The sequence below is a fragment of the Elgaria multicarinata genome, chromosome 15 (genome assembly GCF_023053635.1).
Source record: "Elgaria multicarinata webbii isolate HBS135686 ecotype San Diego chromosome 15, rElgMul1.1.pri, whole genome shotgun sequence".
Classification (NCBI taxonomy): domain Eukaryota; kingdom Metazoa; phylum Chordata; class Lepidosauria; order Squamata; family Anguidae; genus Elgaria; species Elgaria multicarinata.
Window position 1 is genome coordinate 15,049,709 of NC_086185.1, and position 51,257 is coordinate 15,100,965.

General features: G+C 46.7%; 2 protein-coding genes across 3 annotated transcripts; both read left to right on the forward strand.

The window, feature by feature from the left end:
• The first annotated feature begins 256 nt into the window (after window positions 1-256).
• Window positions 257-41,584, forward strand: ENOX2 (ecto-NOX disulfide-thiol exchanger 2). Of its 2 annotated transcripts, none has more exons than XM_063141569.1 (15): window positions 257-377; window positions 15,816-15,938; window positions 17,879-18,010; window positions 19,296-19,451; window positions 21,438-21,644; window positions 23,330-23,563; window positions 24,434-24,646; window positions 28,376-28,482; window positions 33,380-33,491; window positions 34,966-35,147; window positions 35,980-36,087; window positions 36,688-36,741; window positions 37,861-37,969; window positions 39,324-39,409; window positions 41,007-41,584. In XM_063141569.1, the coding sequence occupies exons 1-15, from the start codon at window positions 335-337 to the stop codon at window positions 41,139-41,141; spliced, it is 2,001 nt and encodes a 666-aa protein (XP_062997639.1). In that variant the 5' UTR covers window positions 257-334; the 3' UTR covers window positions 41,142-41,584. The 2 variants fall into 2 exon arrangements, with proteins under 2 accessions (XP_062997639.1, XP_062997640.1); XM_063141570.1 differs by lacking the exon at window positions 257-377 and adding an exon at window positions 4,630-4,878.
• Window positions 41,585-43,997: 2,413 nt separating this feature from the next.
• Window positions 43,998-50,622, forward strand: PIN4 (peptidylprolyl cis/trans isomerase, NIMA-interacting 4). Its single transcript, XM_063141681.1, has 4 exons — window positions 43,998-44,077; window positions 45,352-45,425; window positions 48,271-48,390; window positions 50,444-50,622. Exons 1-4 carry the CDS (start codon window positions 44,038-44,040, stop codon window positions 50,600-50,602), a joined length of 393 nt encoding a protein of 130 aa, XP_062997751.1. The 5' UTR covers window positions 43,998-44,037; the 3' UTR covers window positions 50,603-50,622.
• The last annotated feature ends 635 nt before the right edge of the window (window positions 50,623-51,257 follow it).

Consider the following 51,257-nt stretch of genomic DNA (forward strand, 5'->3'; position numbering starts at 1 on the left):
GGAAACGCTCGCTCTCTCCGCGCAGGACCCAACAGAGTCCTTAAACTACATTACCCAGAAGCCTAAGAGCAGAGGAACTTTGAGCAACCAATCAGAGCAGGCGAAGAGGAACTCCCCCCCACCTAACTTTGTTTCTTCGGTTCGTTCCCGGAGCCTTCCGCCCTCACGAAACTACGATTCCCATCGTGCCCATCCGCCTTAAAAGCCACGCCCCTAGAGACCGAGCATCAATGGGACGCCCCGCAGGGTGCTTGGAGGCGGGGTTTGCGAAGCAACCGAGGCCTGGTAGGTTGGGCCCGTAGGAGAAGAGGCCGGGAACGGGAACGAACTACGGATGTTTCAGGGGTTTCGGCGTCGGAGGGCCGCTGGGCCAGCAGGTGGGGCGTTGCTGGGCAACGGGGTTAGGGCGGGGCAAGGTGCAGCCTCCTCTCCTGCTGGGCTCGGGCCTTTCTAGGCCTCCTCACTCCCGTTGTCATGGGAACCGGTAACCGTCTCCCCGCGTTCAAAGAGGGCTGGTCCCCTGCTTCTGCCAACCCCAGGTTCTGGTATCCTTCGCTCCAGCAGTCACCATTTCCTGCCCCCTATTTTGCCTTTTGTTTGGTGGTGTACTGCAGCCTTCTCCAACCTGGTGGCTTCCAGATGTGTTGGACTACAACTCCCATCATCCCCACCTCGCACGGCCTGGTGGCTGGGAAGATGGGAATTGCAGTAAAACGCATATGGAAGGCACCGGGCTGGAAAAGGCTGGTGTAACGATTAAGAGTTTAAATCCCTACTAAGGCATGAAGCTTACTAGGTCACCTTGGTCCTACCTCACAGGGGTGTTGTGAAGGTAAAGTGGTGGTGGTGGGGAGTAGAAGCAGAGGGCAACCAGGATGATCAGGGGTCTGGAAACAAAGCTGTCTGAAGAGAGACTGAAAGAACTGGGCATGTTTAGCCTGGAGAAGAGAAGATTGAGGGGAGGCATGATAGCACTCTTCAAATACTTGAAAGGTTGTCACACAGAGGAGGGCCAGGATCTCTTCTCGATCCTCCCAGAGTGCAGGACACGGAATAACGGGCTCAAGTTACAGGAAGCCAGATTCCAGCTGGACATCAGGAAAAACTTCCTGACTGTTAGAGCAGTACGACAATGGAATCAGTTACCTAGGGAGGTTGTGGGCTCTCCCACACTAGAGGCATTCAAGAGGCAGCTGGACAACCATCTGTCAGGGATGCTTTAGGGTGGATTCCTGCATTGAGCAGGAAGTTGGACACGATGGCCTTGTAGGCCCCTTCCAACTCTGCTATTCTATGATTCCAAGCGTGTATACTGCCTTTTTGGAAGAGAGGTGAGATGCAAATGTTATATTAGGGGGTACCTTATTCAGTTTTTCTTAGCGTGGGCTAGGATTGTCCATCTTCAAGGCTGAGCTCCATCCTTAAGATCTCCAGGAATTAAATCTCTGAGTGGCTGGGTAGGTGCTGAATCTGGATGCTAATACACCCATGTGTACGTGCCCGTGCATAAATGCTAAGGCGTTGTGTCGTATTGTACAAAACTGCTGAGTTATATCTGATTCATTTAATTAAAAGATTTATGTCTTGCTTTTTTCACCAGTTAGGACATCAAGGCACTTTGGAAACTTAATATTACGAAATAAATATCAATAGAATCAGAAAAGAAAATAAGGAGCAATAGTAATTGTCATGAAAGACCCCCGAAAGCAAGACAAACTTACAGTGCAGTGGTTACTCCAAAGCCAGTCCTAACAAGAATCAGATCAATGAGTCTTACTCTTTAGTAAGCATACATACAGGAGGGACCTAGCTCTGTGGTAGAGCATGTACTTTGCATGCAGAAGAGCCGTGATTTAATAGCACGTGAAAGATCTTTTTCTCCCTGAAATCCTAGCAAACTGCCAGTCGGAGTAGGCTCTACTGAGCTAAGTGGACAAATACTCTGACCTGGTGTAAAGCAGGTTCTTACACACTTACCTGGTTGTTTTATTAAACATTGTTAGCTTTATATTTTTCTGAACCCGCATAAGATTGCACTATAAGCCCAATGCCTGATAAATAGTTAAAGTGATGCCAAGTGAGTGTGTTTAGGAAGGGAGTTCCATGATCAGGGTGATACCACAGAGAAGGCCTTGGCCATACTAGCCACCTGCTAACCTCTGAAGGCAGGGGTAACTGAAGAGTAAACCTTTGATCAAGATTTCAGCCAATAGGCAAGTTTATTTTGAACCATTAATGACATTTTATGGGACATTTCCCTCCTAATACATAGTCTACACTAAGAGCTGAGTTTCTCCTCTCAGTTTTCCAGCCCTTATTTCTGTTCCCTAATATACTGAAATGTTTGCCTTTCTCTGTAAGGCAGGGATGAGCAACTTGTGGCCCTCTAGGTATTTTGGCCTATGCCTCGCCAATGGCTATGCTAGGGCTCATGAGAGTTTTGGGCCACCTCAGTGTTAGGATGTGGTGGGATTTCTCCCACATTTCCTAATGTCAGGATGAAACTGATGTGTGCACTGGCCATAGTTGGAGTATGACAACACATCCAACTTCATGTCAGTGGACAGAGGATGGAGATCTCTGACACCTTTAACCAAAACAACCAAGCACCCTGTTTTTGCAAGGCAGGCTATGGCAGACCAAATTGAACCGCTTGGTAGTTCCACCATCTACTAAGCTAGTTGCTGCGGCAGAGGGAACATGCTATGTAGTTCCTGCCCCCACCCACCCTGATTACGAAACCAGTTGCCAGCCACTGATGATCAAATTTAGGATCTTGGCTGTTTTAGAAGGGCTTTAAAGTCAGTTCTACCATCTACTAAGCTGGCTGCTGCGGCAGAGAGAACATGCTATGTAGTTCCTGCCCCCACCCACCCTGATTACGAAACCAGTTGCCAGCCACTGACGATCAAATTTAGGATCTTGGCTCTTTTAGAAGGGCTTTAAAGTCATGTCTTTTTAGTTAGCGTACAGCAAGCAGAGTAGAATATTTATTCAGTAGTGGGGTATAAAACAGAATATTCAGTAGAGGCCTTGGGCAGTGATCCTTGGTACAAGTAGTTGGTTGTTACATAGGCTCCTATTTTTGTCTATGAAACGTTAGAGAGTATGTGATAGCTCTCTGAAACCTACAGCCACCAACTCGGGGAGGTGTGAGAAGGTATTAACGTCAGATTTGTGCCTGGCCTTAACCTTGGAACCTGTTATCAATGTTACAATGCAATCCTATACATACCTTCTCTGAAGTATCTGAGTTCAGTAGAGTGGGCTTCCAGGTAAGTGGGTATATGCTTGGAGCCCCAGCCTGATATTGGCCTTGTTCAGATGACACTCTGGTCTTTGTGGTTAAGTAACCACAGACACGTGTCAGACGACACTTTTAGCCATGGTTACTGCTGCTAACCACGCTGCAGAACGTGGTTAGTGAGCCAAACCACAGTGTGGTTAGTGGGCAAAATGGTTAGGGAAAACGTGTGTCAGAAGACACCGTAAACCATGGTTAAGGATTCCGTAAACCATTTTGTGGTTAAGCAGCATGGTTTAGCGTGTCGTCTGAATGGAGCCACTGAAAGTCTGTCAAGAAATGATAAGGAAGAGAATACCTCTGAGCACATACAGAATGGGGCTTTCCCACAATATTGAGGGAATACAACCAGACTTCACAGATCAGGGAACATGGCCTTTTGAGCAGTGTGTGTGACTTTCAGGCGTGCTTGAGCCTCTAAGCATAAGCAGAATGTGAGTCGTCAATATTCTTGGCATTCAGGAAACTGGGTAGTTGTGCACTTTGGAGGGGGGAGTCCTGACCATCTTTCTAGTTTAAGTATCTGTTGGTCAGTAGGCTTGGATCTCCCCTGCCACATTCCTTTTCAAGGATACAAGTACAAAGTAAATATTTGAGTGGCGGGGGAGAAGCGTTAAAAACCCTGCCTTTGAACTTGAAATTTTTGGAATAAAGAGGCGCTGGTAGGGTGACCATATGGAAAGGAGGACAGGGCTCCTGTATTAGCAGTTGTATAGAAAAGGGAATTTCAGCAGGTGTCATTTGTATGCATGCAGCACCTCATGAAATCCCCTCTTCGTCACAACATTTAAAGCTGCAAGAGCCATTGCCCTCTTTTGTATCTGGCCATACTAGGCAGGGCTATTGCAGCTTTAACTGTTGTGATGAAGAGGGGATTTCACCAGGTGCTGCATGCATGCAGATGACACCTGCAGAAATTCCCTTTTCTCTACAACTGTTAACGATACAGGAGCCCTGTCCTCCTTTCCATATGGTCACCCTAGGCACTGGGTTCTCGGAGGAGCTACGTTTATGGCATAGTAAGGGCCTATCTGCTAAGATGACTGCTCGTAAGGCATGCAGCCAGAGGGATTGGGACTTGCCAACTGCATGCCGCTTCCCAGTGAACCGAGGATTGAAATCCTTTGCAAATTCACAGATGAGCATGCCGTTAATTGCTTCGCCACCTGCCCTCTGGCCGTCTCCCCATAATGTCAGGATCCAGCCTCTTAAGTGTCACCGATCAGTAACTGACGGGGGCAGGTGCAGCAGTGGGGCAGGAATGCGTCTTTAAAAAACACAACCAACCACACAGTTCCGTGCCTTTCTTCTGTAGCATCCCAAGCGTTTCCAGTTGCCTGCTGTAGTAGCTTTATTGACGTTAAGATCTCCTCTTGTTACTGTTGTTGCTGGCACTTGGTTTGTTGGTGAGGTCCAGCACAGCAGATACGTCACACATGAGCTGAACTGTGGTGCTGATTTGTGTGCGAGTGTGTGAGTATGTTGTGGGGAGTGTAGCTAGCAAGATAACACACGGTTGGGACTGAAGAGCGCTCTTGGGCAAAACCTCACCATGTTTTTGGTGCAGTTCACAGGTATGGTGTGAATTCTGGAGTCATGAGCTTTGCCCCTGGAGGCTTTAGCCTCCAATATGTTTGCTATGAGCAGGATTAATTAAGGGGGACAGAGGAGGCTTTAGCCTCCAATATGTTTGCTATGAGCAGGATTAATTAAGGGGGACAGAGGAGGCTTTAGCCTCCAATACGTTTGCTATGAGCGGGATTAATTGAGGGGGACAGAGGAGGCTTTAGCCTCCAATATGTTTGCTATGAGCAGGATTAATTGAGGGGGACAGAGGAGGCTTTAGCCTCCAATATGTTTGCTATGAGCAGGATTAATTGAGGGGGACAGAGGAGGCTTTAGCCTCCAATATGTTTGCTATGAGCAGGATTAATTGAGGGGGACAGAGCTAAATTAACAAACATCCGCAGTCAGTTGAGATCAGAGTGCTCCAGCCAGTGTCAGCAGCCAATTCTGATGCTGAGCCTGAGCTCCCGGATCTCTTGGATTATATGGGTTCAGCATGAGCACAGTTTAAATCTGGAATTGTTGAATTAAATCCACAACGTATTCTGGGGAAGTGGTAATCTTCATACCCTCTTAATGCTGTGTTCCTGGCTTTAAACCTTCCAGATCTACCCTGCAGTCGTAGAAGTTTCTATATTTGGGAGGGGAAGTTCAAAAGTGTGTCCAGTGTTTTCTTAATATCCATTTCTCCCCCCCCCCCCTAAATTATTATTTTCTAATCTGTTCCTTTGTAGGTTGAAATGTGTTTGACAAAGAGCTTAAAAGCACGTTTAAAAGTTGCTATTCAATTAGACGTGTTTGAAGGGAGGTATTTAAATAGCAGGGGTCACATTTCGCTTCGTCACATCTTGCCATGGCACTAAAGAGAAGCAAATCACACCTTTATGCAAGAAAATAGGTCACCTCTGGGATTTTGATGGAATGGGAAAAACAAATATTGTAAATATCTTAAACTTAATTAAAATCACCTCAAATTGGAAATTAAACTGTTTTTTATGGTGACTGTCATTCCTGTTGACATGGAAATGTTTTGTGACTACTGAACGTTGCAGATTAAAATTATCCTACAGGGACCAAAACTTGGAAACATGGCATGCTGTTGACTCCATTTTTTATCCGTCTTTACAGCTGCTTTATGAACTTCAGTGTATAGTTTTTATAGGGCCAAAACTGAAATGATTTTAAATCTATCTGGCAGCTATGGGTGTGTGTTTTATATTCTAGAGTAGGCCCCGAGTCCGATCTTTTTTAAAAAATACCTACCTCCCCCCCTGAAGTGGATTGAATCTTCTCTGCCTACTCTAGAGTAAAAGTAATTTTAAAATAAGATGTAGCTGTAAGCTGCAATTTAAAGTAATGTCTGTTTTGGCCCCTAGTCTTTCTTTTCCATGTGTGTAGCATGACGTTGCTAAAAGAAACTTGCGGCATGATATCTCTGCAGTGTTCATAGATTCCAATATGTAGATCTAGGTGACTTATGACCACATAAAAATTGAACCTGGGTATATAGGTGACTGGCTCTTTTATTGGTCTCTACAGACCACAGTCTGTACAGTAGTTGGTCAACTGTACAGTTTTTGAGTTGAATAATGTAGTGTATAGAATGCCACTAGTGGTAATTGTAAGTTCAAACATTAGTAGAAGCAATTTATACTTAGTGGAAGAGCTAAGAGCAATTTATACTAGTTTATAGCTTAGTGGAAGAGCACCTGTTTTGCATGCAGAAGGACTCAGGTTCAATCTGGCTTCTCCAGGTAGGGCTAGGTAATCCTGCCTGAAACCCCAGCTAGATGGACCAAGGGTCAGACTCGGTATAAGGCAGCTTCCTATATTTCTATTGCAAGTTACTTGCAAGCTTTCTCGAGTTTCTTCTTAAGCAAAAGCAGGGAAGGGAGAAATGTTGCAGGGACAAGCTCATGGTGGAAGTCAGTCTGCAAAATGTGTCAGAGTGCTTCTGTTGAGGCTTTCATTGTGCAATTGCTCTGCCTCATTTGTGGAATTGTGACAGGGCATTCAGACGATGTTGTCCTCCATTTGAAACTCTCCTGGGCTTTCCCAAAGGAACTTTTGTCTTTGTTCTCTTACCATAGAACATCCCTTAAGGAGGAATAGCTGCACAATGCCTTTTGATTGGTAACACCAGGAGCCATCAGTCTGGAAGCGTTCATAGTCTTAAGAAGCAGATTCAGGAAGCCGTTTCTATTCTAATTAAGTGACAGTGCAATCAAGTACATGTCTCCTCAGAAGTAAATCTCATTGAGTTCAGTGAAATTTACTCCCTGGTACGAGAGTGTAGGATTTGCAGCCTCAGTTTGTGCAAAGGACAGAATATATCAGGTTGCAAACAAAGCATACTGGGATGGAGAAGCAATGATTGCTCCTCTTGTAATTATTAAAATAACAGCAGTCGTTCAGATCAGCCTCTGTCATTGCTTGAAACGTTTCTGTTGTGTTTGGGAATACCAAATGTAGTTGTCAAGGGAATTCTAGAATTGGGAGACTCTGAGGGGAGTTGTAGTTCAACACATCTGGAGGGCTGCAGGTTGGGGAAGGCTGTGCCTAGGGATTTTTTATCTTTTAATTCTGGACAAGCCACTTGATCTTAGCCAAAAGGCCGGGAAGCATTTTATCTATTTTTTCTTCCAAAACAGATGATCTGTAACTAGAGAAATACCAAGTAACATGTTTTTAAATGGTATTTTCATTAGGCACATGGGTGTGTTTTGTTTCCTTGATTGTTATATACTTTGGTTAGTTTTTACACCTGCGGCTATTGCTAGAGAGAGTGTGGCCCTATAGCTGGTAGAGAGTTTCTTCAGACTTAAGTCTTGAAATTTAACTGAACTTGCTGCCAAGATGAACCTGACAAGCAGCTTCTCTAGACTAGGGTGGCCATATGAAAAGGAGGACAGGGCTCCTGTACCTTTAACAGTTGCATAGAAAAGGGAATTTCAGCAGGTGTTGTTTGTATATATTAGGGTGACCATATGAAAAGGAGGACAGGGCTCCTGTAACTTTAACAGTAATGTAGAAAAGGGAATTTCAGCAGCTGTCAATTGAAGAGGGTGAAATTCTCTCTTCATCACAACAGTTAAAGCTACACTAGCTATAGTAGAGTGGCCAGATACAAAAGAGGGCAGGGCTTCTGCAGCTTTAAGTGTTGTGATGAAGAGGGAATTCCACCCTCTTCAATTCACACCTGCTGAAATTCCCTTTTCTATATTACTATTAAAGATACAGGAGCCCTGTCCTCCTTTTCATATGGTAACCCTAGTATATATGGAGAACCTGGTGAAATTCCCTCTTCATCACACCAGTTAAAGCTGCAGGAGCTATACTAGAGTGACCACATTTAAAAGAGGGCAGGGCAACTGCAGCTGTAACTGTGGTGATGAAGAGGGAATTTCACCAGGTTCTCCATATATACAAATGACACCTGCTGAAATTCCGTTTTCAATGCAACTGTTAAAGATACAGGAGCCCTGACCTCCTTTTCATACGGTCACCCTACTGTAGACTGTGCCTTAAAGTGTAGCCAGTTTCACATCCGGACCAATTTCATTCTTTGCAAGCTAGAAACATACAGAAACCTCTCCCTTGGGGAGTTGGAAGGCAGGGAGAGCAGCACAGAGATTCTCCGGTTAGCAGAGCTGGTGCCCTATTTATTATGCTGGCCTGAATATCATCATGCTATTATTACTATTATTATTTATTTATATAGCACCATCAATGTACATGGTGCTGTACAGAGTAAAACAATAAATAGCAAGACCCTGCCACATAGGATTACATTCTAATGAATAGGCTTACATTCTAATGCTGTTGTCTTTGAATTAGGGCAGTCACCAAATCGAAGGAATCTTAGTTATCATTGGGGTTTTAGTTGACTGGTAGATCAAATTATCAGGTCTGTATATGAGAGGGGGGAAATAATAGTTCTAAAGGGGAAAAAAAACCCGATTGCACACACTTGTTGCAATCGGCATCATTGTAGAAGAGGCATTCCCTGTTCAGTCTCAGACAGAATGGAATACCTCTTCTAAGATGGTGCTCGTTACCTGCAATTTAAGTACTCGTATTTCAATATTGAAATAATTTAAGGCCCAAACCTCAGGGGTCCTTCTCCATGAGCCCCTGCCAAAGGAAGTGAGGCAGGTGGCTACCAGGAGGAGGGTCTTCTCTGTTGTGGCATCCCGGCTGTGGAATGAGCTCCCTAGAGAGGTTCGCCTGGCACGTTTTCTCAGCATTTTAAGAGTCTATCAACTTAATTTTAACTTTGCTGTTTTAAATTTGTATTTTAAATCTGTATTTATTTCTGCATTGATGCTTGGTTTTATCCTGGTTGTGTTTTTATGTTGAATTTTATACTATGCTTTTATACTGTTTGTTTTATATTTTGAATGGCTTTTATGGTTTTAATTTTTGTAAACCGCCCAGAGAGCTTTGGCTATTGGGCGGTATAAAATGCAATAAATATATAAATAAAATGTTTAGACAGAAAAATGCTGGCCATGGAATGCTGGCAGTTGTAGGACTTTCCCCTTCTGTCTAAGCATGCATAGGGTTGAGAGGTGCTGGGGCACCCTTCCCCAACCTATGCTCTCCAGATGCATTAGACTACAACTATCCTCATTCTCAGCCAGCGTGGTGATGAGGGGAGTTGTAGTTCAACACATCTGGAGGACTGCAGGTTGGGGAAGGCTGTGCCTAGGGATCTTTAATAGGGTGACCATATGAAAAGGAGGACAGGGCTCTTGTATCTTTAACAGTTGCATAGAAAAGGGAATTTCAGCAGGTGCAGAGCCTCGTGTGGCGCAGAGCAGTAAGGCAGCAGTTTCTGCAGCCGAAACTCTCCCCACGGCCTGAGTTCGATCCCAGCGGAAGCTGGTTTCAGGCAGCCGGTTCGGGTCAACTCAGCCTTCCATCCTCCCGAGGTTGGTAAAATGAGTACCCAGCTAGCTGGGGGAAAGGTAATAATGGCCGGGGAAGGCAACGGCAAACCACCCCGCTATAAGGCTTGCCAAGAAAACGTCAGCGAAAGCTGGCGTCCCTCCAAGAGTCAGCAATGACTCAGTGCTTGCACGAGAGGTTCCTTTCCTTAATTTGTATGCATGTCACACCTGGTGAAATTTCCTCTTCATCACAACAGTTAAAGCTGCAGGAGCTATACTGCAGCTATACTGTGACCAGATTTAAAAGAGGGCAGGGCACCTGCAGCTTTAACTGTTGTGATGAAGAGGAAATTTCACCAGGTTCTCCATATATACAAATGACACCTGCTGAAATTCCCTTTTCTATGCAACTGTTAAAGATACAGGAGCCCTGTCCTCCTTTTCATAGGGTAACCCTATTTAACCACGAGCTCTCTGCATCCCCGCAGTCTACAATTCCACGGATTCTTTTGATAAAGCCATGACACTTCAGCTGGTTTAAAACGAATATAAGTTTGCAGCATAGTTATGGATAGGGAAAGCTTTGAACTGATAATCTGGATAAGCCCCTCGATACTATTTCCTTTGTGCATTTGTGCAGACCACTCCCTCAGTCACATGGCAATAACAACATTCCCTCTTGTAACCAAGCAGCCTGAGGACGGTATTCCCAGTGGCCAGCCTGTTCACCGTTCATTCTAAATTAGCTGCAGTGTTCCCAGAGTGCACTCGCGTTTGTGGATCAGGAGCTTCAAGTGCAGCGATCGTATTCCAGGAGCTTTGCATTCTTTTCATTTGCTGCTTAGAAAGCGGGGGCTGCTAGAGAACGCGAACAGATGGCTCCTAAAGCCAGCGGCAGAAATACCACCGTGAGCCCTTTTAGAGTTTCCCAAATTCAGGTTGCGATGGTTAAGGCAAGTCAGCGAATATTTGATGAACGCTTCTGCCATAAGAAATGTGTAAAGACAATTTAAGACATTTTGCCATGCATAGTCGTGTTGTTGTTATTTGCTAACCTACATATACTTATCAGTACTCATGAAAATGGAACACCAGAAAGCCCTTACACGTTTAAGATTTGAACAAATGGCTACTGTGATGAAATGGGGGATATTCCATGGCATACCAGTAGAAGACAGGTTATGTGTTTGTGGAGAGCCAGTTCCAGAGGACATAACACACTATGTATTTGACTGCCCCTTATATATAGATATAAGGAAAAGTTATTTAGAGCCTTTTTTAAAGAAAGTGAAATACTGGGGTGCTAAGGAAAAACTGAGTTATTTATTATTTTCAACCAACCCATATGTGATACAAAGGGTTGCACTATTTGCAGTGAAAGCTAATAGATGTAGAGCAAAGTTTTTAGATACTTTTGGTGTGTGTTGTTATAAAGATTCAGAGATATAAATGAAATGTCATTGAGAAGCAATTAAAGGTTTCTGTGTGTCCGCTGTGCTCCTATCTTACTATCCTTTTAGTAATGCATGTTACGTTTTTGATAGCTCTGTAATTTTTAACCATATGTAATTTTTGTCATGTATAGTATTGCAAAATGTCAAGTTTGTATGTGTTGCAATGATCTGTGGATTGAGCAATAAACATATTGATTGATGCTAACCTACATACCTGGGAAGTAGTAGGGTGACCATATGAAAAGGAGGACAGGGCTCCTGTATCTTTAACAGTTGTATTGAAAAGGGAATTTCAGCAGGTGTCATTTGTATTTATTTATTTATTACATTTCTATACCGCCTGATAGCCGGAGCTCTCTGGGTGGTTCACAATATATGGAGAATCTGGTGAAATTTCCCCTTCATCACAACAGTTAAAAGCTGCAGGTGCCTGGCCCTCTTTTAAATCTGGTCACTCTAGTATAGCTCCTGCAGCTTTAACTGTTGTGCTGAAGAGGGAATTTCACCAGGTTCTGCATATATACAAATGACACCTGCTGAAACTCCCTTTTCTATGCAACTGTTAAAGATACAGGAACCCTGTCCTCCTTTTCATATGGTCATCCTAGGAAGTAGCCCATTCGGACGTCACACCAAACCAGCATTTTTTTAATAAGTTCTGACTTAACCTAGATTGCTCCCATTTGATTCCTCTTGCCAGCGAGAGCTGCTAAACAAGCCAGGGAATTTCCATTCCTGGTATGATTGGTGTGACGTCCATAACCAGAACTCTGGCTTGCCTCCCCCCGCCCCTGCCAACAAGGCACAAGCCAAGAATAAACCGACTCAGATATTAAGCAAGCCAAGGATAGAGTCTCTGGCATGTTTAGCTGCTTTTGCTGGCAGGAGGAGCCAAGTGGGAGTGACTGAGCCACAAAGTAAGCCAGAATTTTAAAATATTCTGGCTGACTCTTAGGTCCGAACTAGGAGTCCCTGCTTTAATTGGAGGCTGCTGTCGTACTTCTTTAAGAATCATTTGTGGCAGTCATAGCAGCACACCTGTGTGAAAACCTGTATCTCCTTAATTGTGTGTATCAGACTGTGTGCAGGACCTGCCCAGCTGAATGCCGCCCACCAGTTATGTTTTATGGCCTGTCAGATGCTAGACAAACCCCCACCTGCCATAGTTTCACAGTCCTGGACAAATAGCAAAAACAAGAGGTATACTGAGCCCATGGCTGGTGGCCTGTATTCAGTTTTGTGGGTCACAAGGCCTGATGTGCGCGAAACTAAAGAGCTTTGGTTAAAGAGGGTTTATTTATTTATTACATTTTTATACCGCCCAATAGCCGAAGCTCTCTGGGCGGTTCACAAAAATTAAAACCACAATAAAACAACCAACAGGTTAAAAGCACAAATACAAAATACAGTATAAAAAGCACAACCAGGATAAAACCACACAGCAAAATTGATATAAGATTAAAATACAGAGTTAAAACAGTAAGATTTAAATTTAAGTTAAAATTAAGTGTTAAAATATTGAGAGAATAAAAAGCATAAGTCCGTAAACCCTCCCGAAAGAGCCCCAGTCCAGTTTTTTTCTATCCTGTCTGGCCCTGGCATGTTGGTGAGAGAGAAGACCCTCAGTCCCGCAGCCTCCGTTCCAGGTGCAGCCGATGCCACCTTGACTATGAAGGGAATGCTCCCATAATAAATGTTTATCATTCTGAAGGGCTCAAGGCTCTCCAACCATCCCAGTGATGGCTGAGGCTCGTTGCTGCTCCTCTCGCTAGGGCTGTGGGATTAGCGTAGGGTTTAGCACCTGACATTGCCGTATACAGTTCTGTCATCGAGAGGCAGGTTGGCTTGAGATGCGGTCGGACAGCAGAACCTCTCCGCAACAGCTCCTTCTCACGGATGCTCCTAAAAGTCCCTGTCAAAAATGGCCAGGTTCTATCTACGCAATCAACTGGCCGCATACGTGGGGACTTCAGACCAGGGTAGCTTTCCCATGGTTTTTGAGGCCTTAGTGTCGCTATTGCGTATTTGGCCATGATCATAACTGAATTGGGAATGCTTCCTAGGTACTCGGGTTATAGAGCAGCCAAAACACCAGAGCTTGTCTCGTCAAAGAGGTTTTTCCAGTGCTGTAAACAACACAAGGGCTTGCTTCAGGTTCTTTGCTGGAAGATATTCAGCACTGGGGCATTAGTGGCTATCAGTGTGCAAGTTAGTATTATTTCTAAAGTGTCTAAAAACCTTCTAGCAGTGTACAGGAGGCTGCAGACTGAGTGCAATTGTTTGTCTGTTTTCCCAATAATAAAGCCCACTTCTGTCCTTACACGCGGTGATTATAAAGGCATACTTGACGGAAAAGGTTGGCAAAATTCCTGTTATTGTTATGGGACCAATTTAGGTTGGTTAACTGGTTTCAGATGCCATAATTACCTTGTGTTTGGACTATCGTAACATGCTGTACGTGGGGCTGCCTTTGAAAAGTGTTCAGAAACTTCAGCTGGTTCAGAATGCTGTGACCAGATTGTGATTATAAGAACATAAGAAGAGCCATGCCGAAGGTTTATCTAGTCCAGCATTCTGTTCAGCTGTCCACAGAAAACCCACAAGTAGTACATTAGTACAATAATACCATCCGGCTCCCAGCCTTTTCAGTGGTGGCCCCTCAATTCTGGAAAGATCTCCCCAACAAGGCTCGCCTTGCGCCAACATTGTTATCTTTTTGGCGCCAGGTCAAGAGTTTTCTCTTCTCCCGTGCAGTTATCAACATGTGCTGAGTTTGTTTGTTTTTAACTGACCCCAGAATAGTTGTTTTAAAAGGATATTGTTGTTGTTTTTATGCTTTTGATGGCTTTAAACTTTGTATATTTGTTTTTAATGTTCACTGTTTTTAACTTTTGTAAACCGCCCAGAGAGCTCCGGCTATGGGGCGGTATATAAATGTAATAAATAATAAAATGTAATAATAAATAATTAGTATTACAGAGGCATCCTGCGTCTGCTACTGGAGGTAGCATATAGCCATCATGACTAGTAGCCACTGATAGCCACCTTCTCCACGAATTTGTCAAATTAAAGCCATTCAAATTGGTGGCCATTCCTTGTTAGAATAATTTCACTGGCCTCTGGTCTGTTTCTGGGCCCAGTTCAAAGTGCAGGTTAATGTAATCTAGATGGGTTGAGACCAGGTTATCTGATGGATCGCCTCCTGTCATATTTACCTATCCAAACTTTGAGGTCATTGTAAGTGGTCCTTATCCAAAGGCCACTGCCAGTGAGTGGCTACTGGGGAAAGGGGCATCTTCGTGATAGCAGCCGTATTGTTTATTTATTTATTTTTATTGCACTTATATACCGCTCCCATAGCCAGGGCTCTCTGGGCGGTTTGCAGAAATTCTATAATTAAGATAAAAACGAGTATACAAAATTTAAAATTCTAAAACACAGAACATACACACACAAAGCATTAAAAACCGTTAAAAAACTAAGCGTGTGGGTGATTAAGATGTGCCGCCATATGCCTGGGCAAAGAGGAAAGTCTTAACCTGGCGCCGGAAAGATAGCAGTGTTGGCGCCAGGCGAGCCTCGTCAGGGGGATCATTCCATAGTCTGGGGGCCACCACCGAAAAGGCCCTGTCCCTCGTTGCCACACTCCGAGCCCCTCTCGGAGTAGGCACCCGAAGGAGGACCTTAGATGTTGAACGTAGTGACCGGGTATATTCACGTCGGGAGAGGCGTTCCGTCAGGTATTGTGGTCCCAAGCCATGTAAGGCTTTATAGGTCAAAATCAGCACCTTGAATTGGGCTCGGAAACATACAGGCAGCCAGTGCAAGCAGACCAGAGCAGGTGTTATATGGTCAAACCTTCTGGTTCCCGAAATCAATCTGGCCGCTGCATTTTGCATGAGCTGCAGCTTCCGAACCGTCTTCAAAGGCAGCCCTACATAGAGCGCATTGCAGTAATCTAACTTGGAGGTTACCAGAGCATGGACAACTGAAGCCAGGTTATCCCTGTCTAGATAGGGGCGTAGCTGGGCCACCAACCAGAGTTTGGAGAAGGCACTCCGTGCCACTGAGGTCACCTGAGCCTCAAGTGACAATGATGGGTCTAAAAGAACCCCCAAGCTACGAACCTGCTCCTTCAGGGTGAGTGCAATCCCATCCAGAACCGGTAGAACACCCCCCATCCTGTCAGCGGAGTCACCTACTAACAACATCTCAGTCTTGTCTGGATTGAGTTTCAGTTTATTAGCCCTCATCCAGTCCATTGTCGCAGCCGGGCACCAGTTCAGTGCTCTCCATGCAAACCGGCCTGGTGCCAACTTTTTGCTCTTTTTGGTGCCACCTTATTGAAATTCTCCCAGGCCCTTTAAAAAAAACCCTTTGGTGTGGAGAGCTTAATGGGTTTAGAGATTTTCCTGGCTTTTAAAGTTTTTAAGACCCATCTGTATTGATTTTATTGATTTATCTCTACGGTGCTGTTTTTCTATTATAACTGTCAACTGTTTTCTATTTTTATAACCTTTATGCACAGAGAACTTCAGTGATGGGGTCGCATAAAAATACTGTCAATAATGAATTCTTCCCACCCCGTTTCTCTCTCAGGTCTCAACCAGCTGCCCTTCGACTCTGGCAACAGTAAACCCCTTCCATTCAATAGCAGGCCTGATGTAGCTGAAAATGGCGGTGAGGCAAGCCAGAAGAGAAAGAGGATAAATATGCCTCCAGGTAGGCCGGTGTGTATATATGTAGAAAAGGTAGCTGTGTTTGTCCCTGGAAAATCGTTTTAACTGTGAAAAGGAGAATCCGGAGGCTCTTTCTCAACTGGGCGGGGGACTTCTTGGGTCTTGCTCATTTCATGCCAAGAACCCTGAGTTCTGGGATTTCTGTTACTTGTCACCCGATAGCAGTCACAGCTGGGTACGTGCTCAAGGCAGGATGAATCTGCATCGTGAGTTTATTTTCGTTGGTCAGGTTGGGTACGCAGCATTCAAAGCAAAGTACTTGTTATCCTGCTTGGGCTTTGGGGAAGGCAGCCTTAGTGCCAAAGAGAAATGGGCACGGAAGGCAGAACTTGCCATGTTGGTCCCAAAGTATAGGAAGGGCGAAGTAAGGGAAATGCTGTCTCTCCCTGGATCATCGTAGGTTGGTGGAAGAATGTGATTTGACTTTCACAGAATTCTTGATCAAGCTGGAATAACTCCTTGTGTCGGAGGAAGAGCTCTGTGAAACTTGATTGCTTGCATGTTTGTACCGACATGTATTGCCCCAATGAAGGTCTAAGATAAGTGAGAATGAGATAAGCTGCAGTAGCTGTCTCAACTCCGTATCTTGCCCTAAAGCCAGTTTGAAATGGGTCTGGAAAAATCTGTATCATCCAAGGCTGCTTGGAGTTGGAAGGCAACTGCCTTCTCAATCACCTGCCCAAAAATGGAAAATTTGATACCGGTCTGTAATTATTAAGGTCCAGGGGATCCAGGGAGGGCTTTTTTAGAAGCGGCTGTACCACTGCTTCTTTGATGGGACTGCAACACCCACCATCCCTCACCCTTGGCCCGGCTGCCTGGGGCTAATGGGAGTTGGAGTTCATCAAGGTTTGGAGGGCCAAAGCTTCCTCACCCCTGCTTTACAGGTATTTTTGGTCAGAGGGTGTTGAGTGCACCGGTTTCAGCAGGAACTGAGCAGCTGGGATGTGCAAGGGGATCCTGACTAAGCTGGAGCTATCATGCCCTGGTGCTTTGCCTTCGCCGTTGCGTTAGAAGAGGGCAATCCCAAGAACAAGGACAGGCGAGGGAGAATGTTTTTAAACTGAGCCGCTGGTGACTGTGAGCATTAGAATTCCTGCTGTTATGATTTGTGGTGAGAGTCCTTTGAACAGCCTTCCCCATCCTCCAGATGTTTGGGGCTTCAACTTCCGCCTGCCCCAGTCGGCATGGCCCATGGTCAGGGATGCTGGGCATTGTAGTTCAGAACATCTGGAGGGCAGCAGGTTGGGGAAGGTGGCCTTAGAAGCAGCTTTCCCCATCAAACTTTTATACCAAAAGTAGTTTGGGCGTTCATCATGAGAACTGTGGAGAAATGACACTTCCTCGTGGGGCAGGCGCTGGGTTTTTGTCTGTGTTTGCTGTAAGCTGCTCTTGCACCAAACCTCTCAACTACTTCTTAGACTGGGGAGGAAGAGAGTTTTTAAAAATCAGGTCAGGGGGTTGGCAGCAGGAGAGCTTCTTTAAAGGCATTTTGCCAAACGCCGTCAGGCACGCAAATAAGGCATATGCACTCTTCTGGATCGTGACCTGGGCTGTTTAGGAGTTATGCATCTGCCATCAGGAGATCGTGCTGGGCCTATGGCAAGTGCTAGTGACGTTCTATTTTGAGGCCTGTGCCCTTACACCTATAGCTCTGATCTTGGAAAGAGCAAAACTCTGATAAACGGGTGGGGTGGGATGGTACTCTGGAAAGACAGGGGAGGGGGCAGACAAATGGGCGTTTGCATCAAGTTGTACGGGCTTAAAGGATGTTGAGTTGTTGCATCTCATGCCGCAGTTAGATTTACCCCCAACCTTTTGCCAAGCAATGCTTTGTCACTAGGGGAAAATAAAATAAAATAAAAATTGCTTCCAGACTTTTGGCTAGCGATAAAGCCTTTTTAAAAATCATCCTCTCTACAGATGGCCTCCAGACTCTGAGCCTCGAGTCTCCTCCAATGGATTTGGGCATGTCTGACCCGACAGCATGGGCCACTGCTATGAATAACTTGGGGATGGCGCCAATGGGAATGACCGGAGATCCTCTTTTGCCTGGTAGGTGGTGCTCTCGGTCCAGCGTGGTCACTGTAAATATGCCCGGCTTGATAGAATCATAGGATAGTACAGTTGGAAGGGGCCTATAAGGCCATTGAGTCCAACCCCCTGCTCAGTGCAGGAATCCACCTTAAAGCATAACAATTCCAAGATCCTTCTCGCTTGTAGTATAGCCAAGCCAAGTGGTGGACCACTGTGTGAACAGAGTGCTGGACTAGATGGATGCTTGCTTTTGTTTGGCTGTTTCTAAGCATGGGCACATGGGGGATTCAACAGAGGCCTTGGGATCTGCTGAAGGTCACCTCCGCCCCCCCCCCCCCCCATTTGCGGGCACTTCAGTCCATGTATGCATCTAAGTGGTGGGACACAATGGGTGCATTCAGATATCACACTCCACCACGATTTATTATGACAGGAATGACCCTAGCTTCTCCTTTAGGTTTATACGTTTCCTCTCTCTCATCTTGTCGTCTCACTGGCCATGATGAAAGGTCATAAGCTTTGCTTCCATTTTCAAAAATGAACCACAGTTCAGCACAGCCTTCCCCAATGTGGTGCCCTCTAGAAGTGTTGGACTACAACTCCCAGCATCCCCAGTTAGGAATTGTAGTCCAACACCTCTGAAGGGCACCAGGTTGGAGAAGGTTAGTTTAGCATGCTGTGATTAATCTTAACTATAGTTTGTTGAAACAATCCAGCTTCGTATGTTACAGGTTGAAGTTGGCTTGTTTTTCAAAGAAACCATAGTTAGATTAAGCACAGCTTGTCGGGTCCAGATGACCATGGTATATTATGATGTCAGAACGCAGCCAATAACTTTCCAGGTTCTTTTATATGCCAGCTATGGAATGAATCTCAAATGTTGAGCAGGCGGAGGAATGCCATAGCCGGAGATGTGTGGGACTGCAACTCTCATCATTCCCCTCCTGGCTGGGAATGATGGGAGTTGCAGTCCGTCACATCTGGAAGGCTTCCCACATCTGGGAAGGCTGCCGTAGTCCTTTTGGCTCCTGTTCCTCTGATGAGCTGGTGATTGCAAAACATTGGCTGAAGAAAGGCCTAAAATAGTGGGGTCACTTTGGGAGCACCTTCATGACATCCATTCCAAACATACTGGCTTTTGTGGGACTGCCTGGGCTGCCAAATAACTCTGCTTCCCCAGGCTCACACACCTCGAGGCCCCGAGCTTTTGGTTTTACTGACGCATGACCTGCCTGGAACCCTAACTGGAATTCTTGAGCTGTTTCTGCTAAAATCATCCTGCTTGTTCGTCTCTCTCTTTCAGACTTTGACCCTGCCCTTGGAATGATGACAGGGATTCCGCCGATCAATCCCATGATGCCCGGCTTGGGAATAGTGCCACCGCCAATCCCGTCAGACATGCCGGTGGTTAAGGAGATAATTCATTGCAAAAGCTGCACACTTTTCCCACCTAACCCAAGTGAGCCTTGCTATAATACTCGTAGTTGCGCTGATGTGACATGGAAAACCCTTGGGGTTAGAAATGGGAGTCCGATGGAGGAGCCTAGGGATTGAACAGAAGATGGCCTCCCATTAGTCATAGACCTGGTTCTCACATAACACTAACCCATAGTTTATTTAACCCATGGTTTGTTGAATTCTGGTTGTCATGATGTGTGAACCCACCGACGCTAACAAACCATGGTTTATTAACCCTGAACAATCCAGAAAGAGAACCCATGGCTTATTCTTGTGTTGTGAACTCTGGGCTGTTTAAACCATGGGTTGTTGTTACATTTGAACCCAGAACTGGGGTTTTTACATGGGTTGTTTCACCAGGCTTCAGAGGCGGTGGGAAAGAGTGGTAAAAAGAACCCCAGCTGCTCTACATGCAGTACTACAGTGCCACAAAGGCATTTGGGATATGAGGAGGGGCAAAGCAAAGGAGGGCAACAAACCACGGGTTAAATAAACCATGTTACATATGAACCAGGCTATGAAATGAAGAGAATTTGGTAGCCTAGCCAAGCTAGAATATCTCTCATTCGAGATGACTAGACTAGTGGGAGCATCAGTAGCCTCAAGCAGCTTCATTTATTTATTTATTTATTTATTTATTTATTTATTTATGTATTTATGTATTTATTACATTTCTATACCGCCCAATAGCCGGAGCTCTCTGGGCGGTTCACAAAAATTAAAATCAAAGTAAGACAATCAACAGGTTAAAAGCACAAATACACAATACAATATAAAAAGCACAACCAGAATAAAAACCACGCAGCAAAATTGATATAAAATTAAAATACAGAGTTAAAACAGTAAAATTTAAATTTAAGTTAAAATACTGGGAGAATAAAAAGGTCATGTCGGAAGGTCATGTCTGCACTATCCATGCGACGCTGTTTGCTCACTGTGATAACTGAACGGGAAGCAAAGTGGAGAAATTAACATCAATACCCAGCACAGCATTCCAGAATGGTCACTCGGTAAAGGGAATTCAATGAATAATTCCCCAGAACTTAGTTCTGGTGTTTTGATACTACAGGGGTGGGCAACTTGTGGCCCCTAAGATGTTGGTGGATCGCAACTCTCATCAACTATTGCCAACTGGTGAGGGATGATAGAAATTGCAGTCCAACGACATCTGGAGGTTCATAAGTTGCCCTGCCCTGCTTGTGAATTGCCCAGAGAGCTTTTTGTGAATTGCCCAGAGAGCTTTTTGTGAACTGCCCAGAGAGCTTCGGCTATTGGGCGATATAAAAATGCAATAAAAAAAAAAAATACGGCTTTCTCCCTTTTTTATTGAATCCTCTCTGTTTTAGAATTTTCTCAGGTTTAGGGAGACATGGGGAGAGGAGTCTATAGAAACAAGAATAATGAAACCATGGTTCAGAACTTCAACAACTTTAACAACGTTGTTCCCCTCTCAACAGAACTTCAACAACTTTAACAACGTTGTTCCCCTCTCAACACCCTCTTAAGTGTGTTAAACACACTTAACAATTCGGAATCATTTTCCTATGGCAACCTAGCTTTTCATCAGCCGTTTGCAGCAAGAATAATAATCTGCAAGGCCTCGTGAAAAGAAAGTCAAATAAACCCTTACACAAACCCTCACTTCCCTTTTTTTTATAACGCTGGGGATGTTAGTCTCGGTGTTATCTCGCCCGGATGTTTGCATTTGTTTGTGCACCGTTCACGCAGTTTAGGAGTAATCCAGCAGTGAGCTATCACCAAATAAACAGAAGGATCTTTTCTGCTTTGGGAACTATATCGTGCCGGAAAGATCTTGGCTTTCAATATTGTGAGACAGGTGGGATATAACCTTGCCTGACAGGGTAGAGCTGGCCAAGCTTTCTGACTCTGTGAATGCAACAACAGTTGTTGTCAGATTGTAAATGAATACCAGATGTCGTTGGCTTGCGGCTGCACGCTTCTGTCTCGTATTCCTTGCTGTCCTTAGATCTCCCCCGTCCCACTACGAGGGAAAGACCTCCAGGATGCAAGACGGTATTCGTGGGAGGGCTGCCAGAAAATGGGACAGAAGAGACCATTGTGGAGATCTTTGAGCAGTGCGGAGAGATCATCGCCCTCAGGAAGAGTAAAAAGCATTTCTGCCACATCCGTTTTACGGAGGAGTACATGGTGGATAAGGCGATTTATTTGTCTGGTAGGTATCCCTTGCCGGTGCCTTGGACTCAGAGATGATCGTTTATTTATTTATTACATTTATATATACCGCCCCATAGCCAAAGCTCTCTGGGCGGTTTACAAAAGTTAAAAACAGTAAACGTTAAAAAGTATACAAAATTTAAAAACCATAAAAGCAACAGTATAAAAACAACAAAACAACAGTTCTGAGGTCTGCTAAAAAACAAACTTAGCATTGTTAAACGCTGTTAAATGCCTGGGAGAAGAGAAAAGTCTTGACCTGGCGCCTGAAAGATAACAGTGTTGGCTCCAGCCAAGCCTCATCGGGGAGATAATTCCACAATCGGGGGGCCACCACCAAAAAGTCCCTCTCCTGCAGTCATGTCTGTTCTGTCCCATACCATTTCCCCCATTGCGCAATCATTCATCTCCAGATTCAATTATCTACCTCAGAAGCCTTTAATGTCACTGGAACATGCAGTAATGACCCACGCAACTGGAAAGAGATTTAATAAATTTGACTACTATAAAAAGAAAAATGCACAACTCCAAATTGTCAAAGAAACACAAAGCAGGAAAGATATTAACATGTAAGATTTAAACCAGGGGTGTTGAATCTCAGGCCTGTGGGCCACATTCACACACCCCCCTCCGGAGTACCAATATAGCCCTCTGGGGTTTGCTAGATGACCACGCCCTCTTTTGTTGGCCCCGCCCCTTTCCTGCCGACTGCCTCCCCTTTTGCACCCCCTCCCCCCCGTTCTAAGAGGTTGAAATGCATCTCTTAAGGCTTAGTTACTGGCAGTAAGAGCTTTAAGCTAAATTACGTTAGCATTTTGGCCCCGCCCCCTTTCCTTTGGCCCCTCCCACCCCTAGAATGCAGCCCCCGAGAGCTTCTCCTAAATGGAATTAGGCCCTTGGGATGAAAGAGGTTGAACATCCCTGCTTTAAGCGTATAGTTTCAAATATCAGTAAGGAACTGCTCTCTGCTGAATTGATCAGATCACAGAAAAGCGTGCGAGTTCTAAGACAGGAAGCAACTGATTGTGTTTTGGTGGTGGGAGAGCATCTCTAGGAAGACAATGTCAAAACCTCCACATGAAATCTTGTTCTTTGCAATCCGTGCTTGAAAGTAGCTCTTGGAACCCGCCAGCCTTTTTAAACTACCCAGAGCTCCTTTGGAGAACGCTGGAGGACAGCCCCCTTTTTAGGAATCTAGGAAGCACCTGGTGTTAAGTTTGTTACCCAGGCCGCCTTATGGATCCTCACGAGAGCCCTCCTCCAGTGTTATCAAGTAGACCTGGCCAGGCTCCATCAGGGGAAGCGTCAACCTTCCCTCTGTCCTTTGCCTTCCCCCTAAGCTCGCTCGAGGCTCTTTCACAAGTTTGAAACTGTGATTCCAATGTTTGCTAAGGGGGGGGGGGGGTTAACCTGCAGTAGTTTGGGGCCTTTGACAGATGATACAACCGTTGATAGACCGAGCGAACTGCGGTGTGGGGTTGAGCATGGCCGACAGCGTTTATGAATGTATCAAGCTTGAACACTGACAGGATCACTTCTCAGCTGCAGCGGCTCGTGCTTCCCCCGACGGATCTTTCCGCTGGAGGCCGAGCGGGCAAAGCCCAGGCTGCAGTCGAGAGGCAGAGGTAGAGTCGGACCGCAGGGCGCCCACTGAAGGTTCTTTCTGAAACTTGTCGTTGTCAGGGTATCGCATCAGGCTGGGCTCCAGCACGGATAAAAAGGACACGGGGCGCCTCCACGTGGATTTCGCTCAAGCCCGGGACGACCTCTACGAGTGGGAATGCAAGCAGCGGATGCTGGCCCGGGAGGAGCGCCACCGCCGAAGGGTGGCGGAAGAGCGGTTCCACCCTCCCTCCCCGCCCCCCGTCGTCCACTATTCAGATCACGAGTGCAGCATGGTGGCTGACAAGCTGAAAGGTACTTGGGGCTGCGGCGGAAGGCATTATTAAACTGGCAGGCGCTGATGTGAGGGCATCCTGACCCAACCTGGTAGTTTTGGATTCCAACTGCCATCAGCTGCAACCAGGATAGCCAATGGTCAGGAATTCTGGGAGATGCAGTCCATAACAACTGAAGGCACCAAGCTGGGGAACGCTGCTGTCATAGAATCATAGAATAGCAGAGTTGGAAGGGGCCTACAAGGCCATCGAGTCCCAACCCTCTGCTCAATGCTGGAACCCACCCTAAAGCATCCCTGACAGATGGTTGTCCAGCTGCCTCTTGAAGGCCTCTAGTGTGGGAGAGCCCACACTGTGCCAGAGGAAGCTGCCTTACATGCAGACAGCTTGTCCATCTGGCCGAGTATTGTCAACTCTGACTGGCAGCAGCTCTCCAGGGTTTGAAGCAAAGGGGGTCTTCCCCATCACCTCCTTTTAACTGGTGATTCTAGGGATTAACTGGGAACCACCTGCATGCAAAGCGTTGGCTCTACCACTGAGTCCATCTCCATCTAGACATAGATGAGAACACTGTAACACATATGTTACTGGCTGTGGAGGGGGTCAACCCTGGCTTTAGCCTTCCAAAGTTTTGTCGTGCTTGGGCAGACCATTCTATGTGGCCCCAGGAGAGCTGAATCTTACCTTTTTCTCTCTTTTTTGCATAATCACTCGGAGAGAAGGTGTATTTATTTATTTATTTATTTATTTATTTATTACATTTCTATACCGCCCAATAGCCGGAGCTCTCTGGGCGGTTCACAAAAAGCTCTCTGGGCGGTTCACAAACCGTTTACTATCAAAATGCGCTGGTGCTTTGCCTCTGAGCTGTGTTTCTCTCTCCGGCCAGACGATTCCAAGTTTTTGGAAGCAGTGCAGACGTTGCTGACCTGGATCGAGCGTGGAGAAGTGAACAGGCGGAGCGCGAACAGCTTTTACTCCATGATCCAGTCGGTCAATAGCCACACCCGCCGGCTGATGAATGAGAAAGCGGTCCACGAAAAGGAAATGGAGGAAGCAAAGGAGAAGTTCATGCTTGCCTTGTCGGGGATTCTCGCACAGTGTAAGTGTGTGCGGCTCGCAGCCTGGGTTTCCAAGTCTTGCTTGATGGAAATGTACCATTTTTAATCCCCTTTTCCCCTGTTGAAGGGGTGTGTGTGTGTGTGTGTGTGTGTGTGTGTGTGAGAGAGAGAGAGAGAGAGAGAGAGAGAATGTAGATTGAAAACGTACAATCTCCTTTTAAGGATACTTATTTAGTTTATTTGTTTTTTAATTTCTAACCTTCCCCACCGCAATAGTGCCCAAGAAAATAAGCAAAAATGATTTTTTAACCCACCCCAATAACAAACCCTTAACATATAATGTGCAGTAAGCTACAGCAATTTTTACATGAACCCAAACCTACTTGGCCATTCATACTCAATACAGATAAGAGAGTCTTAGAAAGGCTCTGGAAAATTCTCGTGCTCAGATTTTGCTGGGAGAAAAGGGGGCCCTACATCTGTTAGGCATCCGTACCCGCCTCCTTCCCCTGATTTTGCTGTGCACGGTTTCCCCTTCGTAATTTGGCACCCTAATGGTACAGTCAAGGCGCACTCTTGGATGATCTTAAAGACTGCGATGGGACATAGAGAAAAGCGCACTCTCTAAGGTATGTAGGGGCCCAAGGTGTTCATGTTTTTGTGCTCGAAGGCAAGTAGCAAGCCTCAGAAGATTTAATGTCTTTATGATACAGGCCTCCAATTTCTGCCGCAGTCGAAGCTTCTGAACATTTGTTGACGGTGCCACGTTTTGCCGGTACATTCAGTTTCTATTCACACACCAGTTTTTTATGGTGGTGGTTTGTGGGGAAGGGATTGGGGGGTTGAAAAAAGGCATTCTCCTCCCCCCTCTCTCAACAGTATCCTCTGCCTAGTTCTACCTGCGGGCTGCTCCTGTGTTAACAGCAGCCTTGTGCTTTTGACGATTGCTAAGGGACTTAGGCGACAAAGGTAAGTTAAGAGCCAAGCCCCTCCTCTTTCTGTTCATTCAAGGATCTGCAGGTCAACTTTCTAATTGGGAGATATAAGCCTTCCAGGTAACGTAATATTGCTGCTGCAGTCCCTCCATGCCCCCATTCAGCCTATTTTAAACTTTACCTGCAAAACGTGGGATGCTCTGGTCTTCCGTTGCCTGTTGCTCGCCAGGATCCATCACCAGGTGTGATTTTGAACGTCCTACAAGATTTCAGCCTCTGGAGCTCAGAAGCTCCCAGATCTAGCTTTGCTGGAGTGGGTTAGGATTAGTCCAGATATTGTTGGACTGCAATTCCCATTGTCTCTCGCCTTTGGCTCTGCTTACTAGGGTTGATGCGTGTTGCAGTCCAACAACCTCTGGAGGGATACACACTACACACTACTAGGGGAGGTGGGGGTAGACTCTGCCCACCTGACCACCCAGTTCCACCCAGGGGAAACTTTGCAAGTGGAAAGCTGCCAGCACTTGTGTTCCTGCCAGCAAAAGAAGGTTACCCAGAATGTTCTGGGAGGGGAAGTGTTTTGGATCTGCCCTTCTGTTCCTCTGAGGGGCTCTAGGATCGGGCCCATCGCCTATACCAGCCCAGCATAAGGATTTTCCCTTCTGCTGTAAACAGTGAGAGGGTTAAAAAACAAACACTGTCAGGGGAAAAGAAAAAAAATGCTGCCCACCTCACGGCTTGGAAAGCTGAGATCTTGGCAGTGCCTTGGCCATAGCGTCTGGTTTTAAGGTCAACTTTACACTGTGTGATCTTGAGTCTCCTGAGGTACGCCAAGAGGATTTTGAAGTTGTGGGCTCTTATAGTCTGGTTAGTTTTGTTTTTCGTAATTGCTTTATTTCTGTGTTAGCATTAAAACAAATATTGGCCCCCCTGGAGTCCAGAAGGAGGGACATTACACATTGCAGAGTAAGAAGGAATCTACACGTCGTACTGAAGGCGCTTGCATGCGCCCCCAGTACGCCCCCAAAACGATGGTGTAGATTCTGCCTACCTGCAGCCCAGAAGAGACGGAGGAGGAGGCGGCTGGGGAATCAGCTTCCGCTTCCGCCAAGCTCTCCGACCCGGGTCGCTCTTACCCTGGCAGTAGGAGGCCGGCGGGGCAGCGGCGGCAAGGACGCGGCTGGATTCCCCAGCCGCCTCCTTCTCCGTCTCTTCTGGGCTGCAGGTAGGCAGAATCTACACCATCGTTTTGGGGGCGTACTGGGGGCGCATGCAAGCACCTTCAGTACGATGTGTAGATTCCCTCTAAGTAGCAATTGGGGGAGCAGGAGGTGCAAAGGGAGGGGGGATGAAACCCCCAACTTGAATCCCTTGATGATGCTGGCACTTGCCAGTCTTTTGGCAGGGTGAGAGAAATTCTTCCTGCGGCCCTCTCTGCATTGCTCAAATCAATGAGCCGTGGAATGGATTTGATCTCCTTCCAGGAAGCTGGTATCGGCCAGACATTTGTAGGAACAATTTTGGAGCAGGGCTGGGCAACCTGTGGCCTTCCAGGTGTTTTGGCCTACAACTGCCATCAGCCCTACCGCCCATAGCCAATGGTGAGGGATTATGGGAGTTGTAGGCCAAAATATCTGGAGGGGCACAAATTGCCCACTTCTGTTTTGGAGGGTGGGGAAAAGCCTTTGTTATTTTACCAACTGTAGTCCAGCCTATCATAATTACTACATCATTACCAGGGCTGTGTGTGTGTTTTTTAATTTTAAAAAATAACATAAAATTCTGCCTCAAGAAAAACGGTGTGGCGTGACTTTATATATAAACTATGGGAAGGTGCAGATGTACTGATTTTGTATAATCTATTTAGTTATGGTTTGGAACACTGAAGCCCCTTTTGAAAAGCACACGCTTTTTCCTTTTGGCTTCTGAGATTTTAGCAGACCTTGCCCGCACTTTCAAGCCTATCTTTGTAGCATCAAAGACTAGAAACCAACTTTAGGGGCTTCTCTACACCAAGGTTTGTATCCCTCAGCTTTACCGGGGCTCTTGCTTCTGGATTCTTTGCAGGATTAAGATCGGCTCCTTTACATGTACTTACACTTACTTTTTTCGGGGATTTCCTTTCTATATGTTTCTTTACATAACTACTAGATGGCGCTGTGGTATTGCACAATTGCACGCAGCTGTTGTCATAATTCAAGAAAAAATCCCAAACTTTCCCTGATCTTAAAAACAAAACAAAAAAACAGGATAAAGGTTATAAGCATGGGAGAGGCCCTGGAAGTTGACGATGTCATGTAAAGGATCCTCAAATTTCTGTGAGTGACCACATGATAAAAGTCTCATTAGAGATGCCCTAAATATAAAGATGCACCAATTTACAGTTCCAGACTAGTGGAATGCACAGCCCTGATTAAGACCCGGTGTTTCTGAAACCATCTATGTTTCTGAAGTTTCTGAAAATAACCTCCCTATGGCCATGTTGAGTGTCTTTCTTCTTCTTGAGTTTCCAGAGACACTCCTTTTTTTCCAGTGTTCTCCCAACACTTTAGTGTCACTGTCCTTCTCATCAACAGTGCTTCCTCTGTTAATCTCTTGGCTGCTGCCTGACGGGACAAAATAAATCCCGACACAGGCTGTCCGTTGTCCTAACTGCTCCTCAACCTCTGTGGTCCTGACATCTTCCTGGGCACCATCTCAGCTGTGGTCTTCGCCTAAAGAGTTGTAAGAAAAAGATCACTGCCTGATCCCGTTCTCTTACTCGTTTACTCCTTTCTCTTGCCCTCTCTGGATGCTATTGTGGCCCGGTTTTGCCTGCCGATTTTGAAACCGCAGTCGAGCAGATAGTGGCCGTGTACCATTCTGCATCCAAACAAAAGGCTTGGGACCATTTCACGAAAGCGCAACGTAAGAACATCAGCGTGTGGTGCAAGCAAGCTGAGGTTAGTATCTTTCCCTTTGCGTTTTTATCTTCGCTCCTCTTTGGCCTACAGGGCTCTCTTATAAAAGGGTTTTTTATAAGCCTCGCCTCGGAAGGTAAGTCGCAGCGCAGGTGGATGAATGACAAAGCGCAGCACGGGAAGGTTGAGAAAAGCCGTTGATGAGCGCCGTTTGGAAGAAAACCGAGAGTAACAGTGGGTCATGTTTGAAGCACGTTAGCATTGAGATGTAAACACACTTTGGGGCAGCATTCAGTCCATGTACGAGAGAGAGAAAAGTTCTGCTCTGTTTGCTACTGGGATGGATGCAAGTGCTTGGAGCAATGAAAAGTTACTGTGTGCTGTGCAGGTAGGCCACTGTTTCTGGCGGCCAGCCGTCTGGTCAGTGGCTGCAGAGCTGTGATAGCACTGGGATTAGCCATGTGGTTGTGTGGGGGGGGGGCGTGTTTACACATGGCCCACCATGATATGAGCATCATTAAGGAAAGCGGAGTTGCTCTGCATTCAAGTTGTAGCAGAGGCCGGGCGGAGGATTTATTCTTAGCTGCAATCATCATTGAACCAAGGCTGCGCGGATTCTGCTTCCCCGAACGTTCTCTTCTCCCGCCCCTCAGGATCCGAGGGAGAACCGCTGTCAGGTATGCTTTCAAGATGTTCTCCTGTTGCAGGGATTTGAGACCCTGTGGCCTGTCAGATGAATTTGCAGTCCAGATTCTGGGCAACAGCGCACAGAGTGTTTGCGCCCGAAGCCCATAGCAGAAAGAGCGAAAGTCAGGAGTGTTGAATCTCAGGCCCGTGGGCCAAATGTGGCCCACTGGGAGTCCAAACCCGGCCCTTTGAGATTCCCCAGAAAGCCACGCCCCCTTCTTATGACCCCACCCCTTTGTGTCTTGTGGCTTTTGTGCAGTTTTTCCTCCCATTCTAAAAGGTTGAAATGCCTCTCCTACGGCTTAGATACTGGCAGTAACAGCTTTAAGCTGCAGTATGCTGGGTTTGGGGGTGTTTTTGGCGGGTGCGCATTGGTACTTTGGATCGGGGGCCCTTTTCTCTTCAGCTCAACCCAGATTTTCTCCAAAATTGAATCCGGACCTCAGGCTGCAAGAACTTCTCCACTAATGGTGGTGATTTGTAAAATCAGTCAAGGCTGATTTTCCCCAACCCTGTCCCCCTCCATGCTGGTTGGGGATGGTGGGGGTTGTAGTCCATCTACTCTGGAGGGCACCAAGCTGGGGGAGGTTGAGTTAACAACTATGAACAGCCTGTGTTTTCTAGTGCTTTATTATTATTTATTATTATTATTATTATTATTATTATTATTATTTATTTAGAATATTTATATAACGCTCCCCATTGAAAAATTTCGGAGCGGTGTACAAGGTAAAAACAAAAAACAAAAACCAGAATAAAAACAGTTAAAACAAAATTTAAACGAAGCAATAACAGTAATCCAAGGCTGCATGTTAAAGAAAGGCTTTTTGGATTAAAGATGTTTCCAGGAGGCGCCGATAGGAGTACAAGGTTGGCGCCTGCCTGACCTCCAGAGGCAGGGAATTCCGCAGGAGGGGGGCCACCACGCTGAAGGCTCTGCCCCTGGTGGACTCCAATTGGAGGATGGATCTATGTGGAACCACCAGGAGCAGGCCCTCGGATGACCTCAGTGACCGGGCAGGTTGGTAAGGGAGAAGGCGGAGCTCTCTCAGGTATCCTGGTCCCTGAGAGTTGTAGCGGGGGGGTGGGGCTTGGCTCAGTGGTGGAGCATCTCCTTTGCATGCAGACGGTCCCTGTTTCAATCCCCAGCATCTGCAGGTAGGGCTAGAAAAACACTTGCCTGTAAACCTGGAGAGCCGTTGCTGCCAGTCACCGTTGACCGTACCGGGCTTGATGGACCAATGGCGTGACTCAGTCTAAGGCAGCTTTCTACGTTCCTAAGCTGAAGCCGGACAGGCCAGTTTAAGAAAACCCAAAGGACCTTTGAAAGCTTCATTCATGCGCTTGGTTGGTGGGCACGTCGGACCGAAGAGGAGAACACCAGAGACGTGAAAGGAAACACGTGCAGCCCCTCTTTCCCCATCGCTGCAGCCCCAGATCACGGCTTAGGGTTCCATGAGACTGCAGTATGCCTTTGAGCTAAAACAGGCCACAACCAACGCTGTGGCAACTCTGAGGGCAATTTTAAACCAAGGTGCCATTCTGTCTGGCTTTTCCGTCAAGAGCTTCAGCCGCAACAGCGCCTGTGTTTTCACAAAGCCTGCTCCTAACCTTTTTGAATCCCGTGGTGACAAATCAGCTGACTGTGCCATCCGTCGCCCCGAGGGGAAAGCAGCTGAGCATGTGTGGTTCTTAACAAAGCTGGGTTTTACAAAAGTTGAGGTTCTTTGCAGCTTGTGGCAGCCTCAGGTAAGTTATTTTGACCCCGAGCCCGTTAACAGAGGGCAAGTCTTCTTCGGTGCAATTTTATTGGTCGGTTCGCCTCTGGAATAGAACGACGGGGATTAAAACTCCTGCCCCTGCCTGCAGAGTCATTGGTATGCTTAAACCGAAGCTATTTTTATTTGTCTTTGTTTTTATTTGTATCCTGCCTTTTTATCTTTTTTAAAAATAGGCTTGCCTTGCCCCTTTGTGGAAGGGCTTACATCATGGTAGAAGGCCATGTTTCCCATGCAGAAGATCCCAGTTCAGTCCCAGCCACTTCCAAGTAGTGTTAGGAAGGACTCCTGCCTGCAACCCCGGAGAGCTGCTGCCAGTCGGTGTCGGCAGCACTGGCCTATGTGGACCAGTGGTCTGACTCCATGTAAAGCAGTTTCCTGTTTTCCCAGGATGCCTGAGTCCACTGCAATCACTGCTCCGTCTTTAGAAAGTAGAGTAGAAAAGAACTCTGAGGTACCATCATACGACTTTGCCAAAGAGGACCCACTTTGTTGGGGGTGGGCGGAGGGAGAGTAGGAATAGATTTCCTAGGTAAAGAAGGTTCAAATTAGCACAGAAGGAATATACGCTCGCCGGAATAATGCTCGCAGGCACAGCGCATGGAGACCGGTGGCCCTGATTGGTTCCAGTCAGAACCAACCAGACCTTGATAGGAGCTATCCAAGGTGCTGAATCCTATCCCTGAAATACGTTCAGCACCTTTAGGAGAACGTAAGAGCCCTGCTGGATCTGTGCAGTATTCTGTTCACATCGTGGCCAACCAGCTGCTGCTAAGAAACCCCCAAGCAGACTATGAGTGCAGCAGCACCCTCCTAGCCATGTTCCCCAGCAACTGGTCTGCAGCGACATCCTGGAGGCAGCCCAGAGCTACCAGGACTAACTGCCCAGAGAGCTTCAGCTTATTGGGTGGTATAAAAATGAAATAAATAAATAAAAGTCATCGATAGCCTTCTCCAGGATTGTAGAATTCTGACAAACCCAGAATGGATTCACAGCCCCACCAAAAAGCTTCCGCGCATATCTAGTGAAAATCAAATGCAGTTCTCATAAGGAAATCAGAAGTGTAGTGTGAGGAAGACCCATACATAGATGGTCCCATCTGCACACAGAAGGTCCCAGGTCCAATCCCTGGCATCTCCATTTGGAAGGGGATCAAGTAGCAGGTAATGAGAGAAAGAGAGAGAGAGAGAGAGAGAGAGACTTCTCTGCCAGAGGACCGTAGAGAGCTGCTGCCAGCCAGGGTAGACAATACTGGGCTAGTTAGAGGAACAGTCTGACAAGGCAACTTCCTATCTCCTTTTCCACCCTCCGCAGGCACCGAGGTCATCAGATGAGGCCCTCCAGGTGGTTCTGCATGGACCTGCGGCCCATTTGGAATCCACTCGGAGTAGAGCCTTTAGTGTGGTGGCTCCCTCTCTGTGGAACTCCCTGCCTGTTGATGTCAAGCAGGCAGCAACATTGTTTCATTTTCAGCACCTGCTGAAGGCATCTTTATTTAAATAACCCTTCCCTGACTAACCAGTCCTGCTTTTCTTGGCACAAACTGATTTTAAAGGTTTTAATTCTGGATTTTATGATGGTTTCTCTTTTTATTGAAGACTGCTCAGATGTTTTATTGGGTGTTGATTTATTGATATATAAACCTTGTAACTAACTAAATAAGTATATTACTGTGAGTCCCATTTTCCCAGAAGTACCTTGTTCTGGTTGGCATTTCTGCTTAACTGCCATATGGCTTTTGTCTGTATTCTGAAGCAGAGTTTTTTTTCGCTCTGAAGCAGTTATTCTCTCTCTCTCTCTCTCTCTCTCTCTCACACACACACACACACACACACACACCTACACCTGCAAGTGGCTGTCCTGGGGCCATTGGGATTCCTCAGTCTGATGCCCAGGGAACAAGTAACAATGCAGAACTTTTCTTCCTTCCTGTGTTTGGTCCCCAAAACAACTTCTCAGACAGATTGCACTTCTACCTTAAGCCATGACTGTCTTTTTTTTTAAAAAAAGATCTGGTATCACAGGAGTTTAAAGGCTTGGACTGAGCTGGCCTTGGTTTACATCTCAGCTCAGCCACAAATGTAAGTCACTCCCGGCCTCTCTCTCTCCACCTATAAAGGACAGGTTACAGAAGCCTTCTCCAACCTGGAGCCAAAGCAAAGCGTGATTTGCTTTCCAACACATCTGGGAAGTTGGAGAAGACTGCATCACAGTATTTATCGGGGGGGGGAGTCTAGAATTCCATGCTAAAATGTTCCAAATGTTGTGAAATCAATGATGTCAAATCCGTTGCGCCCGTTGGGAACTTGGCTGGTGGCGTTAAGCTTTGGTCAGCTCCACCTAACTCTAGGCTTCTTCCTTCCAATTTCTTCTCCCTTCTATGCCTTGTAGGTTCTTAGCTGTGAACCAGCCAACAGCACGATTGGTAGTGTCTCCTTTTTTTTTTTTAAAAAAAATGCTCTTTAAATCCTAGGAAATCCGCAACATTCACAATGATGAGCTGATGGGCATCCGACGAGAAGAGGAGATGGAAATGTCCGACGACGACACAGAGCCACCAGAGATCAAAGAGACAGAAGAGTCAGGTATCACACATGGCAAAGTCAGGCTTGTCTCCTACTTCGTTTTTTGGTTCAAGAAAGCCCCGGGTTCTACCAACCAGAGCCAGTCACAAAATACCAGCTGGTGTGGATGGTGGAATCCGTCCCAATTGAATTTGGGTTACGGCAAGTCAGGATTCTGTTATCAAATCCAAAACCATAGCAGGAGAGCTACACTAAAGCCTGGCCATAGGCACCAATTAATAGAGAGAATGGAACTGACCAGAGATACTTTGTTCCTCTAGAGCAGTGGTTCCCAAAGTGGGCAGTACTGCCCCCTTGGGGGCAGTGGGATTGCATAGGGGGGGCGTTAAGAGGCAAGGGGGCGGCAGGGGGGTGCTCGAGGTGGTCTTTTCCGAGAAGCGCCTCTCCAGAAGGTCTTAAAGCCCAGGGACATTTTTATGGGAGAAGGTAGTTTGGTCCTAAGCCATATAGGGGAAGAATCCACACATGTATTAATACCGTTTAAGAAGAGTCCTTTTAACAGTGAATTGAAATGTTTCAAAAGCACCAAAATGCTAATGAAGAGACATACCCTGCTCGGTGTGCCCCGCCACGCTGGCTGCAAAACAGAGGCGTTCGCTCTCTTTTCCCTCCCTCAGCAAGCCTGCGGCGGGTACTTTGGATTGTGAATAAATATTCAATTAATTGTTACTAGTTTGAATTTTATTGTTATTATCTTCCTTAGTGGGTCGTTGAAAACCGCTATTCTGAATAATGATTTTTATAGGGTAGGGTAGGGGGCACTGGGCATGAGTTTGTGGAACCAAAGAACTCTAGAGTACTGCTGTTGCGAATGCTTACAGGTCCCCTGCCTCAAAGCACACAAGCTGTCATGCCAACACAGGTCAATCTAACACTGTCCATTTGTGTCACAAGCACAAGGCAAGAAGTAAAAGTACTGCAGCAGAGCGAACGACTTGGACAGGCAAACCCAGGTGCAGACCCACTAGGTGTCAGGCACATGTACGACACAAATATATCCAACAAATTCTTAAGGAATTCAGCATATACTTAGAAGAGGGGATGCACAAGCTTTTCATCCCTGTTGTCTGCCGGGCATGCACACACACAAGGGCACGCATGCACGCTCAATTCCCAGTCTTTCTCTAGCTAACACTCGCACAGGAGACAGTTTGCTTTACCTCTGAACTTTCCAGAGAGCTCAGAGATAAAGAAAGGGCTCCCCTTGGTAGTGCTAAGGAGAGAAACCCCAGGTTTTCCTTGCTAGCAGTAGCACTAAGAAAGGAAACTCCAGGAGGGATCTCTATGGCACCGTGGGCTACACTGGACGTGGCCTTCAGCCACGGGTTCTGCGCCCTGATTTAGAAGAAGACCTTCTAGAAAATATTTATCCAGTGGTGCTGATGCGGGAAACATCGAAGGTGAAACTAGTTGAAAGGAGAATCAATCCATCTCCCCTGGTTTCTCCCTCTCTCCCCCAACCCCCCTCCTGCAGCTTTACTTTCCCAAACAGAATCTCTGAAGGAGGAAAACGACAGCTTGCGGTGTCAGCTGGATGCCTACAGGAACGAGGTGGAGCTCTTAAAACAAGAGCAGGGCAAAGCAGGCCGGGATGAAGACCCAAGCAAAGATCAGCAGTTGGTGCTGCTCCAGCAGGCTTTGCAAGGCATGCAGCAGGTAGGGCGCCCTTCTCCCCCTGTGAACCTCTGGAACACCTCCGCCTCGGGCCAAAGGAGGTTTCTCTTTCTCCGCTGAGTCCGTCTCTCGCAGCTATAAAGGGATGCCATTGCGGCGCTTGTAATATATTCTGAATCTCCCTTCAAAATTGCAACCTGGGAATGTGCTGCTACTAAGGTGTAGAACTGACCGCAGAACTGAACGATTTCAGTTATTGGACAATAAACCCAAGGAAGCAAAAGACGAAAAGCCATCTTGCGGGGGTGGGGGAAGAGAAAGAATACAGTGCAAAAAGTTGTTGAGAAGCCATCATCTGAAATAATCTATGGCCTCCCTCCCTCTCTTTATGGGAGATTATTTAATTTTTTGATGATTATTGGATTGGATTGGATTCGTACCCCCGCCTTCCTACCAGGAGAAATGGCACTCAAGGTGGCTTGCAATCGTAAATAAAACTTGATTAAAACAATCATAAAACAAATGCTGCTCCTCATTCAAAAAGGGCTCCCAGAGTGCTTATGTGTAATTGGTAAAACAAGCTAGTTCCTGCCCACAGGCTTACAGTCGACAAAGACACGGCACACAAGGAAAAGGTGATGGGGTGGGAAGAGGAAAAAAAATAAGTTGGTGATCAGTGGGTCTGGTGGAGTGGTTGTGGTTCCCCTCTCTTGATCAGTGGGGTGGGGCAGTCCAACCGGAGAAGGCTCTGATGTTCCCTTTGCCTGCCCCCCTTCTTCTTTCCCACAGGGCAGTTGATGCCAGTTAGTACTGTGGCCATGCGGGAGGAATCCAACCTCAATAAAACTGTGTGCGTGCTTTTCTTTCCTTCTAGCATCTTCTGAAGCTACAAGACGAATGTGAAAGAAGAGAAGCTGAACTTGAAAAGAAAAAGGAAGAGAAAGTACAACTAGACAAAGCACTTGAAAGCCTAAAAGAAAAGGTAGGGGTGTTTGCCAGTCTCTGGTCTTGCCGGCTCCCGCCTTGCTCAGCAGCCCTCCGAACACTTGAGACCTCTGCCAGCTTTTCTCCTAAATGCTGTGTGTTGGTTCTTGGGGCTGGCACAAATATTTGTTTCTGCTGCTGCGCCTTTAAAAGAATAAACAAATAAAGCAGGGGTGAGAAAGGCGTGGCCCTCCAGATGTTTTGGCCTACAGCTCACATCAGCATGAACTACAGAAACCTGTGGGTGGCAGGTTCTTTTTTAGAAGAGGCTTCCCCCCCCCCACACACACACCATACACACACCTTTTCCCTTGCACACAGGGTTGGGGGCGGAGGGAGGCGTCCTTTGAAATGATGCCTTCTGCAACACGTGCTTGTGTCATCTTTAAAAACAAGGGAGGTATGCCCTTTTCTTCAGAACTTTGCCTCCTGGTTATTCGGATAGCTTGCTGCAAAGTTCAGTATTGAATATGACTACAGGCTATGGCTATTTCAATGATCGTGAGAGTAAGAGACTAAGGAGGTCGAGTAATAAGGATTCTTCTGGAACTATGGAACTTCTGGAATGGTGACTTTTCCTTTCTCCTACTGAATATAGCAAGAGCTGATAACTGCACCAGACTGGGGGAAAGACTCCACTGATCAAGAACATGTGAGTCTGTGTGTTTCTCTTCGAACCCTTTTGAATGGCGGTATTTTTGTATGAGTTCAGGTTCCAGTGCAACTGGTTCATATATTAACCCAGCCTCTGTACCAAGAAGCGGGACGTGTTTTCCTTCCTTTGACACAAACCTTAAACAGTGCCTAAATCAGGGAAGCAGGCAGCAACAGCTTTGGAACCCAAAGCCAGGGCCTGCTGTTCAGAGGTAGACCCTTCTGAACCTAAAAGTTCCATCTATGTTAAACATTGCTAGACCTAACCTCCGTGAGTGTGTCTGTTCCCCTCTTTAAAAGCCATCTAAACTGGTGACAACGAATCCCATCAGTTCATTCCATCCTGTGTGAAGAAGTGTGTCCATTCTCCAGTCCTGACCCAAATCAGTTTCACCACGTCACTCTGGCTTATTAATAAATTACATTTTTATACTGCCCATCAGCTGAAGCTCTCTGGGCAGTGCACAATTAAAAACTATAAAATATAACAGGTATAAATTGAAAACATAAAAAGTTAAAAAAGGCAATATAAAACCAGCTACATTAAAAACCAGGGAAAGCCTGTGTAAAAAGTTACGTCTTCCGGAGGCGTTTAAAAGATAACACATTTTCTTTCTATTAGGAGGTAGGCTTAAATGTATGTGTATATTATATGTTTTTGTGGTTTTTAATTTTTGTATATTGTTTTTAAGTGTTTTTATCTTATGTGAACTGCCCAGAGAGCTTCAGCTCTGGGGCAGTATACAGATGATGATGATGATGATGATATGATGTCTGATTCCGGAGCACACTTCACAATGGATGTAATTGTATACTTTTGAGAAAGTGTGTTCTCTTGATGCTGGGGGTGCAAAATGCATGAAAAATGTGTCATATCAGCATCCATGGTGAAAGGTCTGTGCCAAAAAGTGTGGGGAGAGAACTCACCTGGGAATGAGAGCTAAGTTGATCCTCTCCTCTAGCCCCCATTATCTACACTATATCCACCCCATAATTTTTGCCAGTTCACTCTGCCTTTCAGTATGCTTACAGTGCAGGGTGCAACCGGTAAATTAACTGACGAATTGCTAGGATCCAAGTCCTGTGCCAGAAAGTCATTATCCGTAATTGCCTTCAGGCCAACAGCTTGTCGCCGATCTGCTCGGTGAACCAGGAGAAGGAGAGCAGGCTTGAGAGAGGACTCCGCAGCAGCCCCATCAAATCGGAGAGGGAAGCTTTGCTAGTGGGTAAGGACCACCCCCGGCCACAGGATCTGTGAGGCCTGGATGGAGCAGAGGAAGCTGCCTTGCGCCAAGTCAGACCATTGATTCGATGGCAGCTTTCCAGTGTTTCAGATGGAGGGTTTTCCTAGTCGTATCAGAGTCCTTTTGCATGCAAAGCATGGGCTGTACAGCCCTTCTCCCCGCCCGCCTTGGAGATGTACTAGGTTTATAGGTTGAAGCGAAAAGGCCTCCCAAATACCTTTTGTAACATCCACAGTTTAAATGCATTATGCACTTCAAGCTGCCTCATAGTTAAATATTAACCAGGTAGCCAGAGGTGAGCAGAAACTGCATGCAGGCGAGTGAATGGGCTGATGAAGAAGAGAGGACATGCTTGGTCCCTCCTCTGTGCCCACCATAAAAACCAAGCAGTCTGCTAGAGGAGGGAAGCCACTGTTCCTCCTCTGCTAGCCCCCGACAGGCTAGCAAATCCTTTTGCAGCCTAGTATTCATGAAGCTGACTTCAGGCATCTTTCTCTAGAAGCAAACTGTCTTCTTCCATGGATTGCTTGTACTATCGAAAGAAAAGCTCTTCCATTGGGTGAGAAGGGTGACGTGGCCTCAAAGCCAAAACAAATTTTAAGTGCCTTGAGATCAAAAGGCACGTCTCCGCTCGGTGAGGTCCCATTTCAACACACCAAGCTGTGAATAATTTGCCAACCTAGCCTTCCTCGTAGTTCCAGAACTGAGGCCCCTTGGTTGTCAAGAACTATTGGGTGCTTTCGTTGACACCTCCCTACAACCATCAAAAACTATATCCAGTAATGCCGCTCAGATCTGGTCTGAATTAGACTCACATACATAGAAATTGCATAAAGTCTGGAGCCCTTAGTGGGAACCTTCTCCTACACAGGGTGGGGGAGAACATGCAACCCATATGCAGCCCCCACCAATCCCCACTGACGGTTGCGGCACCACCAAAATTCACGGCGGCAAAAAAACAAACCCCCTCTTACCACTACGGAATGGTCAAAGTGTCAAATGTATCTTGAGAACGAGCCCAATTTGACCTAATTACGGTTCCGTAGTGGTTTGCCTCCAAATTGCAGTAGCAGACAGTTAGCTGTTTTTGCTACTGGGCACCGGGGGGTGGAATTCCGCAGGGCACCAGCCAGAGTTCAGCCCACAGGAGGGGTGTGTGTTTGTCCTGGATCCACTGGAACTGCCCACCCCTTGTCCAGTTCCATAGCATTGTGCTAAGTGCAAGAATGTCTATAGGTGACCCCCCAGGCATGCGAAAATGCTCTCACGACAGGCTAAATGTGTTGCTCTGTTGCCTCGTGTCTTGGAAGTAACTCCACAACTGTTTCTTCTCTAGGGATCATCTCCACCTTCCTGCATGTTCACCCCTTTGGAGCAAACATTGAGTACATCTGTTCCTACCTCCAGCGCCTTGATAGTAAGGTACGTGCTGGCACCTCTGGCCTCTAGGCGGATTAAAGGGTTGGCTGCTACCCATCATGGGGCATACTTAAATGCATCCCAAGCTGTTGCCAGTCAAGAAGTCTTGTCCTGATTTTTGACTGCTTGCAGTTCCTCCTCCGTTTTGCATATGATGGCAGGAGGGGTGGGTGGGATTCCCAACTGGTGGAAGCAGAGATGGTTCTCGTTTCCAGTACTTCTGTTAACCACACAAATTGAGCAGGGAAGTCCTCCCAGGCTAGCTTGCAATATCACCCACTATGTAGGGCCTGTTCACCCAAGTTATGCTCACAGGCGTTACGTTTGTTATGCTGCGATAACAGCCCAGCCTCCTGGCTTTGGCCACCTATTCCAACTCGGCCTTTCCCAGCCTGGTACCCTCCAGATTATTTGGACTACAGCTCCCATCAGCCCCAGCAAACATGGGCAGTGGCAAAAATGCTGGGTGTTGTAATCCAAAATATCTGGCGGGCACTATATTTGGGAAGGCTAGTGGACCTAAGACTGAAATTGACTTAGCAACCCTTGGGAAGTTCAGTGGCTCTTGATAAGTGATTAACCAGTACTAGGCATGTCCTTTCTGGTCAGAGATGTCCAGAATTACCTAGAGAAACATGGTGGACAGTGAGTGTTCCAAGGTGATTAGAAAGAGAGAGTGCGTTTGTTTGCTTGTGTGTGTCTGAGATTCCTTCTTCATGATACCCTGGGGGCTTACGGGCTGCTCCTAACGCTACCAACAAAAGGCACTGTGCAGCTATTTTGTGTTTTCCTTTCTAATGGATGTTTTCTTTCTTTCTGGTGAGGACAAAGGTGTAAGAAGCAGTGGGCAAACGCGGGAGGGTCTCAAATGAAAGACGATGCTTTCTTGAAGCCCCTGTAAAATTCGGTGAACAAGGCAGGGCAATTGCGTGATGAAATTCTTGTCTGGGAGCATTCCCTGAGATGACTACACCTGTCAACATCGCACAAGGGAGAAAGTGAAGGGTATCTGTACGCTAGCACTACTGGTGTTATGCTAGCATGAATCAATGGTTGCGCAACGTCAAAAGTGCTTACTGGTGCAACTGGACATACAGTGGTTAGGACTAGAGGCCTTCAAGAGGCAGCTGGACAACCCTCTGTCAGGGATGCTTTAGGGTGGATTCCTGAATTGAGCAGGGGGTTGGACTCGATGGCCTTGTAGGCCCCTTCCAACTCTGCTATTCTATGATTCTATGAAGTGGCGAAAAGGGGCTTTGAAACGAAGCATATGGGGAGTGTGCACCTTGTTTTCAAGCAAAATGACACTCCCAGAAGCCCTCGAGGAGCATAATTTTACTTCGATATAAGGCACCTCCCCATGTACCTTGTTTTAAAGAGAAATAGCCTCATTTTTGCCGTCGCTGCGTTGCTGGATTTCCTGTTGTGCTAGCAAGTGCTGTGTGCCCCTGCAAACGTTGGTCTACGCCAGTGGATGTGCACTGTTGGATCCTCCCCGAGGTGTGCAAATTTGACCCTCATGGTAACGTGAGAGGTCTTCCCCTTGGTTGTTGTTTTTTTTGAGCCATGCTGTTTTCACCGTGTCGCTTCTCTTCTGTAGATTTGCGCTAGTGAAGTGGAATCCCTCATGATGCGACTCCAGCACACTTTCAAGCAGGAGATGAGTGGGGTCGGAGCAAGCCTGGAAAAACGGTGGAAGTTCTGCGGCTTCGAGGGACTGAAGACAGCCACGTGAACTTGAAGGAAGTGGCGCTTTGGACACTGGCAACTATCTAGGATCTGCAGGTTGCAGAAGAATAAATAAAAGGAGAAGCCTGCATTCTGCACAGCTATGGATTTTCCTCTGGCACAGCCGGTGGCTCACCTTGCAGTCCTCAAACAGGATCAAGAAATTTGGGGGGCCAATCTTAAGGGCTGTAATATTCCTGTTGTCTTTGTTTGTTTAGAGTTTGTTTTTTGGTAACAAACTGAGCGCTTTTGCAAAGGACAGGCTGGCATGTTCTAGGGTTGATCCTAACACTGCTATTTGGAACTTTGATACTTTTTACGACTACTGTTGTCTAAAAACATTTTAATAGCTTGTTTGTACATGGCATCTTCCAGCCTCAGTTAACCCTCAAAATGTTTTTACTTTTGAGAGCAGCTCTAAAATAAAACATTGAGTAACCACACAAGAAATACCCCTTTTCTGTTATTCCTAGCATCGCTTGATAAGAAAGAGATATTCTAAAGTTTTTAAAGTAGAAACCGATCCCATTTTTTAGCAGAAGTAGTTCATGAGTGAGTTTACAAACCCCAGGTGTGGGTGAGTGGGTAACTTTTCAATGTCAAAACAGAGAAAATATAGTTGTGCAACACTTCATGCCAGTGCTGTGGTTGCTGTTTCATGAATCTCTCACATTTTGTTGAACAGAATCAACCATGTTATAGCAATCTGTTTTTAAGTGGTCAACAGTTGGATTTTGCTGGAATTACAGAGAGACCTGTTTACAGGACCTGCTCAAACTAGAACACTAGTTTCCGCAGATCCTGGTTTTTCTCTCAAGCTTGTCTCCCCCCCCCCCCCTCACATTGCTGGTGTTTATTATGAAGAATTGAGAGGCTTGGAGGTCCTCATTTGGCCCGCAGAGAGTTGCCCACCCCTGCTATATGATGATGAAAGGGTGGAGATGGATTTTTGTCACGAGCTGTTTCCAACCTCTAATACTAAGGTGCATCACCCCAAATGAGTAACTTCATGAGCTCCACAGGCCTATTAAATGGATTGTGTGCTGCCTTTCATGCCAAAGACTCAACAAATATTTGGAGCATACATAAAAAAGGCTGAGAACTGAAGGGGCAAACGACAAGCACAAATGGGATACTGCACTGGTGACAAAGCATCAGTACAGAAGAGGCCTGGCACATCCAGAATAAGCTGGTTTAAAGTTGTAGGATTCTACTTTTGCACAGAGCTGGCTCACATCTAAGGAGGAAGAGACAAAAAGGCTAAAAACCTTAATAAAAGCATACCATAAAAACATCCATTTAAAATACAATCCCAAACACAACAAGGAAATAGGCAGCACACAACCATTTCAATCCTCTTTCAACAACAGAGCAGCTTACGTGCTAAAGGCCTGCTGGAATAAAAATGTCTTTGCCCGGTGGCGGAAGGACAACCGAGAGAAGACCCATCAAGCCTCTTTCATCCCCTCCACCTGGGCATCTGATGGTGGTGGTAGAGATGGACCTACCCTGAATCTTCAAACCCAGACAAATTCATGTATGCAAAACTATTTTGTTTACTCCTTCCGCTTTGTTCCTCGGTTACAAAGCTGATGGAGGGAAACCTGCACATACACATAAAGGGCTTCTCTACATATTTTTTAAAAAACTCACTGCCTTAACGTGGCTTCCTGCATCCACTTTCTTTCTTGGATATGATTGCTGCCATTACATGGGCGGTCACATGGTTTGAAATTGAATACTTCCTCTGTCTGCTTGCTCCATGTGCTTAATTCACTTTAATGAGACGGTGCCATCCGGTGGCGTAATTATAGCGCAACGTGGGGATTACACCCTGGGAGATGGTGTGATTTTCCAGATATTTCCACGTTATCTCTGGGGGGTTTTGAACCCACAATTTCCAGGGGATGGCACTGGAGGGATCCTGGATGCTGAGGACATTGTGTAACGAACCTGCAAACGTCCATGAATGGCTAATCCAAAGGGGGTTGGATAAATTCCTGGAGGAGAAGGCTATCAATGGCTACTGGCCATGATGGCTATGTGCTACCTCCAATATCAGAGGCAGTAAGCCTATGTACAGAGCCTCATGTGGTGCAGAGCGGTAAAGCAGCAGTTTCTGCAGCCGAAACTCTCCCCACGGCCTGAGTTTGATCCCAGCGGAAGCTGGTTTCAGGCAGCCAGCTCAGGTCAACTCAGCCTTCCATCCTCCCAAGGTCTGTAAAATGAGTACCCAGTTAACTGGGGGAAAGGTAATAACGGCCAGGGAAGGCAACAGCAAACCACCCCGCTATAAGGCCTGCCAAGAAAGCGTCAGAGAAAGCTGGCGTCCCTCCAAGAGTCAGTAATGAGTCAGTGCTGGCACGAGAGGTTCCTTTCCTTTCCTTCCAAGCCTATGTACACAAGTTGCTGGGGAACATTTATTTATTTATTTTATTTAGGCATTTTTATCCCACCATTCAGCCAAAAAAGTCTCTCACGGCGGCTTACAAAAATATTTCGTGACACTCCTTGCCCACAATCTAAAAGACATGACACAAAAGGAAAGGGGATTGGGAGGGAGGAGGAAGGGGCAAAGCAAAGCAAATCCAGGCGCTACGTTCTTAGTTGCAACATGGGTGGGAGGCTGCTGTGGCGCTCATGTCCCGCTTGTGGGCTTCCCATTGGAGCAGCTGGTTGGCCGCCGTGTGAACAGAAGACTGGACGAGATGGAGCCTTGCTCTGGTCCAGTTCTGATGCACATAGTCACTGCACGTGTCAGATGCGGATAAGCCCCGCCCCCGCAGGCATCTCATTGGGCGCTCCAGCCAAGGGGGTGTGGCCCTGCCCTCGCCCGTCGCGCTTGATGACGTATCTGGGAAGCGACGCCCAGTGCTCTGGAGAGGGAGGAAGGAGCTGTGAAGATGCCCCCGAAAGGGAAAAGCGGCGGCAAAGGGGGAAAGGGTGAGGGAGGGGGGCTGCGGAGGGAGGGGAGGTAGATGGATTCCGGGGGTGGGGCAGGAAACCCAGGAATCCCAGCTTCTCCCCCACCCCCCATCCCTGGACGTGCTAATAACAGGGGACCCAGGAGTCCTGGTGTGCTCTCCTACCCCCCCCCCCCAATCCCCATTTCCCAGAAGGGAACAGACATCCTGGATGACTTTGTCCCCCTCCCCTTTCTTTGGAAGAAGCTGCCTAATGTAGGGTGTCCCTATGAGAAGGAGGACAGGGCTCCTGGATCTTTAACAGTTGCATAGAAAAGGGGATTTCAGCAGGTGTCATTTGTTTATATGGAGAACCTGGAGAAATTCCCTCTTCATCACCACAGTTAAAGCTGCAGGAGCTATACTAGAGTGACCAGATTTAAAAGAGGGCAGGGCACCTGCAGCTTTTAACTGTTGTGATGAAGAGGAAATTTCACCAGGTTCTCCATATATACAAATGACACCTGCTGAAATTCCCTTTTCAATACAACTGTTAAAGATACAGGAGCCCTGTCCTCCTTTCCATATGGTCACCCTAGCCTAATGGTTACGCACATTTCACGAAGATTTGATGCAGGTTTAAGCATTAGGATGGCCCTCTGGGAACTGTAGTTTCCTGGAGGTGCCTGGAATGACTGGGTAGGTTTCTAGTCCCTTTGTAGACTGGCCGTTGCCCAGCTTCGTCTGTTTCAGGAGCTATGGCAGTTCTGTACTTCTGAAACTGAGTTATGCCGATAGTATAGAATCAGCCCTCAATCTAGTGCCCTCCAGATGCATTGCAACTCCCATCATCCCCAGGCAACAGAGCCTATAGCAGGGGATGATGAGAGTTCTAATGTAACACATCTAGAAGGCACCAGGGTGGAGGAGGCTTTTGTTGGGACCAACCAAAAATGTTGCAAAATAGGGGTTCTTTCTCCAGAACTCTTATTTGGGTTGGATGTTGAGCAAAAGGAGAAGAAGAAAAAAGAGGGGCGGAGAAAGCTATGTATGATGCAGAAGCCACAAAGTCTGCCGTTTGTGATGTTTCTATGTGTTCCCACTTACTGTCTGCAGTCAGGCAGAGGCGAGCCAGCTTGGCTTTGGAGCAGGTTGAGTCTACCAGGCTGTGGAGACAGGCAGCCTGGAGTAGGATGGGACATAACCCACATAAAGCCCAGCACAGGTCACAGGGTGTGGGCTTAGCACCACTGCGCGTAGGGGAAAGGTGTCTCTGCCCACCTGGAATACCTCTCTGGTCTTGTGTTTCCAAAGGAGGAGCATCCGCTGGCAGTGATGCTGCTGAGAAGAAACCCCAGGGCCCCAAAGGGGGTGGCAGTACTGTGAAGGTGGGTGTTTTCATCATCTCGTTCTCGATGGTGTCTCTGGGAATGGAACTTCAGTCAAAACGGAGTGTGGGGGTGGTAGTGGGAGAGAAGTAGTTTGACACACTCTTCTCTCAATATTGTCAAAAAAATATTCAGAGGAGGAGAGAAGCAGGAAACAAAGTATCAGCAATGTGGATTTTCCAGGGGGGGGGGGGAAATGAACTGGCAATTTTATTTTCCAACACCACAAATTGACGGGTCCGATTTGGCATGTCTGGGTAGTATCCAACACGGAGTTTAAACCCCTGCCAATTCTCCTGCCCCCTAGAGATTCCCTTCTGTAAGCGGTACCCATTGCTTATGCAAGGGAGTTTTAGTACTTCCAGGGGCAACCCAGAACCTGTTTCTGGAAAGAGGCAGGTCGGCGGCGCTCACGTAAGGGAGAAATGCCAACCTGCTTCCTTCCAGAAATGAGTGTTTCCACATTTAAATCTCCATTGTATAAACAGCGAGTCCTGCTCTCGCAACGGGAATGTCAGGACCCACCGCTTGTGGAAGGGAATTGGCGGGGGTTGGACACTGCCCTTTGATTTCTATGCAGTAAATAAAACTAAAAAACCTTTTTAAATTCCCTGTGCTGTATAAATATCTCAATTTTTCCCCAATGGCCAAAGGCATTCAAACTGTGGTATCTGATTTAAGGGGGAAGCAATAAAGCGTATTTAATGTGATTTAAAGGTTATGCTCAAAACAAATTCAGAGTTTCCTCTGAGGTTTTTCCTGTCATGTACTACCTAATCTTTTTAAATGGAGATGCCAGGGATTAAACTTATTTATTTATTTATTACATTTTTATACCGCCCAATAGCTGAAGCTCTCTGGGCGGTTCACTTGGGACCTTTGGCTTTCAAAGCATGTGCTCTACCACTGGGCTGTGATCCCGTCTCCAGAAAGCTCCCCGTGAAAAGTACAGCATCATGTTACGCTAAGCCAGTGGTTCCCAAACTTTTTCAGGTGACTGGCTCCTTGGTTCCACAAACTCATGCCCAGTGCCCCCTACCCTACACTATAAAAATCATTATTCAGAATAGCGGTTTTCATTGACCCACTAAGGAAGGTAGTAACAATAAAATTCAAAATAGTAACAATTAATTGAATACTTTATTCAAAATCCGAAGCACCCGCTGCAGGCTTGCCGAGGGAGGGAAAAGAGAGCAAACGCCTGTTTTGCAGCTGGTGTGGCAGGGCACACCAAGCAGGGTATGTCTCTTCATTAGCATTTTGGTGCTTTTGAAACATTACAATTCACCATTAAAAGGACTCTTCTTAAACTGTATTAATACATGTGTGGATTCTTCCCCTATATGGCTTGGGACTAAACTACCTTCTCCCATAAAAATGTCCCTGGGTTTTAAGACCTTCTGGAGAGGAGCTTCTCAGAAAAGACCACCTCGAACACACACACACACACGCTTCCCCCTTGCCTCTTAACGCCCCCTAATGCAATCCCACCGCCCCCAAGGGGGCGCTACCGACCACTTTGGGAACCACTGATGTAGAGCTTTAAAGGTAATAACCAACACTTTATACTTCGCCCGGAAACTAAATGGCAGCCAGTGAAGAGATTTTAAAACTGGTGTAATGTGGCCACCCCTAGGTGTACCGGTGACCAGCCTGGCTGCCAAAGACAGAGCTGGAGTGGGCAACCTGCAGCCCTGGGGCTTTTTGCAGCCCTCAGCCTGATTTCAAAAGCCCTCTGTGTGCAGTCAGTTCAAACCTCTGGCAATTGCGATCTGTCCCTTCCCTGGAAGGCGGCTGGGCAGGAAGGTGGTGGGGAAGAGAGAGCGAAAAAAGGGGGTGGCAGAGAGAGAAATGGAGTGACCCACTATCAACCAACACGTGGCCCCTGACAGATGACCTTGATGCACTTCCTGGCATGTGACCCTCGACAGGACAAAAAAAAAAAGGCTGCCTACTGTGGCTTTACGCCCCACAAGTCAATTCCAAATGTATGTCTGCGGTTTGTAAGTCTGTGGTTTTTAGAATGTTGGCCTGAGTGGGCGGAGTTAAAATGTCTTGGGAGGGGGGAGGAGGGATATATAAGGGAATGACGGAGGGGATTGAAAGATCTTTTCAGAGAGACTGGTTAGGTACTCTTAGAGTCTGTAGTGCTCTCTGTATTTATGGTACTTAAGTTCTGGGAAATTTGAGGGTCAGTGTAGTGAGTGGTGTCTTTAGAGTGTGGTGTGCACGTAGTGGATGTATATTAATCAATACAGATAATAAAGAAAGTTCAAGAGTGATTGTGTGAGAAAAAGGAAAGCACGAATGTGAATGAGTGACCGGATTGTATGAAAGGTTTCAAAAAGGTTTTAAAATGTTATTTGAAACAAAGCTGATGAACTTTTAAAAATAAATTTTGATTGTTTTGTTTTTAAACTACCACAAAAAGCCCATGTGTCTGTTTGGCATTTATCATTTTAAGTTTACACATTCAGCACCCACTCTGACAATCATTCACTTAAGCAGATATAACTCACAGCGCATTATTATATAAATTAAAATCCATTCTCCATTTTAAACCCCTTTCTCCACATAGTTTAGAGGAAGGTGGTTTTTATCCCTTGCCTCAGGCGTATCAAGCGGTGGTGCTTAGCTTGAGCAGGGAATAGCTGCTGCCGGGTCTGGTGTTCAGAGCCTGTGTCGCCCCATAAGAAGTGGTGGCAGCCGTGAGGTCTGGTGTTCAGAGCCTGTGTCACCTCACCTACCCTTAAAATAGAGACTGGGTCCTATGGGCCGTGTGTCTGTGGCGTGTGGTCTTACTCAACACGTGTCTATGTATCTAATCTGTGTCCTGCTTCTTTAGGTGAGGCATATTTTATGCGAGAAGCACAGCAGAGCCCTGGAGGCCCTGGAGAAACTAAAGGCTGGGCTGCGATTCAGCGAAGTAGCTTCCCAGTACAGCGAGGACAAAGCCAGGCAAGGGGTATGAGCCTCTTTCTGTTTCCTGAAACCAAAGCAGGACTAGGGACGTCGGAGGGCCTGATGCGGCAGCGGCAACTTTCCCCTCTCGGCCTTGAGGACTTGGGGGAAGGGACAGCTCAGGTGCTGTGGAATTGTTTCACCTTGTCTGTAGCAGAATCGGACCCAGGGAGAACTTCTCTCTCCGTTCTGCTGTCAGATTTAAGAGCACTGCGTTAGCTGAGATCTGGACTTGAAAGGTCAGGAGCAAAGCTTTGTGCTGGCAGCAGAGTGACTGAATCAAGTAAAAACGTGTGGAGTGTATGGATATGTACATGGTGGAATTTTTGCAGACTTAGGGCTCATCTGCACCAAGCAGGATATTCCACTATGAAAGCGGTATATAAAAGGCAGGAGCCACACTACTGCTTTATAGCGGTATTGAAGTGCACTGACAACTGTTGGGACCCTTTGACAGATACCATATGCCGCTTTCATACAGCATTCCTTGTGAGATAGCCCACTTGGTGTAACGTAAGAACATCAGAAGCGCCCTGATGCTGGATCAGACCACGGGTCCATCTAGTCCAGCACTCTGTTCACACAGTGGCCAACCAGCCATCGGCCAGGGATGGACAAGCAGGACATGGTGCAACAGCGCCCTCCCACCCATGTTCCCCAGCAACTGGTGCACACAGGCTTATTGCCTCAAATACTGGAGATAGCATACAACCATCAGGGCTAGTAGCAATTGATAGGCTTCGCCTCCAGGAATTTATCCAACCCCCTTTTAAAGCCATCCAGAGTGGTGGCCATCACTACATCTTGTGGTAGTGAGTTCCATAATGTAGATGTGTCATGGACCCCAAGAGTTGTCACTGCACTTCAGTACCACTATAAAGCAATAGTGTGGCTCCTGCCTTTTATATACCACTTTCATACCTCTTTCATAATGGGATATCCTGCTTGGTGTAGATGAGTCCTTAATGTGAGCAAAAAAAGCGAAATGCTCGACTTCTTATCTTAGCGGCCTGTCCTGCCAGGAAAGCAAAACAGCGCTGTCAGGAGCAGTGATGGAAGCAGAGCACATCGTAGTATTTTAGAATGGGGACGGAGGTCAAGGCTTGTGATACAGTGACAGCCATAGGGCAGGAAGCTTTCCAGCAGGGCAGGGCAGAAAGCAGTTTGCGGGGGTGAAAGCTACATATAGTGCAAGCTCAGTGGTGGCACGCATATATGCGCGTCCCAGCTATCTTGATATAGGTCGGGGAAAGGGCGATCTGTGTGCAGATTACTGGGAGAAGGCCTGGGGAACAGAGTCATCCTCACTCACTTATCTTCTTCCCCCAGTGGTAGGGAAAAAGTGGTCCTCATGAGGATCTCTGGAGGAGGGAGCAATCAGCAGCAGTTGGAGAGTCAGGGCACCCGTGATGTTAAGACCTCCAGGGGTGGTGGTGGAGTGGGTTATAGATTGTTGGATGATTTGTAATAGAATCGTAGAGTAGTAGAGTTGGAAGAGGGGCCTCTAAGGCCATCGAGTCCAACCCTCTGCTCAATGCGTGAATCCACCTTAAAGCATCCCTGACAGATGGCTATCCAGCTGCCTCTTGAATGCCTCTAAGGTGGGAGAGGCCACAACCTCACCAGGCAACTGATTCCATTGTCGTACTGCTCTAACAGCCAGGAAGTTTTTCCTGCTGTCCAGCCGGACTCTGGCTTCCTGTAACTTGAGCCCATTATTCCGTGTCCTGCACTCTGGGATGATCGAGAAAAGATCCTGACCCTCTTCTGTGTGACAGCCTTTCAAGTATTTGAAGAGTGCTAATAGATTGGTTAGTGTTTCTGACCCCAGCACAAACACACCACGTTAGGCTCTTTATCATCCCTGATCTGCAATAACTTGAATACATGTTTGAATGGCTCAGGGGTTATATAGTAGCTAATTGGCCCTAACCCTGAGTCACTATTTTGCCCCTGTCTTTGGTGGGTGGACTTTGTTCTGGTAAAATACAAAGGAGACCCCGCAAGCCCTTCCCTGCTTTAGGGTTTTGACAGCTCCCGTTGTGCTCCTTTTCCAGGGAGACCTGGGCTGGATGAGCAGAGGCTCCATGGTGGGGCCCTTCCAGGACGCTGCCTTCGCCTTGCCTGTGAGCAGCATGGACAAACCCGTGTACACAGACCCTCCGGTCAAAACCAAGTTCGGCTATCACATCATAATGGTCGAAGGGCGGAAATAATAAAAAACCGCTCCACAATACTGGGAGGTTCCTGTCTTTTGCTTAATCGCTTGAAGGAGTGCCGTGGAAACCAGAGGGTGCTTCCCCCCTCCCCTCCCCCAAGGCGGAGGAGCGCATGCAGCAGCACGACCTGGCTTGTGTGCCTCTTGGTGGGCTATTGGGAGTGGTGGGGTGGGAAATGTGTGGATACTGTGGAGCTGGGAAAGGGGCCATCAAATCATAGAATCATAGAATAGCAGAGTTGGAAGGGGCCTACAAGGCCATCGAGTCCAACCCCCTGCTCAATGCAGGAATCCACCCTAAAGCATCCCTGACAGATGGTTGTCCAGCTGCCTCTTGAAGGCCTCTAGTGTGGGAGAGCCCACAACCTCCCTAGGTAACTTATTCCATTGTCGTACTGCTCTAACAGTCAGGAAGTTTTTCCTGATGTCCAGCCGGAATCTGGCTTCCTTTAACTTGAGCCCGTTATTCCGTGTCCTGCACTCTGGGAGGAGCGAGAAGAGATCCTGGCCCTCCTCTGTGTGACAACCTTTTAAGTATCTGAAGAGTGCTATCATGTCTCCCCTCCATCTTCTCTTCTCCAGGCTAAACATGCCCAGTTCTTTCAGTCTCTCTTCATAGGGCTTTGTTTCCAGACCCCTGATCATCCTGGTTG

Bases quoted from the DNA above. Each gene is read 5' to 3' on its own strand.
- ENOX2 (XM_063141569.1), top strand. From the start codon at position 335: ATGTTTCAGGGGTTTCGGCGTCGGAGGGCCGCTGGGCCAGCAG. The intron at 378-15,815 runs GTGGGGCGTTGC...TTTCTCTCTCAG, and splicing joins GAGGGCCGCTGGGCCAGCAG to GTCTCAACCAGCTGCCCTTC. The intron at 23,564-24,433 runs GTACTTGGGGCT...CTCTCCGGCCAG, and splicing joins GGTGGCTGACAAGCTGAAAG to ACGATTCCAAGTTTTTGGAA.
- PIN4 (XM_063141681.1), top strand. From the start codon at position 44,038: ATGCCCCCGAAAGGGAAAAGCGGCGGCAAAGGGGGAAAGG. The intron at 45,426-48,270 runs GTGGGTGTTTTC...CTGCTTCTTTAG, and splicing joins GGGGTGGCAGTACTGTGAAG to GTGAGGCATATTTTATGCGA. The intron at 48,391-50,443 runs GTATGAGCCTCT...CTCCTTTTCCAG, and splicing joins AGGACAAAGCCAGGCAAGGG to GGAGACCTGGGCTGGATGAG.